At 33.6% G+C, this 72,089-nt stretch overlaps 2 protein-coding genes and 2 long non-coding RNA genes across 8 annotated transcripts; 1 reads left to right on the top strand and 3 right to left on the bottom strand.

Annotated features, from left to right (window-relative positions):
• Positions 1 to 20,209: 20,209 nt before the first annotated feature.
• LOC126726495 (putative ribonuclease H protein At1g65750) lies at positions 20,210 to 52,436 on the bottom strand. Of its 4 annotated transcripts, none has more exons than XM_050431758.1 (3): positions 52,153 to 52,256; positions 25,919 to 26,419; positions 20,210 to 20,990 (listed from the first exon to the last, which is right to left on the bottom strand). In XM_050431758.1, exons 1-3 carry the CDS (start codon positions 52,238 to 52,240, stop codon positions 20,395 to 20,397), a joined length of 1,185 nt encoding a protein of 394 aa, XP_050287715.1. In that variant the 5' UTR covers positions 52,241 to 52,256; the 3' UTR covers positions 20,210 to 20,394. The 4 variants fall into 4 exon arrangements, with proteins under 4 accessions (XP_050287715.1, XP_050287713.1, XP_050287712.1 ...); XM_050431756.1 differs by lacking the exon at positions 52,153 to 52,256 and adding an exon at positions 42,173 to 42,334; XM_050431755.1 differs by lacking the exon at positions 52,153 to 52,256 and adding an exon at positions 31,539 to 31,719.
• LOC126726496 (uncharacterized) lies at positions 37,845 to 39,356 on the top strand. Its single transcript, XR_007655939.1, has 3 exons — positions 37,845 to 37,983; positions 38,735 to 38,962; positions 39,066 to 39,356. It is a non-coding gene; the product is annotated as an uncharacterized LOC126726496 (long non-coding RNA).
• A 7,569-nt stretch (positions 52,437 to 60,005) lies between the features above and the next one.
• On the bottom strand, positions 60,006 to 63,760 carry LOC126726494 (uncharacterized). 2 transcript variants are annotated; one of them, XR_007655938.1, is made up of 4 exons: positions 63,530 to 63,760; positions 63,214 to 63,250; positions 61,161 to 61,475; positions 60,006 to 60,328 (listed from the first exon to the last, which is right to left on the bottom strand). It is a non-coding gene; the product is annotated as an uncharacterized LOC126726494 (long non-coding RNA). The 2 variants fall into 2 exon arrangements; XR_007655937.1 differs by having other exon boundaries at positions 60,006 to 61,475.
• A 1,068-nt stretch (positions 63,761 to 64,828) lies between these two features.
• LOC126728459 (uncharacterized) lies at positions 64,829 to 67,189 on the bottom strand. Its single transcript, XM_050434273.1, has 5 exons — positions 66,995 to 67,189; positions 66,690 to 66,857; positions 65,605 to 65,664; positions 65,351 to 65,494; positions 64,829 to 65,248 (listed from the first exon to the last, which is right to left on the bottom strand). The coding sequence occupies exons 1-5, from the start codon at positions 67,172 to 67,174 to the stop codon at positions 64,829 to 64,831; spliced, it is 972 nt and encodes a 323-aa protein (XP_050290230.1). The 5' UTR covers positions 67,175 to 67,189.
• Positions 67,190 to 72,089: the final 4,900 nt, after the last annotated feature.

The raw sequence follows: 72,089 nt of genomic DNA, 5'->3' as shown, positions 1-72,089 counted from the left end.
TAACCCGTGCAATGCACGGGATAGTTAAATAAAAAGATAATTAATCTACCTCATGAAAAATAAATAAATAAAAAGCTAAAAGAATCGATAAGAGGTTGATTTCCCCCATTAAGAAAAAGATAAAAGAAAATAAGAAAAAAATAATAATAAACAACAACAACAACATTAAAGACAATATGAAAACTAATTGCAAAGAATTGCAACTGTTGTATGTTTACTTGGCTCAAAGCTAGAATTAAAATTCAATTTTACAACAATAAAAACATACAACTTCATATTAACTAAAAATCAACCTCATTACACAAATCCGATGTTCGCTATAATGTATTTTGTAGATCATGCATCTAAAAACACTTATTGTGTCAAGAATTTCAATAAACACTATTGCCACTTTTATCTTTGTTCTAGACATTTAATTTACAAAAAAGTCAATAGCAACCGCAATTAGCTATCACTGTTGCTCAATGCTGTGATAATATTGACCTCATCTATTTCCTTTAAACTTGCATGTGAAAACAGATTTCAAGTAAAAATTACATTTTACACAAAATCTAAGCAACTTAACTTGCCTTTCATCTTATAATTAAGTTAATAACATCTTATAATCTTACAACTATAGCTTCTTGCTCATTAAAAGGTCGTAGTCATGCACAAAGCTCCTACTCATTAGACTTTATTGGATTTCGAAAAGTTATAAAATTGCACATCATCAGACAACATAAGCATGAGATGATACTATTTTAATGAAGTGAACAAATCAGAAACAAAATCAATGCATATAACTCTAAATAGTTGCATGCAAAAATATATATATATATATATATATGTATGTATGTATATATTCAAAAGCATAATTGAAAGCTTTTTATCATATAAGCAAAATCATAAATTCTCTTTTAAATAGCCTACATTCCAATTAATAGCTTTTGAGTGTGACTACCTCCAAGAAAATAGAGTGACATACAGGGAGCAATCTTTAGAAGGTAAACTATCATTATTATTATTATTATTATTATTATTATTATTATTGATAGGTAGGTAAACTAATAGCTCATTCCCACAATAGAAAGACATTAAATGAATTGTGCATAGCATAACTATTAATACGTGTCTTTCATGCTCAAAATAGAACCTAATACGTGCAATGGAGCATTCATTATTTGACATGGCATTATCATCTAACTATCAAGTATCAACCTGATGCTGTTGAATTGAATATCAATAACCATTCAAACATAGAAATGTTAAACATCAAATGCTTTCAAGTCGCAATTTCTTAACATCTTTCACTTTTAAATTTTACATGTTAAGTTGACCAATCAATACTCAGAACCTTATAATATTTATTAAAAGTACAGATAAAATAAATTAATAATAGGGTAGGATTGAACCTCAGTAAGTCACTACATGGACATATCATTGTAGAAAATATGGAATGAGACAAATAATCAACTTGTGAGGATGGTCCTCTAATAAATTGCTAAATAAAAACTTTCTACACTGATGACCATATATAATCAAGTGAAGATTATGAAATATAATGCCTAAAAAATGAGTGAAAATATTACATGACAGTTTTTAGACCCCTTAAACAATTGATTTAACCTAGGTAATTAGCCAAATTGTTACTTAGTCCAATTAAACAAGTCTAGGTTATCACAATATAAAAGATCAAATCATGCAAAGTAGCGGAAAATAAATAACACAAGATATGATCACCCAAGAAACCAAACCGGTAAAAACCTGGGGAGGATTTGACCTAGCTATCTTCAAGGTAAACTTGAATCCACTATCTTGAAAGAATCGAAGTTCATACAATAAGACTTACAAGCCCCCACGCTCGACTTCTTATTTCTACCAACCAGTAGAACTTACTGACATGACCACGTGCAAGCTCCGAATCCACAGACTCCTTCTTTCTTGGATTCACCACCAGATACAAGCACACCCGCTTGTGTTTTCTTTAAGCTTCAATGGCAGCAACTGAATTGATCATCAAGGCGTAGATAAATCTGCTCTTTGAAAACCCTAAGTTTGTGTAAAGGAAAGCCCTCTAGATCTCACAAGAGATTTACACAAACCGCAAAATATGAGCAACACTAAAACGTGGCTAGGGTTTGCCTTTTATACTTAGGACAAATAAGAAACCCTAAAAACGTTTAAAAACAACTAGGGCTGAGTTGGACGAATCTGCAGAAAAGCATTCTGCCTGAGCTTCGATCGATCGAGCCTGTCTTTCGATCGATCGAGCCAGGCCGAAAGGCACAATGCTTCCTGCTTTAACTCGATTCCAACTTTACATAAAATCACAACTTTGAGCTAGACTTAAACACTTCTAAACATATTGTTTTGATCATGGTTTGCCAACAATACAATTAGAATTCTAAATACATAAAATCCTAAACTTTAGAACCTAACAAACTCCCCTTTTGGCAATCCGTGACAAAACACAACTTAGAAGCTCAAAGTTTACAAAATAAAAAGCCCTTTACAAAATAATGCTCATAAAACAAATTCAATCCTAACTACTATCCATCAGTTGCAAGTGTAGACAGCAGCTCAATTGAATCAACCTGTATATTTCCTGAAACACTAAACAAAATGCATAACCGCATGTGTGGAAACAATACAAGTAAACAAAATAACTTCTTGATTTCAAACAACACACAAATAAAGACATATATCAATGAATAACTCATAAATATAAATCAATAAGCAGTTTGAAACAAGAAACAAAGAAAGTATCAACAAAACATAAAACTCCCCCTATCAAGAATATCCCATCAAAAACAAGGTAAGAGCTAAAAATGCATAAGTACAAAGTGAAGCACCTAGATACAATCTAAACTCCACAAGCTCCAACCAAAAACAAATAAACTCCCCCTGAAAATAAAAAACCTACAGAGTACTCCCCCTTTTTGTGACGGAATGCCAAAGGGCAAACAAGATATCCATCATCAAAAGGGAGGTGGTCTAAACTGCGCCAACTCCGCACGCAAGGTACGGATCTCATCGAGCACGTCCACCAAAATCTGTCCTTGAGCCGCTTGAACGGTCAAGACATGATCCAACATGCGACGGATTTCCGAATCATCCGAAGCAGTCGGTGGAGGAACATCAGCATTAGCAGCAACACCTGAAGTCTCAGCAGCAGCTGTACCTGTAGAAGAGGAAGGAGGGGGAACACCACTAGATGACGCACCTCTAGGATGAGAAGGAGCAACTCTCAACTGAGCAGCCCTCTGACGAAGAAAGGTGGCACCTATGGGAGCAATCACATGAACAGGCTCACCAGACGGAAAACCATCTAGACCTAAGAAGAGCAAAATCCTATGAATGAAAATAGGATGAATCAGTGCATGCCCTACGGCAGAACTCCTATGAACCTCGTTCAAAGAACGAAGGTACAAGTGAGGAAAACTGATAGACGCTCCAGAAACAAAGGCATACAAAAACACACTTCGCTCTAAAGGGATGGTGTGGAAGTGAGAGATAGGCCACAAGGAATGACACGCTATCCTAAAGAAAAGATAGGCCGTCTCAGTAAATTCAGCGGACGTGATCCGAGGATCAGAACCCCACTGGATAGATGACCCAGTGATGTAAGACATGACAACATCTAATGAGGGTGACTCATCATAGGGATAGTCAGCATCCCGAACAACTAGCACCCCAAGAGCCTCAGCCACTACCCAAGGGGTAATGGTGAACTCTACACCTTGTATCCAACTCCTAACAAGGGTGTTGGAATCATAGACGTGGGAAGAGAGGTTCGAGAAGAACTCTCTAATCAGGGCGGTCGGGGGTGGATGATCTATCTCTAAGAGAGGCAACCAACCTCTAGACTCAAAATTGGCCCTAATGGCCGGATCAAGCTCATCTAACATAACAGCTCGCTCAGACCATATCTTACGTTTACGGTTCAAAGTCTCATAGGCCTCACGACACTTCTCATTCCTAAACTCCTCAACCCTAGAAGGAGACACAGAAGAAGTGGAAGGGTTCCTATTGGCTCTAGTTTTCCTAGGCATGGTGCTAAGATAAGGACCAAAACACAGAGCAAAAGAACAAAAACACAAAACCAAAACCAAGGGCAGACTGCAAGTTAGCACAAAAACAGAATATAGAATAAAAATCTATATGATGCATGAACAAATTTAAATGTCATGATACATTTTCTAATGCAGCGAATTAAGTCAAAAAGGTTCAAATTACAAAATTGGCTTTGAACATTAAGATTTTAACACAAAAACCCCAAAAATTTGGAAAACCACTTGATCAATTTGAAAAAATATTGACGAAGTGATCATTACACATGATATAATAACAAAAATAATGACCAAATACATCAATTGGATAAGCCAATTTCATCAATTTAAGCCAATTTGACAAAATCCCCAATTCGGATCAAATTCAAAACCCTAGAATTTCCAATTTTTCAAAAACCACAAAATTAATCAAATTAAACTATAGGGAACATCATTATAGCATCATAGCACAAAAGCCCATTGATCAATTTCACCAAAATAGGTTCGAATCATCAAAAACCCCAATATGTTGAAAGTGCCGAAAATACCCATGATAATGCATGAAAAATGCATGAAATCAAGAAATAAACTTGAAAAAGAAGGGCAAAAGGGACTTACCGGCCGCCAAGGACAAAAACCTTGCAAAAATCTTGAAGGAAAATGACAAAAATTGGATGGTGGAGCCTAGAGCCAACGCGGAGAGAGAGAAAAGTTGAAAAACTATTTGAAAAAGTAAGTTGAAAAAGTCCAATCTGTCTTTTTTAAAAACCTGATTCACGAGTTTCGATCGGTCGAAAATCAGCCTCGATCGATCGAAACAAACAGAGACTCTCTCTCTCAAATTTTAAAAAAATTTCAATCGGTCGAAAAACAGACGAATTAGGCAGAGGCTCACCATATTTTTGAGGAAAAACACAATTTTTGAAAAACAAGTTAATTTAACTCAAAGCATTGAAATTTAAGAACAAAAATGCATGAGTATGGGATGATATGATTTTCAAATCCAGGATTTTAAGCCCAAAATTCCCAAAAACAAAATTTCTTGCATTCTCCACAAATTTTCAAGCAACAAATTAAGTTTGCACATAATTCAAAGTATTTGCAAAACTTGGTTGGTCAGACCATAAACACACACAATAACATGTACAGTGTTTAGCAAAGAGTAACTCGTGTAGTGTGTGCAACTAGCAAAAACTTGAGATATATGTGAAGTGATATGTGAATAGCAATTAATCACAAAGTCTACAAAATTCATCACAAAGAATTTAAAAGAGACTATCACCTAAAGAGTTACATCATATAACTGCCACATCTCCTAGATCATAAGCTTGCAATCATGGAAGTTTCTTGTATTTATGCCTCATAATATACATTCCAATTTTAAGTTATGTGAGTTTGGCATCAAGCCTAATAGTACACACCAATTTTGATTTTAAGAATTAAGCAATTTAACCCGAGGCTTCACCTTATGTTCTTTTTGTGCATGTGTTACACTTTCTCCAGCACAAAATCTTATGATATGCACTAAGGTGTTCATGATTGGCTAGTGAACAGTGGTGAGATGGTTATTTATGCCTTTCTCTAAAAGTTCAAGTCCAACATTTAAAAACATGTGACTTCAAGATTAAGACATAGTAATCAAAAACCAAAAACATCTTTCCCACACAACATGCACTACAAAGCTTCAACTAGTAAAGTGCAATAAATAAACTCATCAAAACTAAACAAGGTACAAAAGACATGTTATGTGAAAATAAATTGACCAACCTTGTTCTCAAAAACCAAGAAGAATAGTGCAAAACAAAATGTGCTTCCTTTTTCTTCCTTTTTTTTATTTTTTATTTATTTTAATAAAAATAAAAAACACCTAGCATGAAATGCATGAATGTTATGTTATGCAAATTCTAGAAACAAAAAAAAAAAAAAAAAAAAAAAAAAAAAAAAAAAAAAAACAAAACAAAACAAAACAAAACCAAAGAATAATGGTCACAAAGGGTAGAGCAAATGAAGCACAAGGACCATGTCAGAAAGACTCAGTTAGGTCGAGTCTTTTGCATCCAAAACCTTTTAGATGCACCACGAGCATTGGAGTTCTTATTCACTTGAGAATGATTACCAACTCCAAGATTGGAATAAAGGTTTAAAGCCTTTACCAAATCACCAATAAGTACCATAGGATCAAGTGCTTGAGGCACATGTACTTTTGGTTTGTTTGCTCTCTTAGCAGCTTGCAGCTTGTAGCAATTTGGACGGATGTGTCCAGTCTTTTCATAAAAGTGACAAACCCATGCAGGTTTATCATGTATCTTGTCCTTAGATAGGGTAGGCTTCTTAGGCTTAGATTCTTTCAGATCAACCTTAATCTTCCTAGATGATGAACCTTCTAAGGGTTTAACAACCTCACTCATAGGGGGTTTGACAGTTTCACTCACTATCTCACTCACTGAAGGTTCAGAAGAAGAAGATGAAGGAACAAACTTTGTAGAATGGGGAGCGGACATAGAGATGCTATCAACATAACCTAAACCAGTTTTGTCAGAAGACAACTTTTGAACACTCAGCATTTGATCAAGTTTAGAACTAGCAAATCTAGCAACAGATAAATCAAGTTCCACAGATTTAACTTTATCAAGTAAAAGCATGTTTTCAGTTTTCACATTATTCAAAAGATCATTAGCATCAAACAATTTAACAAGCAAAATTTTCTTTTCAAGCTCAAGAGATTCAATTTTCTTCAGACCAAGTTCAACATTCATTGCATCCTTTGTAGCAACTTTGCAAAGTTTATTATAGGCCTCTTGAAGATCTGCCTCTTGAAGATCTGCATCTTCAGAGAGTTCCCCATCAGAAGGGTTCTCTTCAATAGATATGCTCTCATCAACTACAGCAGTAGCGGTGAAAGCAATGAAGTTTCCATCCTCATCACAATCAGACTCATGATCAGAAACTTCACCATCACTGAGAGTTACAGCCATAACCTTACCCTTAGACTTCAAATAGGTTGGACATTCAGATTTCATGTGTCCATACCCTTGACATCCAAAACATTGAGAGCCCATGGAATTGTTTGAAGATTGACCTACTCTTTCTCTAGGTTTATCATTGTTGTTAACCTTAGTGGGATCATGCTTCCTAAAATTTCTAGGTTCAGCAGTGTTTGTGCCTCTTGCCTTTCTATTGCTATTCCTGAGAAAGTTTCTAAAGTTCTTGGCAAGATAGGCAATCTCTGTAGCAGAGAGCTCATCATCAAATCCACCACCTTCAACATTATCAACTGACTTAAGAGCCATTGATTTGGATTTGGTAGTTTTGGGTAGATCCAACTCATAGGATTGAAGAGATCCTACAAGTTCATCAACAGGGATGGAGTCCACATCCTTGCTTTCAGTAATGGCAGTCACCTTGGGTCTAAAGTCTTCAGTCAAAGATCTAAGAATCTTCCTAACAATTTTAGGTTGATCATAGATTTCACCCAAGTTAAAAGCAGAATTAACAATATCATTCAATTTAGCATAGAATTCATCAAAAGATTCATCATCAGACATCCTAATGCTTTCAAATTTAGAAGTCAATTGCTGCAATTTGTTTATTTTGACAGCCTTTTTGCCTTCATGCACAGTCTGGAGGATATTCCAAGCAGTATGAGCGATCTCAACATTCGAGATTCTCTTAAATTCCTCCATAGAAACAGCGTTAAAAATCGCATTCATAACCTTGCTATTAAACGAAGCTGCTTCTTTTTGAGAAGTTTCCCACTCACTAACAGGAGTAGTGGGCTTCTCCCATCTGTATTCAACGGAGTTCCACACCCTCTCATCAATGGATTTCAGGAATGCTTTCATCCTTACTTTCCAGTAAGCATAATTATTCCTATCAAAGTGAGGATGAATAACTAAAGAGTGTCCGTGTTCCATGACAACAGGGGTTAAGGATCAGCTCAGTGATCAAAGGATCAACAACAAAAGAGCTACCCGCTCTAATACCACTTGACAGTTTTTAGACCCCTTAAACAATTGATTTAATCTAGGTAATTAGCCAAATTGTTACTTAGTCCAATTAAACAAGTCTAGGTTATTACAATATAAAAGATCAAATCATGCAAAACAGCGGAAAATAAATAACACAAGATATGATCACCTAGGAAACCAAACCGGTAAAAACCTGGGGAGGATTTGACCTAACTATCCTCAAGGTAAACTTGAATCCACTATCTTGAAAGAATCGAAGTTCATACAATAAGACTTACAAGCCCCCACGCTCGACTTCTTATTGCTACCAACCAGTAGAACTTACTGACACGACCACATGCAAGCTCCGAATCCACAGACTCCCTCTTTCTTGGATTCACCACCAGATACAAGCACACCCGCTTGTGTTTTCTTTAAGCTTCAATGGCAGCAACTGAATTGAACATCAAGGCGTAGATAAATCTTCTCCTTGAAAACCCTAAGTTTGTGTAAAGGAAAGCTCCTCTAGATCTCACAAGAGATTTACACAAACCGCAAAATATGAGCAACACTAAAACGTGGCTAGGGTTTGCCTTTTATACTTAGGACAAATAAGAAACCCTAAAAACGTTTTAAAACAACGAGAGCTGAGTTGGACGAATCTGCAGAAAAGCATTCTGCCTGAGCTTCGATCGATCGAGCCTGTCTTTGAGCTAGACTTAAACACTTCTAAACACATTGTTTTGATCATGGTTTGCCAACAATACAATTAGAGTTCTAAATACATAAAATCCTAAACTTTAGAACCTAACATTACAGTATATAAATGCAGAACTGATATAAGAAGGCAATATTTCTAACATGTTCCCAATTTTCTTGAAGTTCCAAACAATGTTGATAATATGTAAGGCACACAACATGATATACAACAGCTAAATTTCTTTCATCAAGGCATTCGTTTTAATAAATTCCAATCACATCAAAGAAAAATTTGGCATTTGTGAGATATAGAAAATGATGACCATAAGTCAAGTTAAATAGCAAAGAAAGAAGTCTGGCCTAATGATGAACATTACGCTCTTTGCAAAACTTACCGCAAAACTTGGAAAATAGAAAGAGCGAAAACTTAGCCAACATGTTTAGTGGGTGCCTACTTTGGAAGTTCAGTTTTTGGAAATACGTGTGGGTGAAAAAGTGTATAAAAATATATGTAATGTCGTTTAAAAACTGAAAACGGTTGTTTAAGTGCATGTACCAAACAGGCTCTCAATTTCTCCCATAGAAAATAGAAAGAGTGAAAACCCACTGCCACTAGTAAACAAAGAAGGCCGGCAAAGGTGGAAGTTTTGGAGACATAGACTGGATGGAGAGAGAAGAGAGAAATTGAAGCATTAATTTTATAGCTATGGTAGGGTTTTTCAGTTAGGGGTTTTTATGCGTATGAGTGTTGTAGTCAGGTTTTTTCAAGAGTGCTGTGGGTTTTAGGTTTTTTTTTTTTTTTTTGGTTAAAAATAGTTTTTTTTTTTAATAATACTGATGTGGAAAATTGTGGGAGATTCAGAGGTTTCGGTTATATATATATATATATAGATGATATATAATATTTAATTTTTTGTGAAAATGTATTTGATTAGACCAGAATTTTTAATTTCCCCAAACCCGAAAATGTTTTAGGTTGAAGCAAACGGGCTAAGTTGGATATCAGGTAATCGATTTTGAACACAATTTGGATGTGGCAATATCTAATAGCTATTGGCGCTTTTTATCTGAAAGTTCAATTAGTGTATAAAATACTATGAACGTTTAGACCCCCAATTAACAAATTACCAATTCAAGCTTAATATCAAACAATTAATGTGCGGAATATGAACATAAACTTAATACATAATTGATAAACAGTCTAAACCAAATAAAAACACATTCACAGCAGAAATTAAATGGCAAAGATTAAGGGAAGAGAGATGCAAACACAAGGACAACACAACGATATGCTATTAAAGAGGAAACCGAAACTCTCGGCGTAAAACCTCTCCGCTGCCCTCTAAGCGGTAAATAATCCACTAAAGAATATAGTTGGGATACATGAACAGCAAAAGACCCTTCAAACCTAATCTACCCAATGTACCTAAGCCCTCCAAACTCCTACTCCAACAAGGTTACGCTGAACCTATTTCTTCTTTAGTTTACTGGATTCATCTACTTGATCATAGCATCAACCAATATAAAATTGGTCCCTTCTTAACTGCTTCCCAAAACACCAAATGGCCTTCTCACAGATATGGGTATGGTGAGAAAAGGTTTTGGTAATGTACCTCTCAAAGATGTAACAATGGAGAGGAAGAGAGTAGAGGAATTTGAAGAGTCTCTATGTGAAGATTATGGATGAATCAATCTTGTTTTTCTCTCTCAAAATTCTCTCTGGAAGCTCTATATATTTCGTGGGTATAAGGGTCTATATATAGTGGGGTGAGAAAGAAATGCGAAGAGTCAGTTTTTCCCAAACAGGATGGTCCGGCAGCTTGGCCTCATGATTGGACTGAGTCGCGAGTTCAAGTCGCGAGCTAACGGCCTGGCTAGCCTGGGACTTTTGTCCTATAGTGCAACAGCTGGCATGACTCTTTAGCTCCCCTGCATGCTTCACACGTATGCCAGCTTTGACGGCTTGCCAATCGCGAGTCAGCCGCGAGTTCCAGCCGCAAGTCTCTGCATCCTTGCACAATCTTGAGCATTTCTTCACACTCTCTCACTCACTACCCTTACATGATTCCCACCTAAATACAGGGTTACTAATTGCTAAAATACAAGCAAATTTGGTACGGAATAAAGCCAACAAGATGGTTGATAAAATTCAACCTTACAATATCCATTGAAAACTAGCAATTTCCACTAGTTTTGTTGCACAACCCAGAAAATGACCCCTATTCCACGTACCATAGTTTGCTTAGAATTTTTAAAACTTAGATTTATTTATAACATTTCTACAAGGGATTCAAGTTAGGCAAGTAATGAAAACCAGGCATTGCATTCCCATATAATTATATTTATAATTGACTGGAATCAATTATCACCATCATTATTTGAACGTGTACTTTCATATTTTTCCACTTTTGTCTTTACTCTCTTGTTTTCTTTGGGGACAAGACATGCTATTATTATATGTCAATGGACCTATTTCACACGGCGAAGAGCCCCCAAGCCCAATTGTGGATTGCCCCCAAATGCCGGGAAATAGTTTACCATTTATGTCAGAAAAACTAGCATATTATTTTTTTAAAAAAAATACTTATACCAAATAGCCAATTGTGTGTTTTCAGTATTGAAGTTATAGAAATATTATATTAAATTTTAAAGAGTTATTATTAGGAGTGAACGCCATAATTTGAAACCAGGGACGGAAGGAGACTTGGACTTAGGGGGGCAATGGCCCCCCCTAAATTTTTTTTTTTCTAAATTAATATATGCATAGTCACCAATTTTAGCAATTTTGTTCTATAAAATCACACTTTTCCCCCTTAATATTATTATTGATTCTTTTAGGAGTACTACTCTAGCCACAAAATTTTCTATAACATTTTTACAAACTATTATGGTAGTAAACTTTTATTAGTTTGCATCTAGGCCCATCACTTACATCGTTTTTTTTTCTTTTAGAAAGACTTACATCGCATTTTTACTTACTAATAACCACTCACCACATTAATAATTTGTAAAAAAATTTGTAATTCTAGCATTTTCCTCCTTTTAAAGACCAGATCTAAAATCTAAAGCAAAATAAACAAGCCCAAAAAAACTATTCAACAACAAAAATTACCAATAGTAAAGCTAAAAACAATTAAACTCAATTAACCAATTTTACCTAAAACAAACAACCTGACCCTTTAAAAAATTTTAAACAAAATAATTTTGTCCATACCTGGATGCACACATAAAAAATACAAAAAAAAAAAAAAAAAAAAAAAAAACTCATTAGCTGTTAAGCAACTAAGCCGAAAGATAGAGCTACCATACGCAACTAACAGCAAAACTAAACTACCCCCGTAACTTCAAGTTCTGGCTCCGTCCCTGTTTGAAACTCTTTAAAAAAATAATATCAAACATATATATATATATATATATTGCATTATGAATACTCAAAACCATAGATTTGAAACTTAGACTATTCAAAAAAAAAAAAAAAAAACCTAGATCTTATTAATGAAATTGTTAATTAATTTGACTTAATATTAGGTTAAACAACTTGTGTTTAAGGGGTCCAAAAAAACGTACAAGTGGTATCAGAGCAGGTTAGCTTTAGTTTTTAGATCCTTTGATTTAAGAGTTGATCATTGACTCTTGTTGTCATGGAACACGGTTACTCTCTTGTGATCCCACCTCACTTTGATGGGAACAACTATGCCTACTGAAAAGTAAGGATGAAAGTATTCCTGAAATCAATTGATGAGAGAGTTTGGAATTCTGTTGAATACAGATGGGAGAAACCCACTACTCTTGTAAGCGAGTGGCAAACTTCTTAAAAAGAAGCAGTTGTTTTTAATAGCAAAATTATGAATGCTATTTTTAATGCTGTTTCTATGGAGGAATTCAAGAGGATCTCAAATGTTGAGGTTGCTCATACTGCATGGAATGTTCTCCAAACTGTGCATAAAGGCACAAAGGTAGTTAAGATTAACAAACTGCAGCAGTTAACTACTAGATTTGAAAGTATTAGAATGTTTGATGATGAATGTTTTGATGAATTCTACGTTAAATTGAATGATATTGTTAACTCTGCTTATAATTTAGGTGAAATTTATGATCAACCTAAGATTGTTAGGAAGATTCTTAGATCCTTAATTGAGGATTTTAGACCCAAAGTGACTGTCATTACTGAAAACAAAAATGTGGACTCCATTCCAGTTGATAAGCTTGTAGGATCTCTCTAGTCCTATGAACTAGACCTACCCAAGACAAACAAATCCAAATCAATGGCTTTTAAGTCAGTTGATGATGTTGATGAGAATAAATTTGATGATGAACTCTCTTTTACAGAGATTGCATATCTCACCAAGAATTTTAGAAACTTTCTTAGGAACAATAACAAAAGGGCAAGAGGTAAAAACAATGTTAAACCTAGGAATTTTAAGAGGAAAGAACTCACTAAAGTGAACAACACTGATAAATCTAAAGAGAAAATAGGTCAAACCTCTAATAATTCTTTGGGACAACAATGTTTTGGTTGTCAACGGTATGGTCATGTGAAATCAGAATGTCCTACATTCTTGAGATTAAAGGGTAAAGCTATGGCTGTAACCCTTAGTGATGATGAAGTTTTTTATCATGAGTCTAGTAGTGATGAGAATGGAAACTTCATTACTTTCACAGCTACTACCATAATTGATGAAAGTATTGTGGTTGATGGGGAACTCTCTGAGAATGTTGATTTGCCAGAAGCTTATAATAAGCTTTGTAAGGTTGCTGCAAAAGATACTATGAATGTTGACTTAGGTTTAAAGAAAATTGCTTCTCTTGAACTTGATAAGAAAAATTTGTTGTTGAAATTGTTTGATGCTAATGAATTGATTGATAAGGTGAAGACTGAAAACATGTTGTTGCTTGATAAAGTTAAGAACTTGGAATTAGAATTATCTATTGCTAGAGAACAAACAAATGGGTCTGCTAGTTCTAAACTTGATCACATGTTGAGTGTTCAAAAGTCTCCCTTAGACAAAACTGGTCTAGGTTTTGTAGATAGCATCTCTGTGTCTGAAACTCATTCCACAAGCTTTGTTTCTTCTTCTGAGCCCCCCATGAGTGAAATTGTCAAACCAGTCAAAGTTACACCTCCTAGGAAGATTAGGGTTGATCTTAAAGAGTTTAAGCCTAAGAATCCTACTCTCCCTAAGGATAAGTTACATGATAGACCTTTATGGGTTTGTCATTTTTGTGGAAAAATTGGGCATATTTGTCCAAACTATTTCAAGTTGCAAGCTGCTAAGCGAGCAAATAAGCTAAAAGTACATGTACCTCAAGCATAAGATTCTATAGTACTTATTGGTGAGTTGGTAAAGACTTTAAACTTTTTTCCAATCCTGGAGTTGCTCATTATTCTAATATGAACAATAACTCCAATGCTAGAGTTGCATCTAAAAGGATTTGGATGCAAAAGGCTCAATCTAATTGAGTATTTCTGACATGATCTTTGTGCTTCATCTCTCTACTCTTTGTGACCATTATTTTATTTTATTTTTTATTTTTTTTTTTTTAGGATTTGCATTGCATAACATTCATGCATTTCATGATGTTTTTGTTATTTTTAAAAAAAATTAAAAAATAATAAATAAAAGGAAAGGAAGGAAAAATGTGTTTTGCATTATTTTTCTTGAACTTATAATCAAGGTTGGCCATATTATCTTTACATAACATATTTATGTACCTTATTTAGTTTTGATAAGCTTATTTTACTGCACTTTACTAGTTTTAGCTTTGCAGTGTATGTTGTGTGAGAGTTGTTTATAGTTTTTAATCACTTAATCTTGATCTTGAAGTCACATGTTTTTGATTGTTTGGACTTGAACTTAATGAGAAAGGCATAAATAACCATCTCACAACTGTTTACTAGCCAATCATGAATACCTTAGTGCATATCATAAGATTTTGTGCTCGAGAAAGTGTAGCACATGCATAAAAAGAACATAAGGTGTAGCCTCGGATTAATGCTAAAATTGGTGTGTACATTATTGGGCTATAATCAATTTACAATGAAATAAAATTGGTGTGTACATTATCTTAACTATTCTAATAATTTCCAAATCAAATAAAATTGGTGTGTATATTATGAGATAAAATAAGAAACTTACATGATTGTAAGCTTGTTTTCTAGGAGATGTGAGAGTTATATGATGTAACTCTTTAAGTGATAGTCTCTTTTAAACATATGTGATAAATTTTGTAGAAATTGTGATTGATTACTATGTACATATCACCTCACATGTATCTCAAGCTATTGCTAGTTGCACATACTACACAAGTTATTCTTTGCTAAATTTAGTACATAATATTGTGTGTGATCTTGTTGTGGCCACCCAAGATTAAATCTGCCCTGATTCTAATGCAAAATATGTTTAATGGTTGAGTTTTGAGGACAATTTGATTGAAAAACTTGTTTTGGGGAGATTTGGATTGAATTCAAGTGTTTTTGAAAAACTTTTCATCTCATACTTATGCATTTCATTCATAAAACAATGTGCTTTAAGGAGTTTCTGCATTAAAATGTTCTGTTTTTCAAAAATCTGAGTTTTCTAGATTTTCGATTGATCGAACCTATTGCTCAACCGATTGAAAATGCGATAAAACTTGTGGTTACAATCTGCCTGGCTTGATCGATGCTCGATTGATGTTGGATCAATCGAATATGCTTTTCGCTCGATCGAAGTTATTTTTCGACCAATCGAATTTCGGTCTGAAGGTTTTTTAAAAACTGTTTTCTCATGTGTTCTTCATTCCTTTTAAAACTTTTCAAACACTCTTTTGACTGTTGTTCTTTGACCGATCCAATCTAAAGCCAAATTTGTCGTTTTCTTCCTAAAATTTCTCAAGGTTTTTTGTCGTCTTATGCTAGTGAGTCTCTTTTACCTTTTTTTTTTTCATTTTATTCACATTTTTCATGCATTTTAGTTGAAATTTTTGATCTCATAATTTTTGGGGTTTTTGAATTTTAATTTGTTTTCTTTCACATTTGATCATTGGGTTTTTGTCTCTAGATGTTATTAATATGATTCCCATGCATTAATTTGATTAATTTTGTGATTTAGGAAAATTTTGAAATTCTAGGGCTTGAAACTTTAAGAAATTGGGGATTTTGTTCAATTGGGCTTCAATTGGTAAAATTGACTTGTGTAATTGGTTGATTAATTCATTATATGATGTTTTCTAACTAGTATGATGATTAATTGCTCAATTTGGTTTAATTTTTGAAATTGGATTTTTCAAAATTTGGGGTTTTTGTTCTAAAACTCTATGTTCAAGTCAATTGTTGGTTTATAATGTATAGTTGAACAAATTTCAATGCATTAGAGCATACATCATATAGATTGTTATTCTATATATTTTTTTCTCTAACCCTCTCTAATGCAGTCTGTCTTGGGTTTTCTTTGTTTTCTTTCTTTGGTTTCTGTTTTTGTCTTTCCTTTCCAACCCTTAGCATCATGGTTAGGAAGACTAAAGCCAACAAGAAAACCACCACCACCCCCTCTACCTCGGCTTTTGAGAGTGATAAGTTTAGGTTTGAGAAAAACCAAGAGACCTATGAGAAGCTTAACATATTTAGGTCTGTTTGGGCTGAGCGTAAGGTCATTCTAGATGAGCTTGATAGGGAGATTAGGAGAAACTTTAAGCGTAGGGGTTGGTTACCTCTTATGGACATTGAGTACCCTCCTCCAGCTACTTTGATAAGAAAGTTCTATTCGAACCTCTCTGTCCACTCCGATGATTCCAACACTCACTATGTGATGAGTTGGTTAAGGGGTGAAGAGTATATCCTTACTTCTTCAGTAGTGGCCTTTGCTCTTGGTGTACCTTTGGTACGACAGCCTGTGCACCCTTATTCTGAGACCCTTCCTCTTGATGACTTTATGTCATATCTCACTAGTACTTCCATTAGTTGGGGTACTAATCTTCGTATCACCTCCCATAAGCTTACTAAGCTCAATTACTTGTTTTTTCCGAATTTCTTGTCATTCGATTTGGCCTATCTCTCACTTGCACACCATTCTTATTGAGAGATGTGCATTTTTGTATGCCCTTGTGACTGATCCTCCTATGTATTTTCCTACTCTTTTCATTCGTTCTTTAATTGAGGTTCATAGGAGTAGTTCTAAGTCACATGGTCTTTTCTTTCCGGTGTTTATTCATAGGATTTTATTACATTTAGGATTAGAGGATTTTCCTGCATCTGAGCCTGTCCATATCATCGCTTCCATAAGTGCCACATTCCTTAGACAAAGAGCAGCTCAAATGAAAACTAGCTCTAAATGCCCTAGAGTAGAGTCTTCCACAGGTGCTGCATCTCAGCCTCCTTCTTCAGGTGACCCCATAACTGAGGAGTTTGTCGATCCTACTGCCGCTGTTGATCTTCTACCTTCTTCTTCGAGTGATTCATCCATTCGGAGTATGTTGGATACTATCATGACTGTTCAGGCGGCACATGGACAGCTTTTGGTGGACGTGCTTACGGAGCTTCAGGTCTTGCCTGTTGATTTGGCGAGTGCTCGGCGGTCTTCTCCACCACCTCCTTTTGATGATGAGTCCTGATTGCTCTTTCGAGTGATTCATCCATTCGGAGTATGTTGGATACTGTCATGACTGTTTAGGCAGCACATGGACAGCTTTTGGTGGATGTGCTCACGGAGCTTTAGGCCTTGTGTGCTGATTTGGCGAGTACTCGGCGGTCTTCTCCACCACCTCTTTTTAATGATGAGTCTTGATTGCCCTTTGGCAATTCATCACAAAAAGGGGGAGTACATATTTGTTTATGGCATGGAGATAGGGGGAGTTTTGTTAGATTGTATCTAGGAGTTTCATGATGTATATTTTTTTTGGCTCATGATGTATTTGTTTCGGTCCTAATGTATTTATTTTTATGGGTTGTATATGTCAAAGGGAGACACTTTGTTTTATGTTTCTTTTATTGTTTCTTGTTTCACATGCGCTACATTGGTTATTGATTTATATTATGAGGTTATTCATGGTATATGTCTTTTATTTTATGTTTTGTGAAATCAAGAATTTTATTCTATTTTACTTGTATTTTCCACACATGCATTTATGTGTTTGTTGAGTGTTTCAGGAATATACATGTTTATTTAGTCGTGCTGCTGTTTACACTAGCAACTGATAGATAGTAGTTAGGTTGAATTGTTTTTGGGCGAATTAATTTTTTAAAGGGTTGTTTGTAACTTTGAGCATTTCAGTTTTGTTATGTGTTTTGTCACGGATTGCCAATGGGGGAGTTTGTTAGGTTCTAAGATTTTAGAAACTAAATGTATTAGAACTTCAATATGTAATGTGTTAACAAACCATGATCAAAACTTAGAAACTAGATTTAGGCTGCTCAAAGTGTGTTTATGTGTAAAGTTGGAATCGAGTGATTGCAAAATTTACTAGACTAAATCTGCAAAGCTCGATTGATCGAAGATTAGACTCGATTAATTGAACCTCGTGCAAATTTTTTTTTTCTGCAAAATTTTCAACTTAGCACAAGCCCATATGACATGTAGAATTTTATGGTTTGTTTCAAGTATAAAAGAAAAATCCTAGCCACGTTTTAGTTGTTGTTGATATGCTGTGTGTATGAATCTTCTGTGAGATCAAGATGTCACTACAATAAAATGTATTTTCAGTGACGAAAAAATTCATCACTAAAAGTCCAATTTTTTGTCACTAAGGACCTTTAGTGACGAAATTAGACTTTAAGTGACGAAACTCATTTCGTCACTGAAACCTCATCACTAAAAGTCCTAGCGACGAAAAATTTCGTCACTAAAAATCCGATTTGATTATTAAAAAAAAAAAAAACTTTTAGCGACAAAAACGTTTCATCACTAAATGTTTTTCTCGCTAAAAACACTATTTAGTGACAAAAATATTTCGTCACTGTAACTATTTTTAAGAAAATCCAAGCACATATAGTGATGAAAATTTTCGACACTAAAACCATTTCTTACAAAATTTTGCTACATTTAACGACGAAATATTTCGTCACTAAAACAATTTTTTGTTGCTATATTTGTGACGAAAAAATTCATCGCTAAAACTTATTTTCTGTTTTTATTTTTTTCATGGTTTTGATATTAACATGTAACCTGTCATTACGTTATTAAAACCTCAGATTTGAATAACACATTTATTTCAACAACACATTTATAAAAAAAAATTCATACATTTCACAAGTAAAAAATAAAACGAGTATCCAATCCAAACTCCTTCCATACAATAATTGTTTGCAATACATACAATAACTCAAAATATTTTATAACAATACAAAAAGGATAGCATAATATAATTAGAACTAATGGAAAATATCATCATATGTCTTCAGGTAATGCCAAAAGTAAATCCCTAAAAGCCACCAATAAGAAATCTGTACAAATATAAAAACAATACTACATTAAAATTGTAAAGTAAAAACATTAATTATGTTATAAGAAACATTTCTAACAATGCATTAAGAGTAGCCACACCAATAAATTAAAATCACAACTCCTAATGTATAAGTTGTAGAAAACAAATATAGATTTTCAAATGTAATATAATACAATTAGTTTCAAATAATGCATCAAAAAAAGTAATCACATCATGGGTCAATTGTTAAAATAAAGTAGTGTTTTAACTTGAAGTTGAATCACCTCCATAGGTAAGAGCGTCATCATAACCTTTGCTCCTTAAAAAGTTAAGAATATTCTTTTGGACCTCTTCTTGCTTAGCTCGCTCCTCTTGGTCCCTAGTTCCTGCCTCTTTGAGCTCAATTATCTCATTTTCTAACCGTTAGATATACTCCACCGAGGAATTTGATGAAGCGGTGGTTACTAGAGAAGAGGAAGGTCTCATGCCAAATCCTTTTACAATATTGGACTTCTCAAAAACCAAGTTTGAGATCTCCTTTTGTGTAAGGGGAATTGCATTAGTATTTTGACAATGATTCGCTTGCACTTTGAGAATATTTTCCTATCATTTGAAAGAGAGAAAGAAACAAAAAATTACAACATTAATACTAAATATGTTATAACTTTACCTTTATACACACTTAAAGTTATCAAGATCAAGATTGATGTCAAGAACTTGATAATTTCTTCGGTTGCTGTTTCAAGAGCTTAAAAAAAAACACACGTAGGAGAACTTGTGGTTGCTATGGATCAAAGAAAGTTGTTCGTAGACTCGGAGCTGTCATGTGATCGTGATAGTAAGTTTTTTACCTGAGGTAGCAATAAAATGTTAGTGGTTTAAGTCTTATTGTACAAACTTCAATTCTTTCCTAGTGAATTTGTTTTACCTTGAGAATAGTTAAGTCAAATCCTCCCTAGATTTTATACCAGTTTGGTTTTCCTGAATTATCATATCATGTGTTCTATATATTTCCGCACTATTTATATGATCTGATTTGAATTAATGAACTTGTTAATTAACTTGACTTAATATTAGATTAAACAACTTGTGTTTAAGGGATCTAAAAAACGTACATATATAATAATTGGACAAGGATTACCTACAAACATGTTTATAGGAATTACTGCAGACAGTGTTATGTGGCAGCTTGTGAAGCTAACATCTGTCTTGGCCCATGAGCATGTCAAGTGACCAGCCGAAGTCACCAAATTCACTTAACCATAGATAGCACCAGGCCACCAAGTAAACACATAACCTGCCTTACAAAATTCTAAAGGGCCCTAACCCATGAAGAAAACAAACACCCAAAAAGCAAAACCAAGCACCAAACCTAATCTTCCAAACCCAATTTTACAAGACCCAGAAAACCAAACCCTCACATCATCCACCACAGGTCCACATAGTGAGCTCATGTCATCAGTCCTTGTATTGTAATAAATACTATAGAATGCAATTCGGGTCCTATCAGCCTTGGATGTGAAGTTGAGATTAGCAGTCTGAAAGGTAGAGTTAGAATCAGGAGTATAATGAATGTTTTGGGCTTGGTCTCCAGCAAAGGCCATGACAGCAAGTGGCTGCTTGCATTTGTCCCCAGCTTGACCTAAGGAAAAGGTCAAGGTATATTGTTTGTTTGGTGCTGTTTCTACCATTTGGGAAATTATGCCTTCCTTTCCTGAAAGCAATTCAATGGCCCGTTTGCCCTGTGGGACGGTGAAGTGGTCGGAATCAATGTATCGGACTGCCCTATTTGATTCGACATTCCAACCGGGTAATGAGGATATTTCTTCATCAAGGTTCGTGGGGAGTAAAACACCAAGTGAGGTGTTTCTAAACATCCATGGGCCTTCTTCTAAATCGCCATTAATAACTGCATTGTCTGCAAAAAGTATAGCACATTAAGCAACAATTCAGCAAATATAACAACAAACCAAACAATATCTATAACCCTTGTCGAATATTTATGATAAAATAGGCAAATCCAATATGCAAAATCCCAAGTCACTTTAAACCATCCATTATAAAAGTGATGAAAAAAAGGGTATTTTGCAAGGGGTAGTCTTAATTCATCAGATAATCCTAATAATTTAAACATGCTGTCGGGGTATTATATAATTTGAACAGCACTTGGGCTCTGTTTGTCCCAATGTACATGTTTTCAGTTGAAAATACTTTTAAAGAAATTAGAGAAGCTGTGATAGGGGTTAATGATCAGAGATTGGAGGGCAGGAGTTGGATGGAGGGAGAGGGTCATTTATTTTGGAGATCTGAGGGTGCCAATGGGTGATATGGAGTGCTATGGAAGGGTGTGTAGGGGGTTGTCTGGCAAAGCAGATGCTATGACAAAAAAAACACTAGCTGAAGGATTGTGTAGGAAAGTATATCTAAATATTTCATAAAATGAACAGTGTATTAAAACTGTTAAGAAAAAGACAACAATAAAACTATTATTAGAAGTTGTACACATGATAATTAGGTAAATTACACATGATAAAACTATTATGACATGGTGACACGAACAATTTTTAAAAAATTATAATATGATACAAGCGGTACCCAAATGATGTATCCGTGCTTCTTAGGGGATAACCACCACTTTTAGGACCATTTTTTTTATTATTTATTTTATTTATATATATATATATATATATAATAGTATATAGTTTATAAATTATGGATAGACAAATAGAGACCATCTTAATTTTTTTTTCCTACTTTTTGTTTTCGAAAAAAAAAAGTTAAGAATCTTAAATGATCTTCCATAATATGAAAGATCTATATAAAATAAAGACAAGCTAAATGGTAAGAAGACAATGATTAAAAAAAAAAAAGGAATCTTGTAGATAAGGGTGTAAATGAACAAAGATGTTTATGAACGGTTCAAGCTCAACTTAGGAAAAAACTTGTTTATATTTGTTTGTTTAGCATATAAGCCAATCTCAAACATAATGATGTGTTCGTGAACAAGCTTGTATACATGCATACTCGATTTAGCTATATATAGTATAAAATTTTATATATATACCTGTCTAAAAATATACTTATAGACTTGAGAATGGATTGTATAAGTCTATAACTAGGTTCATATAATATCAAATTCATATTTGTACTTTATTAATAATACAAAAGGTTCATACATAGTAAAATTCATAGATTTATAAAGGGGTAAGAAATTTTAGTCATTGTTTTAATATATATGAGAAAAGAATAAGTTAATCAATCAACTCATGAAATAAGCTCGAGCTTGTTCAATAAAAAATGAACCAAGTTTGAGCATGTAATCTTGTTTGGTAAAGAGATCGACCTCGTCCCATGTTCAAAATAAAATTTAATAAACAAGCATAAACTTTTAATACTCGACTTGGTTCAGCTAGTTTACAACCCTACTAGTAAAAGAACTCATATTGACAAATGAATCACAAAGTTTTAGGTAAAACAATAATAGCATAAAATGAATTATAGAAGTGTTGAAATGAATTGAATAAAAGTGAGAGAACCATTAATAATTCATAACTTGTTATTTATAGGAATTTAATTTCTATAAAAAATTATTATAGCACACCATTCCACAGTAGGAATTTAAGAAATCTATAATCCATCATAATATAATTAAAAAAACAAGTGTATATTTGTATAATGTAAACATATGGTTTAATAAGAAATCTACGCAGAATTGTTACTATGATTTCTTTTTTCTAGATGAAGAGTTTTGTTACTTGGTCCAAGTTTTTGAAAATGGTTGAGTACTTTAAATTGATATTCAAAATTTTAATTTTCAATTTTTAAAATCAGTATAATGAAAATTTGTAGGGAGACGCCCTAAAAATTGAAACAAGTCCAGCAAACCAAAAATCATTGTCAAGGAATATGAAGCTTGCTTACAGTAAAAAAGAAATTTTATTTATTTATTTATATAATTCAATAGTTGTAACAATACAAATTTGTAAATAATTCATAACTTATCTTTATTAATTAGAATGTGAATTCTATCGAGTTATCATAAAAACTATACCTATACTCTCCAATGATCTATTTCAAATAAGATTAAACACAATCTCATACCAATCAAATAAGAATTAATCATAGTTATGTATAAACATAACCATATGATGTGGCAATTGAACAAATATTTACTTAGCTAAATCTATTCTTTTGATTTCCTCTTTAGATTAAGATGAATAAAAAGTGAGATAAATTTGTGTCTGATTGAGAATTGCTTATTTTCTGTAGTTTATTTGAATAATGTGAGACAAAAATCTAAAAGTTAGCTTATTTTTAAAAAGCTGAAACTGATGTTATTTGAAATAAAGCTGTGAGAAAAAGTAATGTAGAACCCACAAACAGTGAATAATTTAAGTAAAAAATAACTTATAATTGATTGCCAAACGCAACTAGTGATTAAAAAAATTTATTTTCTGATTTTTTGTTAGGTTAAATCACGATAAGACTGACTACGCTTATTTTTGGAGGAGAGAATTCAGTCATCTTTAGAAGCTTGAAGTCAAATTTATTTTTTTTTCTTAAACTTATCTTTTGCCGGTCGCATTCACATGCGCTAGTTACCAAATAAGTGTTTTTCTTAGAATTTGAAGTATAGTAACAACTTAGAAGACAACAAATTCCTATCGAAGGAAAAGAAGCATTCTGTAACTTTGAAGATAATAAATTCCTATAGAAGGAATGGAAGCATTCTCTTTCGGGTTACAAGGTGTGTTATGTTTTATAGTTATTATAGGAAATAGTATTTTTTGGGAGACAAACATGGAACATAATATGGATGTAGATCGAAGGAAAAGAAGCATTCTGTAACTTTGAAGATAATAAATTCCTATAGAAGGAATGGAAGCATTCTCTTTCGGGTTACAAGGTGTGTTATGTTTTATAGTTATTATAGGAAATAGTATTTTTTGGGAGACAAACATGGAACATAATATGGATGTAGTTTTTATGAGCCAAACAAGGTCCATAATATGGTGACAATTGCTAATTCAAAAGCTAATTCCTTTCAAAGGAAAGGAAGCATTTTGTTTTGGGTTACAAGGTGCGTGAATTTTTATTGTTGTTCTTGTAGGAAATAGTATATATATATATATATATATATATATATATATATGAACCACGAACAACTTGTAAAATAAGATTCTTAATCATTAACATTCTTGACTGTGAACAATTAGAAACTAAATCTGAAGCGTGAACAACACAGATTCATAATTAGACAAACTGAAATAGTATAATGACAATTTTCAATTCTCTCTTTTTTTCCTCCTCTCCCTTCTCCTTAAAAAATGAAAACCAAAACCATCCAACCAACTATTTATTATTCTACGGTTATGCATAAACATAAGGCTTAATAACAATTTTCCTTATTTTATGGTTATGTATAAACATAAGGCTTAATAAGGAGCTTTCATAAAATTAAAATATTTTTAATATAATAAGGGAAAAATATATGTATAATATCATATGTTAATGTTGATAATTCTATTTTGAGCATCAAAAACAAAAATAAAAAGACTAAAAATTCATTATATTAAAAAAATTATGAATTAAAAATGATATAGAATAATACAAAAAACATGATTCTCAGACAATTAAAAGTAAAACTATTAGTAAAAGTCACACACACAGCAATTGGATAGGATATCCACTTGGCTATTTAGAATATCAAGCATAAAAAAGAAAAAAAAATCCATTATATTTACTTCTCTCTAAATTGAGATGAATTAAAAATAAGATAAAATGATAAACACAAAATTATTAGTAAAATAATCAAGACATCTGCTTGTGATGATAACTTTTTATCGTCAGATCAAGACACTAATCAATTTTTGGCGTAGGAAAATATTGAATTCCAGATCTCTTATTTAACCATTAAAGATTTTACCAATTAAGCTAATTGGAACCCACATGATGTGATATATACTTGACATACCCACTTATGACTCCACTTTAATTATATAGTATATAATATATAATTTTACAGGTTTTTTACGATCAATTGAAAATGTTTTGGATCTGACTAGAATTTTTAATTGCCCCAAACAAGAAAACATTTTTTGTTGAAACAAACAATGGGGCGGGGCTAAGGTGGATATCAAGTAATTGATTTCAAACATAATTTCGGTGTGGCAATTACTAATAATCATTAGCCCTTTTCATCCATTGAAAACTAAAATTTTGATTTTGTTGCACAACCCTCCGGACTACGGAAAATGACCCCTACCCTATTCAACAGACCATGGTTTTTTACCTGAATCCAAGACTTGATTTATTTATCACAATTCTACAAAGAAATTCCAGTTTGGCTTAGGCAAGTAATGAAAACCAGGCATTGCATTCCCCAAGAATGGACTAGAACCAATTATCATTGCCATTCTTTTGAATGTGTACTTTCAAGTTCTTTATTATTAGTCCTTTTGTTTTTTCTTCAGATTTTTCACTTATAATATAGTCTTTACTCTCTAGCTTTCTTTGGGGATAAGACATTAGACATGCCATTATGTCAATACTTGACACTACAAGGAGCCACCAAGCCCCAAAAAAAACCGAAAACAAAAACAAAAAGTCCTCACTAAATTCTTAAGATGAGGCCCACACCTTGGATGCTCCTCAACAATTATGGGGGCCCAAGCGTGCGAAAAAGTTACCCTACTCCTAGAATTATCAAACTGAATTATCAAACTTTACTAGGCCTTTGAGCCCAAAAAAATAAAAAAAGTAGTACTAGTTAGGTAGGTAGTACTTATATATAAAGGGAAAAAGAATGAGAGAGAGAGAGAGAGAGAGATACTAAATAGTAATTACCTTTGGGTCTATCAGGAGTAAAAAGCTTTTTGATTGCAATATCATCGATGATGGGCCCACAAGTGGGGTCATCCTCCATGCCCAGATTCCTAAAAACCAAACTCACATCATCCCCTTCTGCCTCGAACGACCACGCGTATGGGTCCCACCCTTGCACGTTATACAGTGTCTGCAAGTCTATCGTCTGCGATGCTGGTGGCACTGACACGTTTAGCGACTCCAGCTGTGCGCAAGTGCGAGCCGCGCTGAACGTTACTGAGTACGTGAACCCTTTTTCCACCTTTAGATCTTGGCTGATCTCTGCGTCGTTGCCTAGCCTCACTGCGTGTCTACCTTCCGGTATGATGAGGATCATCCCACCTTGTTTTTGCCCAGCTGCAACGAGCTCTACGGTGCCGTTTGTTTTCCAGCTGGGGATTCCTGTGGCGATCCCCTCCGCTGGGGTCATGCTTGGGAAGCCGTTTGATGGGGGCGTTTCGAAATCACCGTTTGCTACAAGACCTAATACATAAAAAAAAAATGCATGTCATATATTTTTGTAACAAAAAACAAAAAAAATCACCTAGCCAAAAAAAAAAAAAATACTACAGAAAAAAATTAACAATTTTTACGCCGACAACTTTTTAGATGGTAGATTAATTAGCCGAGAAAAAATGGTTAATTTATGTAAAGATGCCCGTTAATCAGTCTCTGTCATGTTACAAAATTGTAAGTTTATTTGTGACAGTAAAATAAGTCGGCAAGGAAACATGATACTTTTAATGAAAGAGACTAATGATGTCATATATATGTGATATAACATAGTGAATTCGTTTGAATTGAACTTATTGTTGCTGAAATTAAAAACTGAAAACTAAAAACATTATAGTAAAATAATTTTTAAATGTATAAATAGTACCGTGAGGCTCATTTTTAATATTTTTTAATGCATAAAGTATAATATACTGTTCATAACAGTAAAATTTTTCAACAAATGCGGGCCAAAAAAAAAAAGATAAAACGTGAACTCCGGAAAACACGGACGCAAGACGCGGAGCGCAAACGCTCACAGTGTATACTTTTTTTGGATCTGATTCTCACCATGAAAGAGCCTAAGATTGAATTTTTTTTTTTTAAAGATAATTTCAACCTATAATATCTCCTCTTAATAATATTTCTTTTATTACCAGACTAAACAACAATTCATTTTTTTGCATATAATAATTGTCTTGATTCCCTAATAAATGTATAAATGTTTGTCATGTTGCTAAGTGAGCAAGTACATATGATTAATCTTTAAAAAAAAAAAATCTTATTAAACGCATTTATCACATTTTGGTGGAGAATGGATCCCACACAACAATATATGCTCATAAACTTATTTTTCCTTAATGACATAGCTGACTAATAATTTTTGGGAGGGACCAAAAATTGTTGGACCGTTTTTAATAGCTCACCTGTAAGCATTATTACATGCAATCATAACATATGCAAGTATTGCTATGTGTGAGTCTCTATTCAATCCACGACAAAAAATTTTGGAGATGAATCGAGATTGTTTGGGCGCAGATATGCTTCTTTGTCATTAGCGAAAATGACAATTAACCCTGTCATCTATCAACCCAGCGAAGAAATCGCGACTGAACAAATTTACACCGTACACTACAGTGACACCCTATGTGCCACAATTGATGAAACTTTTTAACAAAAACAAAAAGTAATACTTCTATTTCTTTTAATCACTTCATTAGTTTTCAATGCACAGTTCATTTTAAATGATTATTTTTATTGTTATTTTATAGATTCAATGAATCCTTAAAATTTAATCTTATCTTCATATCCTACGAACGATAAAGAAAAACAAAAGTTAGGGAAATACTATATGTTTTTTTTTTTTTTTTGATAGGAGGGAAATACTAATATGTTTATTTTACTACTTTTGCACAAGTTATGCACACATTCTAGAGAACTCCAAAAGTATAGTTGTAATTTAATATTTACACTGCAAGAACTGCCTATAATTTCACACGTATTTACATTTAAGATTAAACCGAAATTCAAGTTTTTAAAAAGGAAACATCACACATATTTACACAGATTAGGTTAAAATAGAATATATATATATATATATGAAAAAGAAAAATTGGAACTTTTCTTTTTATGGGAAATTTGGAACTTCAAATGTACATATCCACACTTGTTAATTTCTTTATCTTGTCAAATTCTTGTTAAAAAGCTCAACACACAAAGGGAATTTGCAGTTTTAAGTTTAACACACAAAATACAACTAACTAATTCCTGTGGTCACAGCATGGCTAACTTTTCATGGTAGAGAATCAGTCACAGTCACTGACTAAAAAATATGTAGGAAGCTATTACACTTGCCCCTTGGATAACCCTATCTATATCCGAGCCTCATATGTATGAGAGTTTTTTTGCTCAACCACAAACAAAAGAACAGGTAATTTAAAATGGGGAAAATTAATAAAAAAACAAAAATGAGATAAAGAATAGTGAGGAAGATCCTGTCAAAGAATAGGAGATTTTGTGGCCTTTATCTTTATCTTCCATATACGACAAATTAAGAACAATGTGATGTGAGGACTGAGGAGTAGTTCGAATATTTTTCTATTGAGGGTCTTCGTTAAGCGCGTGGACCCTACCCCACCGTTTCTGGGCCTAGCCTTTTGACTCTTTGACTGAGAAAGAAAAAAAAGGTGTTTTTATTATATTTTCTTTTACTGTCACTGTTTTGTTGTTTTTGTTGTTGCAACCAATGCAAATGCAATGCAGCTATCATAAAGCGAATCCCCCAAAAAAGAAGACGATGAAAAAGCATTCGGTGCCGGCTTCCTTTACGGAAAGGGCATTGTGATCTTGATTCTTTTGGACAAAAAACTGAAGGACCTGATATTTATCGGGAAGATGTTCTACTAATAAACTAATAAGTAATAACCTCGTGGACATGGCTTCTGGACAGAAACAAACTTAACCCTAAGCTCATTTATCCCTCTTCTGTTAAAAATAATCTACTTTTTGTTAAAAGATTTTTTTTTTTTTTTTATTGAAACATGAAAGTATAGTAGATAAAAAGTAAAAAAAAGTTGAGAGGAAAGTTATAATTAATATCTTAGTAAGTATTTTTAAAAACTTTTTTAAAAATAATATCAAATAATTAAATTTTTTTAAAACAGTTTTATATATTTTTTATAAAAAGCGTGTAAAACATTCCTAAAATAATTGATTAATAATTACCCTAAAATCACTTTTTAAATAGACCTAAAAGCTAATTGAAATAAGTAAAGGAACTTATGTGAGATTTATAAATGGTAGGAAAAAAAATAGCAGAGAGAAAAAAAAAACCTTATAATCAATTTTTTTTTATATTTTTTTGAGAAGAACCTTATAATCAAAATCTAAAGGCACACAAAAGTAAAATAGTTTGGGACCTTCATTGTGCCAACTTCGCCCTCTAATTTTCTCGATTCTCGCTTCAAAGGAAAGCAATTTTAAAGCCTAAAGTGAGTGCTTGCAAGTTGCAACCCCAAAAGATTTAAAACCCCAAAAAAAAAAAAAAAAAAAGAGCTTAAAATTTCATATGATTTAGTACTGTTTATTAAGACATTGACAATATATAAAGTCCATTTGGATACAGTTAAAAATTGAAAATTGAAAATACTGTAATAAAATAATTTTTAAATATGTAAATAGTACTGTAAGATTCATTTTTAATAAAAAATTACTAAAAACTGAAGTTTATAAGCCTCATAAACAATACATGAGACCCACAGATCTGCTGAAAAAGAACTAAAACGTCAAATATTACGGTTACTGTTTATTACCCGTGCATAAACAGTAACCGTATCAGTGAAATTTGTATCCTAAAAGCATGCCCAAAAAAAAAAAAAAAAGTGAAACGCTGTAAACGCAGTCAAGAGACTCAAGACAGCATACATATCAACCAGTTGCCGAGCCTTTGCCTTCTTCAGTGACAGTGGCCAGGTTGGAGCTTCTGCCGCCTACTAGATGTATTCTTTGATTCTTTCGAAGAGATTTTTCTTGTAACTGTTTTAGTTTATTTTCTTATCTATGCTTGTGAGAGCTTCATTATTACTTGTACACTCTGCTGCACAGCTACGGCCACAGACACGGATACGATGCCGGCGAAATGAGCCATTTTTAAAAAATTATAATATGATATGGCAATTAAAATGGATACAGCACTCCAAACGAAGTGTATAAATCCTAGCTAAAAGCCTAAAACTATAGAATACTTTCATAAAATTAACTAGTATATCATTAAGATATATTCCTCTTGTCCCATTAATTACTTTGCCGAGAATGAGAGAGCTCTTTTCTCCCAAAAAAGAAAAGAAGATAAGAATATAGCTCTATAAAAGTATAAACAATAAAACAAATATTTTTTGTCCAAAAAAACACACATTTTCAGTTTTTAAACATCACATAAATTTTTATACACTTTGTTATCTACACGTATTTTCACACATATTTTTAAACAATAAAACACATGTTTTCAAACATATGTCCCAAACACCCCCTTAAAGTTTGTCACCCGCCGACCTATTTGAAAGATGTTCCCGGACTCTTTATGGCGTTCACAATGGGGTTTAGCAAAAATTATTAGCTCTATATACAATAATTTGCTATCAAGTCAATAATCCAAGTGGGTCACCCCGCCGACCTTTTTTGAAAGTGGTTCCTACAATCTTTATTGTGTACACTTCACACAATGGGGTTCAGGCTGTTTAGCATAAATTATTAGTACCCCCTAGACATCATTTGAATTATGGAGGTTTAAATGGCTTGCAATTAATTCAATCTTCGTACAATTGATTGTGGGTGAAAAGTTTCAAGTTGCAATCTTTTTATAATTACTCATCAATTATAAAGATAAAAAGGGGGTAAGGTAAAAAAAAAGGAGCATTCTTCTTCAACAACCTGCAAGAATTTGATAGCTTGCAGACAACAAGTAAAAACAGGATTTCAAAGAAAATAGTCAAAAAGTGATGGGCCTTGAATTCTCTGTCTTTGAACTTTGAAGAGTGAAGACCACAGTCAACACAGTTTCAAACTGTTCTATTTTTTTAATAAGAGTGTTAAAAAAATTACTAAGCATTGGTAGTGCTACGCTGCTACTAGCTCTACTAATACTTAACAAATTACTTGCTCCAACATGGGTTTGATTCACATTATATGAAAGCAACGCTTCTAGAGCTAGCCAGTGAAGAAATTGAAGCTCATTTTTGGATGAAGTATCCAACCTCGCATGAAGGTTTTTACTTATAGAATGTAGAAATAATTAGACAGCTATTCTTTCCTACCATAGCATATTCCAATCTAATTGTAACAAAAGCACAAAACCCACTAAACATGTTACTGCTAAGTACTTCTATTAATAATAGAACCACGTTGAAGAACAGTTGAAGTAGATGTGAGCAACAGCATAGCAAAAATATATCAGATCTCAGAAATAACCAAATGGTCCAAGACCCACAAAGCATAACCACAAAATAAAAGTGTAATATCCACAAATAATACATTGAAACTAATTGCAGAGAAAATGGGAAGCAAGAACCAAGAACATTTGTGGGCAGAGAAGAAGAAGAAGAGAAAAACATACCATCTTCTGCGATGATTGTAGAAGCAAAATAAGCAAAGAGAAGCACGCACAGTGAGACCCATTTACTTCTTTTGGAGCTCTGAGCCATCTTCTTGCTAAGTCTCTCTCTCTCTCTCTCTCTCTCTCTCTCTCTGAGTTGATGTATGTGTGTACTCTGTTAATGGAGACAGAGGCATGGGTATTGCGAGTGTCCTTTTATCTAAAAGATTCCACTTATAGCGGCTTTTTTATTTATTTTTTTTATGAAATCTTTTTTTTTTAAATTACACATAACCACTTATTGGGGGCAAAAATCACTTTTACTATTGATGGTTTGAAAAGTATGGCTTAATCCATTTGTGGTAGGTCCTGTTTGTAATTCACTTCTGTTAAGATCAGTAAATAGATATTTTTGCTTCCAAAATAAATAAAAAATAGAGCAAAAATATAAGAGAAACAAGATTAAAAAGTAGTATTTGTTTCTTTCCATTCACACCAATTTTGAACATGAAGAACCGTACCCAAAAAAAAATAAAACCAAGATCAATCTACACAAATAATCGAACAATACAATATTGCCCTACAATCAAAACAAAAAAAAAAAAAAAATTATTAGCTTTCAATCATCAACCACAGAAAGAGAAAAAAAATCAGAGAAGAAAATCAGATATGTCTCTCATGGGCATTACTAATATGGTTTACTACATGGATCCATTGATGTCAAAAAATCTGCTTCAAAAATTTCCTGACAAGTCTTCTGCTTTCGACTTCAACTACTATCAGAGTTCAATCTGGTCCCCTTTGGTCCCTTGGCTTCACAGTGCCATTGATTTGGATTTTGAATACTTTGGTTTCGTGACACCACAGAGAAAATCACTTGGTAGCAAAAGCAAGATCAAGAAAGTCACTTCTAACATCAAGAAGAAATTCAAAGTTGCTGCCAATCTTGTGAAGTCGAAGGCCAAGCACAACAACAACAACAACAAAACCAAGGCTTCTAACTAAAACCCACAAATAATAATTACACATTCATAGCAAACAAGTGTTATCAATTTTTTTTTTTTTTTTTTAATGTATTAACTAAAATTGAATAAAGAAAAAGTTAGCCACAAAGGGACGATGGTGATCAGAACTTTCACGAGGCAAGGATCGGTTAGGGATACAAACAACATTGAAGAACCCATAAGTAATAATCACACATTGACAGCAGTAAGTACCCGTGTCAGCTCCTCCCATCGTTCCAGGCGTGATGGGGCTATCATACAGAGGCAATTTATCTGTGCCAAGGAGGGGTTTCGCAACTTGAATGAGAAGCGCACCAAGGACAGAGAGATTAAACGCCCGAGAACCATTACTCGAGTGGGCTGCAAAGCATCGATGTCTGTCGAGATGCAGGACTCAGGGAAATGGGTTGTGTCTGGGTTTGTTAGGGAACACAATCATGAACTGGTTCCACCCGATCAAGTGCACTACCTTCGCTTTCACAGGCAAATTTCTGGCCCTGCCAATCTGGTACTTACTGCTGTGATCGAGGAGCAGAACATGAATGGAACTTACTGCTGGGTTCGGTTTCAGCGCTGAGGACGGAGGAAGGACATTGTGATGCTGTTGTGGGTTCAGTTTCAGGGAGGAGGAGGAGGGAGGAAGAAATCGGTGGCATCATCGGCGGTGTCGGCGCTTATGGGTGACGATTGAGTAGTATTGTTCCAATGTGTAATTTGTTTGGGTGCAATTTTTTTTACCTCAAAACCCTCCCTTTTGATCTTGTTTCTCTTGCTTTTTTGTGTTATTTTTTGTTTTGGGAGAAAAAAGACATAAATTTTGAGAAAAATAACCATCTGGGTTTGTTTTGTTTAGTTTAATTATCTTCTTCTTTTTAATTGGTGGATATTTTTTGATGAACTATTATGGGTGGATTGGAGATTCACTTGTTTACGAAACTCACTAACCTTACTCTTTAGTTATATTTTTTATTATAAATGGGTATCATAATATTATTTATCTATTTAAAAATTATTTTATTACAATATTTTAAATTTTCAACAAAAATAAATTGTATTCACAATTTTTATTATAAAATTTAAACTTAAGTTGCTATTACTTTATTAAATCAAGGCTACTTTAATTTCTCAAATCAAACAAAGAAAAGTAAAAGTTCTTCGTGTTCCCACTAAAACATTTAAAAAAGAATTTTAAATGATTTTTTTTACCTTTATTATTTTTTATAATTTTTTTAGGAACTAGTATTTTTTTTTTTAATTTCATTTGTGTGTTTTGAGAGCTGTGTCTAATAGTGGGCCAGGCCAACCGCCGTATTAAGGAACTTGACAGAGCTCAAAACCCTCGTGATTTTGTCTATAGATATTTACTCCTAAAAGTAAAGATGCCAAGTTTTGGGGGACTTGTCTTGTTGGTTACCATTTAAACGGATATAATATAAGAAAGGTACTTCCGTTCTAACTTCTGAGAGTTAGATCTGTTTTATTTTTTTAATGGAAAAAACAAAAATTGATATGTTTTCCATAGCTTTAAAAGACATTATTATAAGATAAAAATGTAAAATTGACCCTTAAATTTTCACTTTTTTTTTTTTTTTTTTTTTAGTCCTTTAACTTTCAGTTTTGTCAATTCAGTTGTCTAACTTTCAAATTTTGTCAATACAGAATTTCGTTACAACTCAGTTAGTGGCTACCGTTAAAACTCCTGAAACGACGTCATTTTGCATTTTTTTTTTTTAATTCAGGATAAAAAAAAAATCTGGAAAAAAAAATCCCCTAAAATCAAAACAGATCAGAGAAAAATCAAGCACAAAACCCAAAAAGAAATCAAAACCAAAATGCAAAAAACATTAAAATCAAGAAACTAAGGCAAACCCATATGAATTTATGGTGGGAGGAGAAGGAACTCAGTCAAATGTTGGCAAACCCAGATGAATGATATCATGCAACGGTGACCTATATCCACCGATCTTTGCAAGACAGAGAGAGCAACATCAAAAACCCAAACCATCGCCCACCACTGTCCTCCATGCAAGAGAGGGGGGTTGATCTGTGCAAGAGAGAATGGCCGATCTTTGCAAGACAGAGAGAGCAACGTCAAAAACCCAGATGAACGATTCAAATGAATAGATAGGTTTCTGTTGGAGTATTTAAGGATTTATATTGTGGGTTGGAAAATTAAAAACGTTTAAGGCCTTCTTCTAGTATAAGTGCTTTTGTTTAAAAGAAATCTTGATCTGTCTTTTTTTTTTTTTTTTTTTCCTAATATTATGCACTGTCATTGGAGTTTGGTGATGGAGTTCTGAATCGGTTTCTTTCTTCTTCTTCTTCTTCTTTTTTTACAGATTTTTTTTTCTTTAAATTCCAAAATTTATTAAAAAAAAAAAAAAAAAAGCCAAAACAACGTCGTTTTGGCTCAATTAACGACAACCCCTAACTGAGTTTTAACGGAGTCCTGTATTAACAAAAATTGAAAGTTAGAGGACTGAATTAACAAAACTAAAAGTTAGAAGACTTAAATGAAAAAAATGTGAAAGTTAAGGGGCTGTTTGGCCAAGGTTTTTTCATCACTCAATTTCCATCACTCATCACTCATTACTCATAACTCATCACTCAATTTTTCACACCCGTCTGGCATCATCACCCAATTTCCATCACTCAATATTTTTCATACTATTTGTGGGCCCATACCTGTCAGCCGGTGCAGCTTTTTCTCTTTTTTTTTTTTTTTTTTTTTTTTTTTTTTTTTTTTTTTCTTTTCAGTACCCAAACTCACCGAAGCTAAAAATAAATAAAAATAAATAAATAAATAAAAAAAACCAGAACGGAAGACCGAAGAAGTGAAATGAAAAAAAAAAAAAAAAAAAAACCCAGAACTGAAGACCGAATAAGTGAAAAAAAAGAAGTCAAAAAGTGGTCAAAAGTTGCAGCTGTGGGTCCCTCCATGTGTGTTTATTTACGAAAATGTCATTGAGTTATGAGTTATGAAAATTGAAAACAGCCAAGATTTTTGAGTGATGGAAACAAAGTTATCGTTTGCCAAATAACCTTTTTGCTATGGGTCCTACCATTTTTGAGTTATGAGTTATGGAAACTGAGAATTGAGTTATGGAAACTTGCAATCCAAACAGCCCCTAAAGGGTCAGTTTTGCATTTTTTCCTTATTATAAAAAAAAAGAAAAAAAGAAAAAAAAAAAAAGGGTATGGTACCCCCTAAATCTGAACCCTTAATTTAGTTCTGTTTTAATCTTGACCATTGATGTAATTTTAATGGTTTTGGTTACCGGTTAAACATGTTTTATATATATACCAAAAATTATAACATTCATCAAACTTTTCTCTCTCACGTTTGCTTCTCTTACCTCTGCCTGCTCTGTCTCAGTTTGCCTCTCTAAACAAAACCCTCAAATCACAGCTAAAACCATACAAGAACCTGACAGCCGCAGCAGCACACCCATAACCTCAAATCAGCGGCGCTTCTTCTCATCCAATCCAACTCGTCAGCGCTGCTCTCTAGTTTCGTCTCTTCCAATCCATCCTCAAATTGGCAATGCACTCATATCCAATCCAACTCGGCGGCGCTTCAACTCTTCCCGTATGATTTTGTGGCGCTTCTTTTCTACCATTCTAAATCGACGAAACCACCTACAATCTTCAGGTTCTCTCTTTACATATGATTAACGCTGATATAGGTTTATATTATTTCTCTAAACTTTGTGGGTTTATTCTATTATTGTTTTGTTTGAGTTTCGGTTCTTATATATTTGACAAATTAATCTTTACACCGAAGGGCTTGACAGTCCACCATTAATTGCTTGGATCACTACTACCATGTGAAACGAAATTGTAATAAGGTTGCCGATGCTTTGGCAAAGAAATATCGAGTTTGGCTAGAACTTCAAGTTTGGGTTGAAGACTTACTTGAGGATATTATCCCCCTTGCTCTGTTTGATGTTCATAGTTTTCTTATGTTTTAATAAGAAAACTATATAAATTATTGTAAAATTCTCAACGATATAAATTCATCATGTTTGGTAATTTAATTTTGCAAGTAACTTATTCCTCAAAACGATGCTCAAATTATTTTGTTTCTTGTAGCTTGATCTAAAAACTTTATCCGTTGCATTCCGTTTCTTACGGGCCAAATCTCTTGAGCAACGGGCAACTATTGACTTGGACACCCACTACTCAAAGGTAAAAGATGCTCTCAATTCTGTCCAGAGTTTTGCTATTTATGTATTTGGATGTTCAACTGGTGAAAAAAACTGTTTTATTTGAACATTTAGTGGAAGATAATCTTGATATTCGTTTTACAATTCTTTTTGCACTGGTTTACTTCCATTCTTTTTGTGGTTAACTCGTACAATTTTGCTTTATCTACAATCTGCAGGGAAATCTTGAAGAATGTATTGGACCTAACACAAGAAGAACAATCTTATATCAAGTAAGAAATGTTAAAAGCTTATCACTTCTCAATTGCGTTCCTTTAACCATTTGTTGTAATTTTTTGAAAACATCACCTAGAAGTATTGAGGTTAAACATAGAATTGGATTTTCTATTAACGGAAAATCATTCTCAATTAATTGTTCATAGACTTTACATTAAGATGTCCCTAACTTCACCTACAACCTGTGTGCTGCAGGAATATGTAAAAGTTATATCAGCAACTGGAATGCAATCTAACTATGGTTTTGAGGGTCAACTTAATGCTTGCTAGACCCATAAAATGACATGAACAGAAATTGAATTGATCCATTCAGCTGGATTTCTTGTTTCAGTCATTCACGGAAGGTGTGCAGGCATATTTTCTGTATTAATTAAACAGTGCTTGGTCACAAAATCTTTTCTCAACTCTATTTCTTATTGCACTTGAGCATAGTTGTTATGTTCTGTGATGTGTATCAAGATAATATTCTTTTGTACAATGAGTAATAAGCATATCTTGCAAACTCAATTTTTAAAGCTTCAAAAAGGATAAATTTTAGAACATTTTACCATTTAATTTCATTGATTCAGGATTTCCACTCAATACTTTGTTTGTGAATGTGTAGGCATGATATAATTGCTCAAATATATTATGCAAGGAGACTTGCAGAGAAGCTGCATCCTGTTGCTAGAATGATAGAACTTCATGGAGGTCATCTAGCGAGCCATTAGAGGACCGAAGAGGTACATTTTTCATCTATAATTGATTTGATTAAAATAAAGCAACTCATTGGATTATGGCATGGTGAAAATCTAAGATGAAAGGATTTAAATAATCAGTACTTAAGAATAATAATAATTAGTGCTTCTTGAAATTTATGACCGTGACTTGATTGGACCATAGTTTACAAGGAGAACAGAACCTAAAAACTTTTCTTTTCCCTTAAATTTCAGGTCAATCAAACAATTCTTGAATTAATCAAGACATCAGAAGTGAGTATCAATCCTAATGAATGGACTAATTTGCCAAAGAAAAAGTCTGGTAAGTATTCCACATTGAAGACAAAAGCCTCTCTTTCTTCCTTTGATTGGATTGACATCATGACCTTTAGCTGTAGCTCAGGAGTCATTATCCAATACTATCAGAGCACCACAATCCCTACTTACATAAAATAGGGCCTTGCATGTGAGTTCACAGATAAGAGTAGGACAGATATGCATGTAAATAGGAAGTATAGTGCTGTAGGAGTGCCCAATAATTCCTTATAGCACTTAGAAAGTTAGAAGTACATTCTAGTTTTAGCCCTACAGCCATTGCATATCAATATTGTGGATAAAGTGATCTGAAAATATAACCTAATGTCAGGAAATTCACTGCACCGGAATTTCTTAACTATAACTATAATTCTAGATTTCAGTATGCTGTGATAAAACTAGCTCAACTGCTAACCAGGGTTATTGCTCGGAGTATACCAAAATAAGAGCTTATCCATCATAGCTTCAGGGTGTAACCAAGTTGAACTAAGACGAGCTAAGTTTTATGATATTGAATGTTGGGCTATTAATAAGTAACATTTTCATAAAATGAGACTTTTTGTTGTTGTATCTCATAAAATTAACCTCAATAGACTAGTTGAACAACTTTTGATGTATCTAACTACTAACTAAAACACTGTTGTTACTTAAATCACAAGTAACAAACTAACAATAACCAAATCACATATGCAGTATAAAATTCTGCATTCTATTTTGAAATCATGTGTTGATACATGTTGCTTTTTTTTTTCCTGCAGGGTGGATAGGGCCAAGGGTGACATTAATCAGAATAAACAAAGAGGGAGGAAGCAATATCTCTATCGTGCTTTATGTTCTATCAAGACTGAATATTTTCCTGTTATACCTTTTTGGTCTCATTGTTTTGGCATTTGAGTATGGATGACGGGTTCTAAAAAGTTTAAAACCAGTTAAAGTTGTACCTTCCCTTGCATTAGATGATAGTCAATGAACCCATGTTTTTACTGGTAATCCTCCACTCCAAGATAACTTTTTTTTTTGGTCATTCTCTCTTTTCTTGATTAAGAGCATAAATAAGAGAAGCTAAACATTTCTTTTCCATTTTTGCAGGGGCTTATTGATATGTCACCCTTCCATTACCTCATATACCATAACAAGTGATGAATACTGAATACACAGGATTCATAAAACGATTTTTTTAACAAAAGATGAGAGGCTGACAATCCGGCCATTCAGATTTTCAAAGTGATTGGAGGCAAAAAAGGTGGGAGATTGGGGCAGCCAATATTTAGGCAGATACCTCTCCCCTTGCTATCGGTTCATGTTTAATTTTTTATACTTGCAAAAGATGATGTAACAAATCCCCTCGTGCCTAATCTTCAACAAACTCAATACCATTTTTAGTGGCAATTTATAGGAAAAAAAAAAGGCTTCTTGACTACTTTGTTTAAAAATCCCTCTGCTTCTTGACTCTTGAGATACAGAATAATCATGGTTTTGGAATCTCAAAGGCATAGGTGCAACCATATGTTAATTACAAAGAAAGCTTCACAAGGTTGCTGGAACATTTTTTATTTTTATAATTCGATAATCGTAGGAAATGGGAATTAAACCATGTATGTTTCTAGTGGAAACACCATGAAATGCTAGTTAAACTAATAGTCATGTTGGAACTTTGAAATGGACGAGTACCAAACCTACATATTGAAATGCAGCTGTCACTTGTCACAGAAAATAATGAAATTTCAAACAGCTCTAAAGTGCCCAGCAGGGGCTGTACTAGATGGAACCCAAACATAAAAAGAAAGATCTTCTAATCAAAATTTAATAACATTTTGGGATTTGACCCCAAAGATCACAGCTTTCCTTAAAATAAAAAAAAAATAAAAAAAAAAATAAAAAAAAAAACTTAGGGGAAAAGTTTAGATCACCAACTTTTTCTGGAGTATTATGGAATGTGATATTGATTTATGACCTATCAAATGCATGTATATAATAATAGCTTACCCATAAAAAAAAATAAATAAATAAATAAATAAAAAAGAAGAAAAGTTCAAAATTCAAGAGCTGGAACTTCCAAACATTGAAAGAAGCAAAAATTATCTCATAATAATAATAAAGTTAGAAGTATATTAGAAACTACACAAATGATCATTTTAGTATATTATTCCTGTATCATTATCCACTGTAAACATCTCTGTATCGATCCATGTGGACCAATATATTATTCCTAAAAAAATTAATACATAACCATAGAAAGTATAAATCAACACTATTTTATACTTCTGTACAAAAGGAAACCAACAACAAAACAAAATTAAAAATGATGGTTACCAAAAAGCAATACAAAAAAAATCTAGCCAGAAAAAATAAAGAAAAGGAAACCAAATTGAAATCCATAGTATATAAAAGATTAATAGTTCAAGTAAATTAAATTAACATTCTCTCTCCTGCTATGAAAACAAAAACAAAAGGAATAGAAGCTTCTGGGTTTTGTTCCTAGCAGCCTTGCGAAACCGAAAGGAAAACAAAACAAGATTAATAACAATTCAGCAATAGAAAAGCCAAAAGGCAAAAAACCCAGATGGAAAACTAAAGAATAAGGATGAGATGTACTGAGATTTTGGTGACGAGAAATGATGGAGACTTCGAACAAAAGGGTAGAGAAAGAGAGGAACATCGATGGCTGTTATCACCGACATTGAAGGAAAGAAGATTTGGGATGAACTAGAGTTTTTCTTGGGTGTGGGATCTTGTGGGCTTTTCAGCTTATGGACCGAAAATTGAAAATTCAAAAAAATAAAATTGCAGGCGTGAAGTGCTAGGATTCGAACCAGAGTTGGTTGGCAAAAAATATACCAAATTACCACCATGCTGATGCACTAAGTTGTTACTAGGCTTAACTTATAATATATAAATATGTAAAACTAACGAACTAAATAAATAGATAAATAAATAATTAACTAATTAGTATATTGATATTAATCTCACACATTAATATTTATTAGAAAATGATAAACATCAAGAAAGCGATCTCAACTATGTCGTTTTAGAAGGAGGTATGCCTTGACCATTACAAGAATCCAAGTGTTACCAAGCCAACCATTTTGAGTCTTTTAAAGCTATCACACTATCATATGTTGGAATCCTTGGAGTTTATAAAACAACTTCATCAGGAAATACAAGAAATAAAGACTATCGGAATTGCTTCTAAAACGAATATATATATATATATATATAGAGAGAGAGAGAGAGAGAGAGAGAGATAAAGATTGAAGCAACTAAAAGAAGACAATGCCATAAATTATATGGCTTAGTCTCAAATCCATAATAGGTTACCACTTAAAATTATTTGTACCCCCTAGACATCATTTGAATTATGGAGGTTTAAATGGCTTGCAATTAATTCAATCTTCGTACAATTGATTGTGGGTGAAAAGTTTCAAGTTGCAATCTTTTTATAATTACTCATCAATTATAAAGATAAAAAGGGGGTAAGGTAATAAAAAAGGAGTATTCTTCTTCAACAACCCGCAAGAATTTGATAGCTTGCAGACAAGAAGTAAAAACAGGATTTCAAAGAAAATAGTCAAAAAGTGATGGGCCTTGAATTCACTGTCTTTGAACTTTGAAGAGTGAAGACCACAGTCAACACAGTTTCAAACTGTTCTATTTTTTTAATGAGAGTGTTAAAAAATCACTAAGTATTGGTAGTGCTACACTGCTACTAGCTCTACTAATACTTAACAAATTACTTGCTCCAACATGGGTTTGATTCACATTATATGAAAGCAACGCTTCTAGAGCTAGCCAGTGAAGAAATTGAAGCTCATTTTTGGATGAAGCATCCAACCTAGCATGAAGGTTTTTACTTATAGAATGTAGAAATAATTAGACAGCTATTCTTTCCTACCATAGCACATTCCAATCTAATTGTAACAAAAGCACAAAACCCACTAAACATGTTACTACTAAGTACTTCTATTAATAATAGAACCACGTTGAAGAACAGTTGAAGTAGAGGTGAGCAACAGAATAGCAAACATATATCAGATCTCAGAGATAACCAAATGGTCCAAGACCCACAAAGCATAACCACAAAATAAAAGTGCAATATCCACAAATAAGACATTGAAACTAATTGCAGAGAAAATGGGAAGCAAGAACCAAGAACAGTTGTGGGCAGAGAAGAAGAAGAAGAAGAAGAGAAAACATACCATCTTCTGCGATGATTGTAGAAGCAAAATAAGCAAAGAGAAGCACGCACAGTGAGACCCATTTATTTCTTTTGGAGCTCCGAGCCATCTTCCTGCTAAATCTCTCTCTCTCTCTCTCTCTCAGTTGATGTATGCGTGTGTACTCTGTTTATGGAGACAGAGGCATGGGTAGTGAGTGTGTCTTTTTATCCAAAAGATTCCACTTCTAAGGCTTTACTCTTTTTTTATTTTTTATTTATTTTATGAAATCTTTTTTTTTTTAATTGGTGGATTGGACCCTTCACTTGTTCACTCTTTTAATTATAAAGTTTAAACTTAAGTTGCTATTACTTTATTAAATCAAGGCTACTTTAATTTTTGACAAAAAGAACTTCTTTAATTTCTCAAATCAAACAAAGAAAAGTAAAAGTTCTTCGTGTTCCCACTAAAACATTTAAAAAAAAAAATTAAATGATTCTTTTTTATCTTTATTATTTTTTATAATTTAAGCCAAGAAGTGTGCGGATTGGTTGGCAAAATGGGGCAGTGTTATGAAGGAAGATTTTGTTGTTTTTGAGTTTCCTATTACTGCTGAACTGGAAACTTTACAGCCTGTTTGGCCAACCATTTTTCATCACTCAATTTCCATCACTCATCACTCATAACTCATCACTCATTATTCATCACTCAATTTTTCACACCTGTTTGGCATCATCACCCAATTTCCATCACTTAATATTTTTCACACTATTTGTGGACCTATACCTGTCAACCGGTGTAACTTTTTTTTTTTTTTTTTTTCAGTACCCAAACTCACCGAAGCAAAAAAAAAAAAAAAACCAGAACTGAAAACTGAACAAGTGAAAAAAAAAAAACTCAGAACTAAAGACCGGTCAAGTGAAAAAAAAAAAAAAAATCAAAAGGTGGTCAAAAGTTACGGTTGTGGGTCCCTCCATCTGTGTTTATTTACGAAAATGCCATTGAGTTATGAGTTATGGAAACTGAAAACAGTCTTTTGTTGTTTTCAGTTTCCATAACTCATAACTCAAAAATCAGATAATTGAGTGATGGAAACAGAGTTATCGTTTGGCCAAACAACCTTTTTGCTATGGGTCCCACCATTTTTGAGTTATGAATTATGGAAACTGAGAATTGAGTTATCAAATTTGGTTGGCCAAACAGCCTCTTAGTTGCTAAGGACAATAATGGTTTGTATTATGCTTGACGAGTTGCTGCTAGTATGGTAGCTGTATATGTGTAGACTTCTTTTGTTGGTTTTATATGAATGGCCTCTTAACCAAAAAAAAAAAAAAATTATAATTTTTTTTAAGAACTAGTATTTTTTTTGTTTTCTTTTATAATTTCATTTGCGTGTTTTGAGAACTGTGGTCTAATAGTGGGCCAGGCCCACCGTCGTATTACGAAACTCGACAGAGCTCAAAACCCTTGTGATCTTGTCTAGATATTTACTCCCAAAAGTAAAGATGCCAAGTTTTGGAGGACTTGTGTTGTTGGTTACAATTTATAAGGATATAAGAAAGGTACTTCTGTTCTAACTTCTGAGAGTTAAACTTAAATCTGTTTTATTTTTTTTTAATGAAAAAAAAAATTGATATGTTTTCCATAGCTTTAAAAGACATTATTATAAATAAAAACTAGCTTCTAAATTTGTGTAAATGTACTGATTTTAGAACAATTAGTCACCGTTTTAGAGTATGGATTGTATAAAAAAGTTGTAAACAACTAAATGAATATGATCATTCCAGCACTTGAAACAATGGAGCTCAATGATGTCTATTAAAAAAAACCAAGTCCTTTAATTATGACAATTGCAATTGTCATTTTGTCAAAGTTATTAGTAAATAAATATCTCATCATAGCGCATTCTTAACATGATGAACACTTTATAAGTACAACTTTTTGCAGGTTAGGGTTCAAGGTTCAAGGGTCAAGGTTCAAATCTCTATGAGAGAACTTCATACACATACACTTAAATTAGAGTAAAGTAGGAATTCATTCTCAGATTTTAAAAAACATATATTTTAAAAAATAACCATAATTAAAAGCATATGAAATGTGTATTTAATTGTAATAGTATTATTGGAGCATTTTAATATTAATTAATTAAAATGAATTGATATGATAATATAAATGTAAAGATGTGAGAGTTAATATGGAAGATAAATAATTAGTAAAATGTTTAATGCCACATTGAAAATGAGGAAGACTTTTTATTATTTTTAATTGTGGTGATTAATCAACTAATATGTATTAATTCAGATATTGAGCTAGATATATTCAGAATTATTTTTATATTTATTGGTGAGTAAATGACTTTTTTATTATGGAAAATAAAGGACCTTATCTAGTTAGTTATATTAGTTCTTCAGGGACGGACCCAATATTTTAAGCTAGTAGGGGCCAGAGTAATTTATAATAAAAAAAAAACTCCAAATAGGCATCCATTTGTATTAAAAAATTATAAATACACAAAATTGTTATTTCTAAATACATTAAGATGCAATCATCTATCAACAAAGACAAAACCAAAACCAAAATAATGTTTTTTTTTTTTAATACTAGACTGGCTAGGATTTTTGTTGCTGTTGAAGTTAGAGCATTCACAACAGTGGTGTAAAAGTTTTAGCTTTTAGCACCTTAAAAAGCTACTTTATCTATTTTACTACCTTACTTTACAATACACCCAATATCAAATGTTCTTTTTATCACTTTGGTTAAAATAATATAAACAACTTATTAAAGTAATAAAAATAGAGAGATAATTTGAATTTTTTAATTGAAGAAAGAGATATAATCTTAATAATTTTTTTTTTTAAATTTTTAATAACTTGCTACAGTCAACTAGCTAGTATTTATACCAATTTACAATAGTTGCACCAAATTTAGTTGCTCCTATAACACATGATTTTTTAGTTCTTTGGTGGTAAAATATATATTTTTTTTTTGCTAGAATACAATCACCATTGTGAATGTTTTTATTGTTTTTATTAAGTTTTTGGATTGGATAGTTGCTATTTGGGTTAGACTAGCTAAGCTGATTAAAGAAAAAGGCGGCCTAAGGTTTTGGAAGGAGAGCTCAATTACAAAAAATAAAATATACAATAACTATATTAAAAAAGAAAATGGACCCAAGGGGGCTTGGGCCCCCACCTGGGTCCGTCCCTGTAAACTATAATTATTATTATTATTTTTCTTTTGTTTTTAATACTAAAACAATGGGTATAATAAAAGACATGAAGAAGAGAGAAATGTGTTGTGTAAGTTGTAATTTATGAGATAGCAATAAAAATAAGTTAATGTGATCTTTTTGATAACAGTAAAAAAAAATTTAATGAAAAGATATAAAAAAAAAGGGGGCTAAATGTGCGTGTATTGATTAGTCTTTATCTCTAATGTGGCACTTGAGAAATGACTTGATACAATGAAGAGTAAAGAAGAGTGTTAACTGTTAAATGACGAGTTGGAAGTTAATTTAATTTTTTTTTCTTATAAAAAAATAGAAGTGATCAAAGAAGAAGCCGCATGACAAAATCTCATGCTCTCACACATAAAGTTTCTGCTTATATATATATATATATATATATTGAAGAGGGAGAAAATAGACGTAAACGGTCTCATTCTACTGAATCAGTCACGAGTGACGGTACCTTTAGCCTGTGATCAAGGTAATGGAAGAAGACGGGAAGCGTGTACATAAGAAGATGAATGAGGAAGTGGACGAATATAATGTGGACGACGGGTGGGGCCACGTGACATCCATACGGTGTAAGCTGTCCTCAAGGTGACAGATACATTGTGGATAGCGGCAAGGTCATGTGACATCCACGTAGTTTAAGTAGTCCTCAAGAAACTTCAAAAAGAAATATCTTACGCCTCACAATTAACCTTGATCAACAAAATCGTTATATGGAAAGGATCCTGAAAAATAAGTGCTTTTATAAGGATCTTCCTTATAAGGAAAAATTCCCCTTCCACAAGAAAGAAAAAAAAGTTGGTTCTACACTACTATAAAAGCCCCAAAACCCTCATAAATCAAAGTACGAATCATTCATCCCAGCTCTGGTACTCTAGAATTGTGAGAAGCCTTCTAATTAAACCACACCGGTACTCTCTCAAGGTCTTCTTGTTCTATGTTGTGCAGGTGTTATCTCGAGCACGTGAGGACTGTGACTTATTGATGATTTTCAGCATCATCATCATATATATATATATATATATATTTTGATGATTGATAATATAATTAAATTACATATATACATTTGTTAATCAACGGATTCACAGTCTGACTCGGTGCCACCGGTTCCGCCAAAACAAAAGCTATAACCCGTTTTGCTGTCGTTTTTGTATGACTCATCTCCTTCAAGGTAACGACGGGACATGGCAGTTTGAACACCAGTTGGTGAATCAACCAAGTCAAAATTGTGATCTACAAATTCAACTTGACTCATGAAACAAGTACGTTGATACAAGCCATTATCAAAATGTCCACTGCCCATAGGAGGGATGTTATTATCATCTCTGCTACTGAGAACATAGCCTCCCAATTGCAATTTGTCTGCTCCTCCAGCTAACTCGTTAAATTGTGTGGCAGGAAAATACCCAATCGGATCATAATCATTATCAGCAGTATAAACAACCAGCCATCATGAAGCAGTTCTTACTTCACTTCCTTCGTCCTATTGTTATCATATCACATAATCAGAAACCCAAAAAGAAAGAAAATAAGGAAAAACAAATGGAAGATCATATATATATATATATATATATATATATATAAAAGAAAGATGGAAAGTATTACACGAATAATGCTGAAACGCAAAACAACTTGGTCTTCAGTACTGTATTTAGAGACTTGGGTATTAATTTGTACGAAACCCAAGCAATTAAGATTATTACATCCTGACAATTCATTTTTTTTTTTGCTTATAATAATTGTCTTGATTCCCTAATAAATGTATGTCATGTTGCTAAGTTAGCAATTACATATGATTAATCTTTAAAAAAAAGAAATCTTATTAAACGCATCTATCACATTTTCGTGGAGAATGGATCCCAAACAACAATATATGCTTCATAAGATGGTCTCATAAACTTATTTTTCCTTAATGACATAACTAATAGTGTTTTTGGGAGGGACCAAAAATTGTTGGACCGTTTTTAATAGCTCACCTGTAAGAATTATTACATGAAATCATAACATATGCAAGTATTGCTATGTGTGAGTCTCTATTCAATCCACGACAAAAATTCTTGGAGATGAATTGAGATTGTTTGGGTGCAGATATGCTTCTTTGTCATTTGCAAAAATTATTTTAGGAATGTTTAAGTAAAGGAACTTTTTTTTTTTTGAGGAAAAGGTAAAAGAAACTTTATTACTGGAAAAACAAACTAAACAACATTCTCCAAGTCCCGTGGAAGTTCTTCTATCCACACATCGATATCAGCAGATAAAACTGCTCGTCTAGCAAGAGCATGAGCTAGCTTATTGCTCCTCCGATTAACATGCATAAAATTACACATAAAAGAAGAAGATAACAGCCTTATCTCATCAATAATATGTCCATACAAAGTCTGCACTGGCCTATTGTCGTTAATGGCTTCAATAACTTTCAGAGAATCACCTTCAAACACCACATTGTGAAGGCTGAGTTCCTGAGCAAAGCAGACGGCTCTTCGAGCTGCCAAAGCCTCCACCACATTGGCCGAACCTGGGATCCGCACTCTCTGACTTAATGCAGCCATAACAAGCCCAGCCGAGTCCCTCACAACCACCCCTAAGCCAGCGCACCTCTGTTCCAGGAATAAAGCACCATCAAAATTTAATTTGTACACACCTGAATCAGGGGGCTTCCAACGCAAATCCATACTCCGGATAGCCATCCGTGGATTCATCGGTTGAACATCCCGAAACTCCTGCAGAAGCTCTGAAGCTCGGTGCATGACCAAATTTGAACCCCAAGTTCTCTGCCCCTCCCTCACCCTGTTTCGCCTCTCCCAGATACCCCAAGCAGCCATAGCGAACAGAGCAACCAGATTAGAGGAACCTTGCGCACATAAAAACTGAAACAGATCACCAAAGTTAGAAAAATGATGAGCACGAAGAAAAGAGAACCGAGCATCTGACATCCAAATGGGTTTCACCGCATCACAGAGCCACAAAGCATGAATCACGTCTTCACCATAGTCGCCACAAGCATCACAAATACCAGACCTTAATACCTGACGCCTTTGCAGATTACATTTCGTTGGTAATGCCTCACGAATCGCGCGCCACAGAAGGTGTTTCACTTTGTTAGGGACCTTCAACTTCCAAATTCCATTCCATAACCCCTTTCCGGACTCCACATCCGACGAGCTGGGTTGATTCTGATGCTGAAATGCTACCAATAAGCGATACGCGCTCCGAACAGAGTACACACCATCATCCGTGTGAGGCCATATCAGAGCATCAGCTGCCTCATGGTTGCTAACGTGGATGTTTTTGATGGCTTCAGCTTCCCACGGATAGAAGTTCAAATCAAGAAGCTCCTCATTCCAGAGATTTGAACCAGGCAGCAGCAAATCCTGAACCATATTCAGAGAAAGGTCCCTTTGTGGAGATAAAATCCTTCCCCCACCTTCAAAAGGCAGCCAATGATCACTCCAGATTTTAATATCTCGCCCATCCCCCACCCTCCATCGAGCACCCCTCAAAACACCTTCCCTGGCTTGTATAATACTTTGCCAAGCAAAGGAGCAAACCGGAGAGGCTACCGCATCAAAAATGTTACCGGAAGGAAAGTACTTTGCCCGAAACACCTTATAAACCAACGAGGTCCTATCATGAAATAAACGCCAAACTTGCTTCCCCAACATGGCATCATTAAACATATGTAAGTCGCGAAACCCCATGCCTCCAATTGACTTTGAAGAACAAAGAGTCTCCCATTTAACCCAGTGGATCTTTCTGGAATTCTCAGAACACCCCCACCAAAACTTACGAATCATAGCTTCTATATCTTTAAGGAGACCAATAGGAAGCCGAAAGACATTCATAGAGTACGTTGGGATTGATTGAACCACCGCTTTGATCATTATTTCCTTGTCGGCCTGAGACAACAATTTTTCCTTCCACCCTTGCATTTTAGCCCAGATCCGTTCCTTGATGTGATTGAAACACGCTTTCTTCTCTCGACCCACAAAAGAGGGAAGCCCCAAATACTTCTCATAGTTTTGAATAACCGGCACCCCTAGCAAAACTTTTAATTCTTCCTGAACCTCCGCAGAAGTGTTTCGACTAAAGAAAGCTGTAGTCTTATCCGAATTCACCTGCTGACCCGAAGCAGCCCCATACCATGCAAGGATAGACTGGATTTTAGCACATTCTTCAGGAGTAGCTCTACAGAATAACAAGCAATCATCGGCAAAAAACAAATGAGTAATTTTTGGACCCGCTCTACAAATAGAGTAACCTCTTATCTCCCCAGAATTTGCAGCTTGACTGAGAAGGGCATTCAAGCCTTCTGCACAAAATAGAAATAGGAATGGTGACAAAGGATCACCCTGTCTCAACCCTCGTGAAGGATAAATATGACCTGTAGGTTCGCCATTCACCAGAATTAAGTAAGATACCGTTGTGATACATTGCATGATCATGGCCACCCAACTTTCTTGAAAACCCATCTTCAATAAAATTTTCTCCAAAAAGACCCACTCCACTCTATCATAAGCTTTGCTCATATCAAGCTTTAACGCCATAAAACCTGTCCTCCCAGAACACTGAATTGAGACAAGAGAGGACAGCATCTGAAACTTCCATACCAATGTCAGGCCAAAAGGATTGAAAAAATAGAGGGGGCATCCCATCAGGACCCGGGGCTTTTAAAGGAGCCATATGTTTTATAGCCATCTCCACCTCCTCTCTACTATATGGACAAGTCAAAGCTTCATTCATAGAGGTACTAACCACGGGCTGCACACCAGCCAATACACGCTCCAAATCTTTAATAAAATTCCTCCTTTTTCTTTGAGTGGCTACCCCATGAAAGAATTTTGTGTTCCGGTCTTAGGAAAAAAAATAAACAAACTTATAATCAAAGGATACTTGTTAATATGACTCAAAAGATAAATAAAATAAGTAATCGACTCCTTGGATTCAATTTTTTTTTTTTTTTTTTTTTTTTTAGAAGAACCTTATAATCAAAATCTAAGGCACACAAAAGTAAATAGTTTGGGACCTCCATTGTGCCAACTTCGCCCTCTAATTTTCTCGATTCTCGCTTCAAAGGAAAGCAATTTTAAAGCTTAAAGTGAGTGCTTGCAAGTTGCAACCCAAAAAAAAAAAAATGCTTAAAATTTCATATGATTTAGTACTATTTATTAAGACATTGACAAATATAGTCAAGAGACTCAGGACAGCATATATATAAACCAGTTGCCCAGCCTTTGCCTTCTTCAGTGACAGTGGCCAGGTTGGAGCTTCTGCCGCCTACTAGATGTATTCTTTGATTCTTTCGAAGAGATTTTTCTTGTAACTGTTTTAGTTTATTTTCTTATCTATGCTTGTGAAAGCTTCATTATACCTAGTACACTCAGATGCCCAGATACGGATACAGACACAGATACAATGCCGGCAAAATGAGCAAATTTTTTCTAAAAAATTATAATATGACATGGCAATTAAAACACCGTCACAACACTGATACGACATGGGTGCAGCACTCCAAACGAAATGTATAGATCCTAGCTAAAACTATAATATACTTTCATAAAATTAACTAGTATATCATTAAAATATATTCCTCTTGTCCCACTAATTACTTAGCCAAGAATGAGAGAGCTCTTTTCTCCCAAAAAAGAAAAGAAGATGAGAATATAGCCCTATAAAAGTATAAACAATAAAAGTTTATTTGCCAAAAAAAAAAAAAAACAATAAAAGTTTGTCACCCGCCGACCTATTTGAAAGATGTTCCCGGACTCTTTATGGCGTTCACAATGGGGTTTAGCAAAAATTATTAGCTCTATATACAATAATTTGCTATCAAGTCAATAATCCAAGTTGGTCACCCCGCCGACCTTTTTTGAAAGTGGTTCCCACAATCTTTATTGTATTCACACTTCACACAATGGGGTTCAGCATAAATTATTAGTACCCCTAGACATCATTTGAATTATGGAGGTTTAAATGGCTTGCAATTAATTCAATCTTCGTACAATTGATTGTGTGGGTGAAAAGTTTCAAGTTGCAATCTTTTTATAATTACTCATCAATTATAAAGATAAAAAGGGGGGTAAGGCAATAAAAAAGGAGTATTCTTCTTCAACAACCCGCAAGAATTTGATAGCTTGCAGACACAAGTAAAAACAAGATTTCAAAGAAAATAGTCAAAAAGGGATGGGCCTTGAATTCCCTGTCTTTGAACTTTGAAGAGTGAAGACCACAGTCATCACAGTTTCAAACTGTTTTAATTTTTTAATAAGAGAGCGTTAAAAAAATTACTTAGTATCGGTAGTGCTACACTGCTACTAGCTCTACTAATACTTAACAATTTACTGGCTCCAACATGGGTTTGATTCAAATTATATGAAAGCAACGCTTCTAGAGCTAGAAAGAGATAGCCAGTGAAGAAATTGAAGCTCATTTTTGGATGAAGTATCCAACCTAGCATGAAGGTTTTTTACTTATAGAATGTAGAAATAATTAGACAGCTATTCTTTCCTACCATAGCACATTCCAATCTAACTGTAACAAAAGCACAAAACCCACTAAACATGTTACTACTAAGTACTTCTATTAATAATAGAACCACGTTGAAGAACAGTTGAAGTAGATGTGAGCAACAGCATAGCAAACATATATCAGATCTCAGAAATAACCAAATGGTCCAAGACCCACAAAGCATAACCACAAAATAACAAATAAGACATTGAAACTAATTGCAGAGAAAATGGGAAGCAAGAACCAAGAACATTTGTGGGCAGAGAAGAAGAGAAAAACATACCATCTTCTGCGATGATTGTAGAAGCAAAATAAGCAAAGAGAGGCACGCACAGTGAGACCCATTTGCTTCTTTTGGAGCTCTGAGCCATCTTCTTCCCAAATCTCACTCTCACTCTCTCTCTCTCTCACTCACTCTCTCTCGGTTGATGTATGTGTGTACTCTGTTTATGGAGACACAGGCATGGGGAGTGAGCGTGTATCCATTTATCCAATAGATTCCACTTCTATCGGCTTTATTTTTTTATTTTTTCTTTTTTTCATTTATGAAATCTTTTTTTATTTATTTATTAATTATTGGTGGACTGGAGGGCCTGGAGCCTTCGCTTGTTCAGTGTTTACTCTTTTTATTATAAAGTTTAAACTAAAGTTGTTATTATTTTATTAAAAATAATGCTAGAAATATAAATTAATTTATAAAAGTTTTTATAAATTATTGATATGGTGAGTGATTATTGATAAATAAAAAAATAATTATAATAATGGGTTTAGATAAAAATCAATAAAAAGTTAACTATATCAATATTTTATAAAAATATTATAAAATAATTTATAACGATAGCTGTAAGGACTCGATTCGTAACGAACCATAACAGTGTTGGGTTCGCACGTAAAAAGGCCCAAACAATATCATTTGTAGAGCGTGGGTTTGAAAGGCTAGGCCTCAGTCACCAGACGGCGGGTTTCTCGTGGTGTTCATGCATAATTAAGTCGTTTTTGCCTTAGGAGTCTTTCTCCTGGAGGCAGGCTGGGAGGCTCTGGTTTTTGGCCATTTTTCCCAGCCACCACTATGAATTGCTTACTTTTCCTTTTATACTAGCCTGTGTTTTTTATCCTTCGTCCACGTGTAGGATTGACATTCCAAGACTGATACTTGTCCCATCAGCCCGTACCCAGAGTGGTTGGGGGTGGTTGTAAAAGCTGGAGAGTATGGCTCTGTCAGGTGCAGAGTATTGAATGGCGGTAAGGGCAGCTTTCCCTGGTCGTTATACTTCCCAGCGTACCCTTTTCTATTGACGCAGATATTTTAGATTTTTTCCCCAATCTGTTTCTATGTCGTTTTTGTCCTTTCTTCCTGTGAGACCTCGGACATGCCGAGGACTGAATCGTCCTCGGTCATGTCCCAAGGCTATTATGTACTTGTATTACCGATCCTGAGCTATAACCCTTCTCGGCTCGGGCCTTTAGACCCCAATGAATAAATGGGCCAGGGCCACAAACTATTGGGCCCCACAATAGCCCCTCAAAATCCTGCTGTCCGACCTCTTGGTTGGGAGAGGAGGATTTTGGTAACGCCGAGCCTTTATTACGGCTCGTTTAACTCTGTCTTTCATTAATGCTGGTGTCTCTTCATCTACCTAGGAAACATACCGGACTACGAGACATTCCTATGAATTCATTCACAATGCGTCCCCGCCGTTTGATTATCCGAAACGCGCCTTTAATGACTTACCTTTACGAGGCTATTTAAATTCGACGGTTTGTTGACGATGTGGGGAAGTGGAACGGGTACATACTCGTTTAAAGATTTTCTTGAAAATCTGAACGGATTAAATACCTTCCGCTCTACCCTTCATATAAGAAGGAAGGCAAGAGGTTATTTCTCTTGTACAGAGACCCTTTTAACCCTTCTGAAATCTGAAACCTTTAGCTTCCTCCAGAGTTTACTTTATCCACTAGTTGTATCTTAACTTGTGATACACTCGAGATAGGAGTAAGTAATGAAAGAACCATACCCCTCCCAGAAACACCACATTCTTACGAGGCTCAAAATGGCTCGGTCAGGGCAAGGATGGCGGAGACTCAAGATCTTTCTTACCCTCCTTTCAGCCAAAATCCGAAGCAGGGGCTCGTCATGTCAAACTTTCGGCGTGACTGAGCTGAGGTCACCCATTATCAGTACCAGCCGCTCTCTCATGAGCATAGCTAACATGACACCAGCATGTTAGGAGTCAGGACTGACGCAGGGACTAAGTGCCCCTACTTCTTCCTCTCTTCGTTCACTGGTGCCTCCTTTTGCCTCTCTTTCTTCTTCTTTCCACCACCAGATCCATCCTGGTGCTTTTCCTTCTTCCTCTTCTTCTCCTCCTTCTTTCTCTTCATCTCCTCCCTCTTCTTCTGAAGAATGTCCTCCTCTCAATATGGGTGCTACTGGGGCAGAGTTTGGAAGGACTTCGGAGACGAGTTTAAAAAGGCATCTGACTGTTTATTTGTCTGTATTGTTGTGGTTTTTTTTATTTATTTTTATTGTTTTTATAATCCACCTTCTGTATAGGCTTGTTTAAGCCCTTCTTTGTACGTTGTAATACATCTTTACATTTAATAAAAGTCGTTATTGCTTTACTTCACATGTTCTATCTCTTTATTTCTGAAATGGCTACGCCGTGAATAGACATACTATCTTATGAATCCTTTTTATTTTTACACTTTGAACGACGTCTAGGACCGAAATCTCAATTAATAGAAAGATCTTACTCTGTGTTTATTGAAACTATCCGACTTAATAATATTGAATTGAACAAATGATACTTAGGGTTGAAACCCACATTAAGAAGAAAAAGACAGGATATTATGATGAGCTTATTGGGGCGATCTGGCACAATATCGCCGACCTGAGAGCACAATACTTAGGACCGAAATCCCTTATCAAGGAAAAAGGCACTATTATGAACTTATGAGAGCTGTTCGGCACAATAATACTGATTTGAACAAATGATATTTAGGGTCAAAACTCTTGCTAAGGAAAAGATATTATCATGAATTTAATAGAGTTGTCTGTCACAATAATGCAGACCTAAAAGAAAACAACACTTACCCCAAAATAGCCGAGATAACTACTGAATGCTCGGCGCGATGTAGGAGGTAATCATCCGAAGACATATAACCCAAAAATGAACAGCCCCTCCAGGTTGCTGAGTAATAGGGCGTTTCACCATCTTCCTTACAACTTTCATAGCCTTAACCTTTTTCTGGTATTTGAGCCGAGGATTGAGCAACTTAAAATTTTTATTAAGTAGTCGACCCTTCCATAGGTTTGAGTCCGAAGACCATACAATACCTTGGTTCTGTCCAAAACTCAGTTTTCTCATCTAAGTAGTTGGTTTCCCCATAGGTTTGAGTCCGAGGACCATACAATACCTTGGTTTTGTCCAAAACTTAGTTTTCTCATCTAAGTAGTTGGTTTCCCCATAAGTTTGAGTTCGAGGACCATACAATACCTTGGTTCTGTCCAAAACTTAGTTTTTTGGCATGAGGCCTTGGCTTTAGGGGGATTGGCTCCTCGACCAAGCCCCTAGAACCATCCATGCGATTGACGCTACAAAGCGTAGCCCCTAGTGGAACTCTATGCTAGAACACTATAACTGGCTGCTAGAAATGACAAGGGAACTGTCTCGACCTACCGTCTATGCCAACACACAAGCCTTCCCCACAGACGGTGCCAATTGTAAGGACTCGATTCGTAACGAACCGTAACAGTGTTGGGTTTGCACGTAAAAAGGCCCAAACAATATCATTTGTAGAGCGTGGGTTTGAAAGGCCAGGCCTCAGTCACCAGACGACGGGTTTCTCGTGGTGTTCATGCATAATTAAGTCGTTTTCACCTTAGGAGTCTTTCTCCTGAAGGCGGGCTGGGAGGCTCTGGTTTTTGGCCATTTTTCCCAGCCACCACTATGAATTGCTTACTTTTCCTTTTATACTAGCCTGTGTTTTTTATCCTTCGTCCACGTGTAGGATCGACATTCTAAGACTGATACTTGTCCCATCAGCCCGTACCCAGAGTGGTTGGGGGTGGTTGTAAAAACTGGAGAGTATGGCTCTGTCAGGTGCAGAGTATTGAATGGCGGTAAGGGCAGCTTTCCCTGGTCGTTATACTTCCCAGCGTACCCTTTTCTATTGATGCAGATATTTTAGATTTTTTCCCCAAGCTGTTTCTATGTCATTTTTGTCCTTCCTTCCTGTGAGACCTCGGACATGCCGAGGACTAAATCGTCCTCGGTCGTGTCCCAAGGCTATTATGTACTTGTATTACTGATCCTAGGCTATAACCCTTCTCAGCTCGGGCCTTTAGACCCCAATGAATAAATGGGCCAGGGCCACAAACTATTGGGCCCCACAATAGCATTATTCCTTTATTAAATCAAGGCTACTTTAATTTTTGACAAAACGAACTTCTTTAATTTCTCAAATCAAACAAAGAAAAGCAAAATTTCTTTGTGTTCACACTAAAACATTTTTTTTTAATTTAAATGATTTTTTTTTTATCTTCATTATTTTTTATAATTTCATTTGCGTGTTTTGAGAACTATGGTCCAATAGTGGGCCAGGCCAACTGCCGTATTACGGAACCCAACAGAGCTCAAAATCCTCCTGATTTTGTTAGTTATTTACTCCCAAAAGTAAAGATGCCATGTTTTGGAGGATTTGTGTTGTTCGTTAAAGCATCAACACTCCACAATGCTAAACCCAAATGTAAGGAAAATTTACCATTTCAAGCCTTAAAATCCTCTCCATCAAAAAATGCTACTGCCAACTATTGCAAATTTTTTTGCAATAGTGCCATAGTGCAATTCTATCTTTAGAATTGCATTGTAGCACAATTCTAAACCAAAATAATATTTGTTTATTCACATTTCTGACTCTCTTTCTCTCTCGTCTCTTCTTTGTGTCTCATCTCCATTCTCTCTCCACAATGGCCTCTCTCTCTCTCTCATCACATCTCTCTCTCACGGTGGACTATTCTGGCGTGGGTCGTGGGTCCGGTGTGGAGGAGAGGCTGGGAAGTCGAGATCGGCGTGGTATGGTGGCGATTTGTGGGTTTTTTGGGTCCAAATCAGCGTGGTATGTTCAATGGCGTGTTTAAGCTTCTTCCGGCGTGGTTTGCTGCGTGGTTTCCTCTCAACAAGTGCAGGCAAGCCGAGTTGTACTTCCCATGGAAGTGCAAGACTAAGCGCCATAAATGAACCCCATCGAGAAATGCGAGATTGGGCTATTCAATGGTCATTTTCTTGAACCTCGCCAGAAATGAAGGCTCCGGCGGAAGTTCCAGATAGAAATTTAGGAATTTTTGTTTATGGGTTTTGTTGATTGATGTGTTTTTGGTTGATTTATGAAGTTTTGGGTGTTTGAGTTGATGGGTTATTGCTGGATTTTGTTTGAATGATTTCAGGGTTTCTTGAAAATATTCAATGGCCTTTTTCTTGAACCTCGCCGGAAATGGAAGCTCTGGTGGAAGTTGCAGATAGAAATTTAGGATTTTTTGTTTGTGGGTTTTGTTGATTGATGCGTTTTTGGTTGATCTATGAAGTTTTGGGTGTTTGAGTTGATGGGTTATTGTTAGATTTTTTTTGAACGATTTCTGGGTTTCTTGAACCTATTCAATGGTCTTTTTCTTGAACCTCGCCGAAAATAAAGGCTTCGACAGAAGTTGCAGATAGAAGAGAGCTAAAAATTAGAGAGAGAGAAGAGAGATGGGAGAGAGGATGTAATTTTGGGATATATTATTTTATTATGTAGATATATTATTTTAATGAGTAGAATAGAAAAATAAAAGTTTGGGATGCTGGAGATGTAAAATGGTATGGTATAATGATAAAGTGACTTTTTAGAATGGTAAAATAGGATAGAATTAGAATTGTGGGATGCTGATGCTCTTACAATTTAAAAGGATATAATTTAAGAAAGGTACTTCTGTTCTAACTTCCGAGAGTTAAATCTTTTTTCTTTTTTTTTTAATAAAAAAAAAATTGATATGTTTTCCATAGCTTTAAAAGACATTAATATAAATAAAAACTAGCTTCTAAATTTGTGTAAATGAACTGATTTTAGAACATTAATTTATATAATTAGTCACCGTTTTAGAGTGTGGATTGTATAAAAAAAGTTGCAAACAAATAAATGAATATGATCATTCGAGCACTTGAAACAATGGAGCTCAATGATGTCTATTAAAAAAAAAACAAGTCCTTTAATTATGACAATTGCAATTGTCATTTTGTCAAAGTTATTAGTAAATAAATATGTCATCATAGCGCATCCTTAACATGATGAACACTTTATAAGTACAACTTTTTGTAGGTTTGGGGTTTAAGGGTTAAGGGTCAAGGTTCAAGTCTCTATGAAAAAGTTTCACACACATACACTTAAATTAAAGTAGAGTATGAATTCATTCTCAAATCTTAAAAAACATATATTTTAAAAAATAACCATAATTAAAAGCATATGAAATGTGTATTTAATTGTAATAGTATTGTTGGAGTATTTTAATATTAATTAATTAAAATGAATTTATATAATAATATATATGTAAAGATGTGAAAGTTAATATGGAAGGTAAATAATTAGTGGAATGTTTAATCCCACATTGGAAATGAGGAAGGCTTTTTATTATTTTTAAGGGAAATTTAAAGAAAGTTTTTATGGGAAATGAAAAAAAAGGTAATTAATATTTTGACAGTTTTTTTTTTCTTTTTTTTTTATTTCCCATAAAAGTAGTACCAAAACTTTCCTAAAATGGATTATTAACCAGTGCCCTAAGGGCACTCGTTAGCATTTCCCTATTTTTAATTATGACGATTAATCAACTAATATGTATTAATTCAGATATTGAGCTAGATACATTCAGAATTATTTTTATATTCATTGGTAAGTAAATGACCTTTTTATTATGGAAAATAAAGGACCTTATCTAGTTAGTTATATTAATTTTTCAAGATGAACCCAAGATTTTAAGTTAGTAGGGGCCAGAGTCTTTAAAAAAAAAAACTCCAAATAGGCATCCATTTGTATTAAAATATTATAAATACACAAAATCGTTATTTCTAAATATATTAAGATGCAATTATCTACCAACAAAGACAAAAACAAAAACAAAAAAATGTTTTTTTTTTTTTTTAATACTAGATTGGCTAGGATTTTCGTTGTTGTTGAAGTTAGAGCATTCACAGTGATAGTGCTAAAAGTTTTAGTTTTTAGCACCTCAAAAAGCTACTTTATCTATTTTATTACCTTATTTTACAATACACCCAATATCAAATATTCTTTTTATCACTTCAGTTAAAATAATATAAACAACTCATTAAAATAATAAAGGTAGAGAAAGAATTTAAAATTTTTAATTGAAGGAGGAGATATAATTTAATAAAATATTGTATTTTATTTTTAACAACTTGCTACAGTTAACTAGCTAGTATTTATACCAATTTACAATAGTTGCAACAAATTTAGCTTTAACTTCTCCTATAACACATGATATTTTGGTTCTTTGGTAGTAAAATAGTTTTTTGCTAAAATTCAATCATCATTGTGAATGTTTTTAGTTTTATTGTTAAGTTTTTAGGTTGGATAGTTGCTATTTGGGTTAAACTAGCTAAGTTGATTGGAGAAAAAGGGGGCCTAAGGTTTTGGAAGAGAACCCAATTACAAAAATAAAATATACTAGTCGCTAACCCGTGCGATGCACGGGAAAACTATTTTGTATAAAGATGAAACATTAAATTACTTAATGAAAAATAGAAATCAAACTTAAGTTTAAAATAAAATGAAGAATTAAATCTTAAGAATTAATCAATATTTCCAATAAATTGAAAAAAGAAAAACTTTAAAAAGTGTTTTTTGGTAAGCCTGGCAATAGAACAGATTGATAACGAAAACAACAATAAATGAAATTTTCCAATAGTTAGAAGCACCAACAACGAACAGGCAAAAAAATTTCAAAATTTCAATTTCATACTCTAATTGAAAAGAATTATAAGAATTGTCGTAGCAGCATAATTATTTTGACTCTAATCATCTCTCTGCAATAAATTTTTCCACAATACAATTAAGGACCAAAATGGGTTATGTATGAACTCCATATCCTGTTCCAAACCCAAAGATTCATCTAAACTACAATTCAATCAAATATAGAATACAAAACAGACACAAGTACCCTCTAATATAATTATTTACATAAAAACAATTGGGTCGAAAAAAAAATCAGCACAATCTATTAAACAATAAAATTTCAATATAATCTTTGGAAAATATCTCTCCCATTGTCATCTTCATTGTTGTACATGATATGACATGGCTTCAAACTGTTGGCAGGAGGAGTCAGATGTTCCAGAAGAAACTCATTTGTTAACTATGGTAAAACTCATTCGATTGTGAACTATAGTAATTCTCATTGCATGTAGCAAGTACTGTCAACAAACCACAAATTTACTCTATCTTAGCAAATAGAAAAAGAGGCTAAAGCAAGGAAAAAAGAAGAATGATTCATGTAAAGCTTTACGTAGGCATTTGAATTGATGTAAGTGCTATATAATGTCTCAGTTGTAACCTTAATAGAGGACAACTCATTCAGCCCAGGAAAAAATTTTTCAAAATAAAAAGAGAGCAAAGAACGAAGCATTGAAAATATTAGTTTGAATACCAAGCCACTGCATTATTTGGCAGAAAATAAGAAAAAAGACTATTCAATGCATTGAATTAAATACCTTAGAAACAAAGTTCTACCAAGCACCTATCTAAATTTGAATGCTTGAAAGTTGAAAGTAACGTTGACAAACTGTGCTTTGACCATAAGGCTTTCATTATAAAAAAAATTTGAAAAGAACAACAATCCATCATTCCATTATTTCTATATCAATTGAAAATCTGGCAATTGAAATCAAATCTACTGATTAAGTACATTGGCTATTTAGCAGAACTGACATCTAAGAGTTTCTTCATCCTTTAATGACTTGGCAAAACATATTTTTTTCCGATCGTTGGGTACAAACAGAATATTTTTTGTATCATCATAACTTATGATTGATACATAACAAAAAGTAGTCAATAACCAGTATCAATTAAAACCAAGATGCACAAACCATAAAGTGGCTACAAACTAATGCAAGAGTAAGCAAGGCATTTTCTCAAACACATGGTGTGCACAAAATATTTCAATGCTTTAGTTATAAATGTTTGTTATTATAAAAATTAAAAATTAAAAACAGAAAACAATAGCATGATTGTGAAGAAAAGAATTACCAATAGCAAACCACCAAAAAGATACAATTGTTTAGTGTTTTAATAACTCATGTCTATGTCCATTACTCATAGCTTTCTTTTCCCTGCAACCCATACCAACAATTTGCATTAAATAATCACAACAGAAAATCTTCTATCATTAGTAAAATTTTCTCATAATTTCTATCTTAAATAGCTCTACCTTTTCACTTTGCTATTGCTGGGATTTACAGATAGCTTCTAAACTATATAGATTTGGTCTTTCACTGTGCATAACAGAAAGCAGAAAATAATCCGTGGGTTACTAAAGGAGGAAATTGGAAAAGAAGCTGGGGTCTGCAACCAAACAAAGAATCAAATAAAACCCCTCAAAAATCAAGATGCTACTATTAAAGAAGATTCGGTCAAACTAAAATACAAAATAAATAGAGACTAAACATGAAACCAAAGCTTGAGATAACCTAGAAACTTTAATTAAATCCCCAAAAAAAATAAAATAATAATAATAATAAAGGTCTCATGTTAATACAAATAGAGCATAAACTGAGAATTCTTACGGTGGAGAACATCAAATACCAAAACTACACAATTAAAAATTTGCTAAAAACCCCTTTTTAAGGGTGTTGAACCAAAGGCCAACCATTCAACCAGAGCAACCCAAAAAACCAAAAGTAGATCAAACCGACAGAATTCCTCAATTTCACTCCCCCTTACGAATATCAGAATAGATAAGAGGGAAAACAAAACTTGAAAATTAAAGTGACATGATTAAGTTTAAAAGAACTAAAATTCACCTGCGATGAAAAAGGGATAAGTATAACAATGTAGAGTATGACAGAATTTTTAAAAGAAAAAATTCTTTAAATTTTAGTTCATACCCCTTTTAAATTTCAAAAGTGTTGTTTCCCTAACTGCCCAACACTATCATTACATCCCACGGGGAATTCCATTAAGTTAAAGACATATTTTTGCAATCCTTCCAAGAAAATCAAAGTGCTACCTATCAGCAGAACAATTAACAACAATAAGAACCCAAGTTGCAACCAACATAAATTTTAGGAAACTTGCATCAAATGCCAATAAGTGTATTATTCTAACAAAAAGTCACATATCCAAGTCCAAAAATTTATTATAGCCGTCAGTAGCAACCCAAAGATAAGAAAAGAGACCTATTAAATTGGGCTATAAAAAAAACATTTGATGATTGCTACAAAAATCATGAGCTAAAGCTGAAAGTTCAATCCAAAAGTCCTAAACTTTAGGAAACTTGCATCAAATACCAATAAGTGTATTATTCTAACAAAAAGTCACATATCCAAGTCCAAAAATTTATTATAGCCATCAGTAGCAACCCAAAGATAAGAAAAGAGACACCTATTAAATTGGGCTATAAAAAAAACATTTGATGATTGCTACAAAAATCATGAACTAAAGCTGAAGTTCAATCCAAAAGTCCTCCATAAAACAGGATTAGAGTATGGAAAAAACAAATAGATGAAGTCTGACTTATCTCTAATTCCAACAATACGGTAACAATGCCATACAAACATATTTTGCAGCAACTTTAAATGAGAATGAATTTCATTATTACAACATGGTAAGAAAAAAAAAGATTTCAATTTCATTGAGACATTCTGTCAAACACTTAGGGTGATGGGGAGGATTTTAACAAAACAGACATAAAATTTTTACCAAACCTTTAATTTTCATTGATTCTAATTTCTCTGGGTCATTTTGTCAAACACTTAGGGTTGGCTTATTTTCACAAAGGATACCGATTCTTACATCATTCTCTCAACCATTATACCAGCAAAAACATGAGAAAGAGAGAATTACAGAGAGAAAAAGCAAGAAAGCTGGTGAATTTGTCAAACAAAATTGGATTTTGAATAACATATGGAAGACTTTGTATGTTTTGAATAAAAGGAAGATCGATTTGTTCCAGAAGACAATTTGCGATGTCGTTGGGTTCTTTGGATTATGCCCGTTTAGAGAGGAAAAGGGGTATGAACTAAAATTCCTAACTTGACAACAAACCATAATTGAAGAGAATATTAGAAAAAGAAATTAATACCTTTGCTGTGATGAAATTAGAGTATTCCACTTCATCTCTGCAAAGAAACTGAATGATTTAAATCCAAAGAGATGAATTAAAATATATATATATATATATAAACGAAAACATTTAATCAATCACATCAGAATCCTATTTTCTAAGCCCTAATTTCTGAATTTAAATCTAGAACCAAAGCCAACTGAAATTATAAATTTTGAAAACGTATAACAAAAAATCAAAGAAAGAATGGGAACCCATCGGTGGAGGAATTTTTTTTATTAGAGAAAGAGTAGGAACCCATCAGCAGCGGTGTTTATGGGCGGAGGAGAATTACCTTTTGAGAGGAAGTAGGCCACAACCCGAAAATCAAAGAGAATGGTGAAGGACCCTCAAAATCAAATTGCTATCTCTGTCTCGGCGTTTCGCGGCTCTGTGTTTTTTTTTTTTTTGGATGCGGCGGTTCTGTATTTTTTGTAGAATAGAATTTGTTTGGGGTAGCAGAGCCACAGGTAGAAGAGGAGTGGGGGGAACGACAGAGAGAGATACGTTTGCGTTTGAGGGAGAGAAATAGGTTTTATCGGGTTTGTTTTTGGAGAAATAGTTATTGGGTCAGAAAAGGGTTTTACTTTTTTTTTTTTAATAATCTTTTTTTTTAAATAATGCTGATGTGGAAAAATGTGGGAGCTCTAAAAGTTTCGGTTTTATATATATATATATATATATATATATAGATAATAACTGTATTAAAAAAGAAAATGGACCCAAGGGGGCCTGGCCCTCGCTTGGGTACGTCCTTGTGGTCTGCAATTATTATTATCACTTCCTTCGTTCCAATTTGTTTGTCCTGTTTGAAAAGTCAAACTTTTTAAGGGAACATCGTTTATTGTCTTGTGCCTTATAAAAATGTATAAGTTTACAAAACTACCATTAAATAAATTTATCAGCTTTTTAAAGAGAATTATTCTTAATGAGACAACTAAAAAGGTGCTCCAATTAAATTGATTTTTTTAAAAAAATATTATTTAGGTTTCTTTTCAAAAAGTTTTGAAAATAAAATAGGGGTATAATAGGAACATTAGTAAACTAATCATTTTTATTTTTAGAAATAAGGCAATATTTTGGAATATCTTAAAATGGAATAGACAACAAACAAACTGAGACGAATGTAGTATTATTTTTTTGCTTTTGTTTTTAATACTAAAACAGTGGGTATAATAAAAGACATGAAGAAAAGAAAAATTTGTTGTGCAAGTTGTAATTAATGAGATAGTAGTAAAAATAAGTTAATATGATTTTTTGGGTAACAGTAAAAAAAAAAAAAAATTAATGAAAAGATATAAAAATAAAGGGGCTAAATGTGTGTGTATTGATTAGTCTTTATCTCTAATGTAACACTTGAGAAATGTCTTGATACAATGAAGAGTGAAAAAGAGTGTTAAATGCTAAATGACAAGTTAGAAGTTAATTTAATTTTTTTTCTTATAAAAAAATAAAAGTGATCAAAGAAGAAGTCACATGACAAAATCTCATGTTCTCACACATAAAGTCTCTACTTATATACATACATATATATATATATATATATTTATAGATGATTAATGATATTGATTACATGAATTATATTATAATTAAATTACATATATACAATTTGTTCACAGTCTGACTGGGAGCCACCGGTTCCGCCAAAACAAAAGCTATAACCCGTTTTGCCGTCGTTTTTGTATGACTCATCTCCTTCAAGGTAACAACGGGACATGGCAGTTTGAACACCAGTTGGTGAATCAACTAAGTCAAAATTGTGATCTACAAGTTCAACTTGACTCATGAAACAGGTACGTTGATATACGCCATTATCAAAATGTCCACTGCCCATAGGAGGGCTGGTATTATCATCTCTACTACTGAGAACATAGCCTCCCCATTGCAATTTGTCTGCTCCTCCAGCTAACTCGTTAAATTGTGTGGCAGGAAAATACCCAATCGGATCATAATCATTATCATCATTAAAAACAACCAGCCACCATGAAGCATTTCTTACTTCACTTCCTTCGTCCTATTGTTATCATATCACATAATCAAAAACCCAAAAAGAAAGAAAATAAGGAAAAACCAATGGAAGATCATATATATATGAAAGAAAGATGGAAAGTATTACACGAATAATGCTGAAACGGAAAACAACTTGGTCTTCAGTACTGTATTTAGAGACTTTATCCATAGCAGTGCCAATTGCAACTTGGGTATTAGTTTGTACGAAGCCCAAGCAATTGAGATTATAACATCCTGACAAATTGCCGTTCTAGTCCATGTATAGTGTAAAATTCAAATTAAGTTAGTACATTGTATTTGTCCAAAAAAAAAAAAATCCTAACAAGAACGTTAAATCTGTTTAGAGATAAAAGTACTTACATTAATCATTTTAAAATACCAATGGGTGCGTGTATCGCCATTGAATAAGTCTGGGTACACCTGAAGAATTTTACAAATAGTTACCGATTTCGCTGATTGTGATTTTTTTTAACATTTTAAATGAGAGGGTAAAGTGGAGATAATGATTGAACTTAGATTTTTTTGCTCTGATACTATGATAAATTACTGATTTTCTCAAAAGTTTAAACTATTAAAAAATAGTTAATTTGATCCTTTAACTATAATTCTAACATATATAAAAATCTTGTGGTTGACACACTTCTTCATTAGTGTATGTTATTACCATCAAATTTTGATGGCCTATCAATATTAATTACTGTTTTCTATATTGCTCTCTTACAAAATTTTGCAAAAAAGTCATTCCTAAAATAAGAAGCCACAATTAGCTCGTTTGTTTCAGCAATGATGTTTTTTAGAAAATGTGTTGCATTTTTTCAAAAAGCATTTTCTTAAAAACTATTTCATTTTCTAACGTTTGGTAGTATCCTTAAATAAGTTGAAAAATAATCTCTTAACTTCCTTAGCTTACTGTGAGATAGAGTTGTTTTTCAAAAAAATTTAGTGGAAAATAATCTCTTAAAATAAGTCATATTTTCTATGTTGACTAAATATAGTTTTTCTTTGACTCATTTTTTTTACATCACTAAACACTGTTAAACACAAAAAATTATTTTTACACAAAGTTTTCCATTGAAACAAACAACGAGTCATGTCGACTAGTTTCGAATGGAGCTTAACTTTTACTATATCAAGCTTTCTTTGATCATGCACGTAGTTAATGATAAAGTTGAAATAATGTTGTAATTCAATTGTAGGAAAATTAACCAAGAATCTTATAGTTCAATTAGCACTACTTAGGTGTATCTAAATGATAGATTTAAATTTTAAATAGCCCTCTTCCATTGTAACTTTTGAATTTATTATTTTAGATAATAATAATAATAAAAGCTATCCAATTTATTATATATATATATATATATATATATAAAGAAGTAAGATATCATCAAATAAACAATAGTGCTAACTAAATAATTATCAAATAATTTCTCTAACTTAATACTTACAGTCCACCCAATTTGTATTTGATTGAAGTCAGCTCCATTTCCTGCTTCAACTGAGATCGCAGCTGAACTATATTGGTGAGGTCCAACTTGTGGATTATATACACTAATTGTTGCCAAATTTGATTGATATTTTTTGTCTGGGGTTGTTTGTGTAAATATCCCTGCAAACTATGAGAGTAATTTCCATTAAAGGTAAGAGGACTCTTAACTGTATTACAAAAACAAATACAAGAAAGGTAAACAATATATATATATATATATATATATATTCTAATATTAAACATAGAAAGCCATAACTCACTTACTTCTAAATTCTGATTCCATTCATTTGATTGAGGCTTATATAAATTTGATACATTCTTTGATAGATCTTTGTCTACGACTCTCAGAACAGGGATAGTCCCTTTTGGGCACGCTTCATCTAACTTTATCTTTGCATGTTGGACACCAGGCGGCAGCTTCTTGTGTTTCATTTTAGCTATCATTTTTCTTATTTTATGGCTGGGTCTCATCTGTTGAGAATTTTCTATACTTTAGTATATCAACAAATCGTTACAAAATGAAATATTATTATAGAAGCATCCGAGTTGTTACAGTAGCAACAAAAGTTTTTACATAATTGATACGCACACTTAATTTCTTTTGTATTACACTATTCCACAATCAAACATTTAATTCTGATGTGCACAGTGCATACTTGTGCACACGCTGATCATTTTCTAGAATACTTTGAAATTTAATCATCGAAGGAATAATATAAATTAACTTAATTAATTGCGGAGACAAACAATAGGAGTCCCACTCCCACAATTAACACATTGCTTAATTCTACACTTTTAGGGTATAGAGTAATCTTTTGTGGACCAAATTTAAAGAGAGAAATGAACAAAAATAAACTACACATCTTACGCTAAGAATGTTTAGAAACACCAATTAAAACACCATGAAAGAAAACCTCTCACTCCAAAGCCAATCAAGAAATTTGAATTTAAAAGAAAAAACTAAACACAAATTAATAACGTAAAAATATGAACCTGAATTCTATGATTCCTAAGTAAAGGATGTTTCAAACTAGGTTGCTCATATACATTGATGCAATCATAGGTGTCTCCATGCTCAGTCTGCAAAAACCTTATTATTGTTAGACAAAATCTCAGGCTATAACGAAATGCAAATACTTTGTTAGCAATGAAAATTGTAATTACTACTGCACTAAATTGACATGGAATTCTTAGCTTATTTTTTTTTGGACATAGAATAATGTAATATTAGTTTCACAAGTAAAACTATTGACAAGCATGTATGAACAAAAATACAATAGAAATACCAAAACTCGTTTTAGTGGTGTTTCTTGCTTCCTTTCTGAAATCAAAAGATTGAGATTATTCCCTTTTACAATGGCATCATTATGGAATGAAGCAAAATGTAATGAGATATAAAACACAAAAAACGCTTTGAAAGCCATAGATTCTTAACCCTATGCACTTTATGCAAGAGAAAATTCCAATTAAACTACAAAGCTCTTAACAATTCTTGAGCTAGTTTCAAATGTGCTTTAATTTTGTCTTGTGGATATGTATTTAAAAGAAATTAGGGTCTATAAAAAGAAAAAGTAAGTCAAATATACGATATAATTGCAAATTTACTTTCCCAAAAAAGAGCTTATTAAATTTTCATTACCGCTCACTTGATGCTAAATATGTAAATATGTAATACGGTTTAATGTAGGTCACAACTCACATAGGCAATATATAGCTCGAGCATTGTGTGGTGCCAAGGCTCCAAAAAATTCATATATTAGTTCCCAAACTTAAGTTGTTTGACCCCATGACATAGATAAGAAGACAAAAAAAGTAAGACTAATTATAGATTTATATTGTACTATCCATGATTAGGGGTGTCCATCAAATCACACAAACTATAAAAACTGCACCGAAACTGCCCGTAAAATGGCATAACTGCACCGCAATGCATGGTGTAGTGTTGTTTGCAGTTTTCTAATAATAAAAATTGCACAAATTGCACCCTCTCTATATATTAATATAATTTTTTTAAAATATTAAATATATTATTAATAGTTTAGTAACCCTAGTTTAAAAAAAAAATTAATAGTCCTAGCAAGTGTTGATTAAAGTCAATTCAAAATAAAGAAAAACTAGCCCAATAGCTTAAAATTGGGCCCAAAACAAAGGGAAAATTAGTTTTGGACTGGGCAGGAAAAGCCCAAAATTTGAAAAATATACCGTCTTCAAACCACATTTTATACACTGCACTGTATATGTGACCGCAAAAATGAAGTGCAGTGCAGTTATGATTTTGGCTAAACTCTAAACCGCACTGCATATGTAACCACAAAATGAGATGCATCGTAGTTATGATTTTAGTTAAACTGAAACGCAAAGTACGGTGCTAAAAATAGCCTAACACCGCATCGCATTGCACCGCAAACATCCTTAATAAATGTAAATCTTACATTGCTAGTACAATGTAAATTAAGAATTTTTCAAAAAGTAATTCCCTTTAGGGTTTAAACAAACCAAACTTGACAAAATGCACTTTACTTGTAATTAGGTAGATTTAGGATGGTTTAATACTTCAAAGAATAAGAGTTCAAGTCTAGTATTGAACCCATGCAAATATATCCAAGAAACAAGTGAAGAAGTGTTGTTCATTAAATCTTAACAAATAGCTCGACAGATCATATCTATTAAGGTGTATTAAGGAATCTCGACAACTACTCAACAGAAACAGTATCTATCGAGAATTATGAAATTCAGATTTCCAATTCTTTTTTTCACGCATATCCAAGTTATTTGTGTAGGGTTTCTTTTCTCGCAACCCCTAAACATATATAAGGATTATTGTAAGGGCTGTCAAAGGTGATGCAAGGTTATGCAACTTGATGCAAAGTCATTGTGCATGCAAATTGTGACCGGAGACAAAACTTGCCCTAGTTCATCATATTCATCGTAGAAGTTACTACGTCTTTGCGCCAAGAGTTTTGTAATCAAGGAGCTTCTTAATCTTCATCGTTTGGATGAATAGAAGAACTTTGCAACTAACATCTTCCTCAAGTTGGTATGCTAGTCACGTACTTAGATCCGTGCATCGATTTGTTGGTCACATACTGGGAGTCGTGCATTGAAATGAGAGATTGTCACTACATTACAAGTCCAATTGGACATTGGGGTAAGGGTTCAACTATAGGTTGGTATTAGGCACTAGGATTTCTTTTACTTGTAATCGCTTGTTTTGATAATAGTGGATTATCGGGAGTGGTGACCTTAAATTCACTCAGTGGGGTTTCGCCTTGGTGGTTTTCCCCATTCGTAAACAAATTACCCGTGTCAAATTTATTTTCTGTTGCATTTAACTTAGTTGGTGATTTGTTTGTGCTACCACGCTTATTGCATGAAATTAAATCTAATTAATTTCAATTAATTTCACTTGGCTAATTAATTAATTAATTTATCAAAGGGGTGAATACATTCTTGGCCTATCAAGTGGTATCAGAGCAAGCACACTCTGATTAGGGTTTATCTTTGTTGTGTGATCCCTTGAACCCTATTTGTCATGGATAGACCTTAATTATACCTCATTTATTTGATGACACTAACTATGTATACTGGAAAGTATGCATGAGTGCTTTCTTGCAGTCTTTAGATGAGAAGGTGTGGCAAGATGTGGAGATTGGCTAGACTAAGCCAAAGAAAGCGCTGACTGATTGGGATGATGCTAAGATCAAAGCAACAAACTTTAACAGCAGAGCATTGAATGTTTTATTCAGTGTGGTCACCAATGAGGAGTTCAAGAAGATATCCTCTACTGAAACTGCTAAGGAAGCATGGACTATCCTCCAAACAACCTACAAAGGAACTATGGCTGTCAAGAATTCAAAACTTCAAAGGCTTACCATGAGTTTTGAAAAAATAAAGATGGACGAGGACAAGTCACTTGATGAGTTCTATGTTAAGTTGAAGGACATTGTTAACTTTGCTTTTAATTTTAGGGAAACCATTTCCGAACCTAAGGTTATAAGAAAGGTGCTTGGATCTCTATCAAAGAGATTCCATGCTAAGATCACTGTTATTAAGGAATCAAAGGACATCGACAAAATTTCTTTGATAGAGCTGGTTGGCAACTTGCAATCCTATGAATTGGGTTTGACTAGGATCGGGAAATTGAGCACGAGCAAGAGCATGGCACTGAAGGCCAAAAGCAATGATACAGACGAGTCCTCTGATGATGGAGATTCTAAGATAAAATCCTACATTATAGGCAATTCAAGAAGTTTATGAAGAATGCCAATGCAAAAGGATTCAACAAGGACCGTAAGTAATCCAGTTCGTCTTAGTTCAAGAGCCAAGATAGAGGAAAGAAGGATGCTAAGGATGTCGGTTAGTACACTATTCCCTCCGGACCAAAGTGTTTCAGATGTTAAGGTTTTTGACATATGAAATAAGAATGTCAAACTTATCTCAAGACTATTGGGAAAAGCAAGGCCATTACTGCTACCTTGAGTGACACCGAGCCTAAGGATGATTTAGATGACAATGATGACGAGGGAATCTTGAATGCCTTCACTACTACACTTGTAACATCCTGTCTTTTAAAATAAAAAATAAAAAAAGAGAAAAGGATTAGATATTTTTGGTTTCACACGTGCCAAGCCCCACCTAACCCCACTACCCATCCCACAATCACTCTATCTTATCTTCCCTTTGGTCGGCTCACTCTCAGCCTTTCCTTCTTTTCATTTTTTTGTTTTCTATCATACTCTCTCCTCTCTACTCTCATCCTCTCCACCGGCACTTCCACACCACCACCACTGCCATTTCCACCATCATTTTCCGGCAATATCATCAGAAAATTTTTGGGAACCTATAAACACCTTCACATCCTTTTTTTTTTAGGTAAAAATTTTTCATCTTTTTGGTGGGTTTTGCACTTTTGCTTGAGGTTATTTTTATCTAAGTTTTAATAATGATACTCATATGATTTATGAGCATAGGAAGTGATATTTATGTGTTTTTATGTATGGATTTTGTATTGATGGAATTATTTAATGAGTGGGTATATATTTTGTGCTATTGATGACTACTTAAGGTTTATGTATGGTGGAAAAATTTAGGGGTTTTAAGTTATAACATGTGATGGTTGGTGAATTTAATTTTTCTATCGCCATTGGGTTTATTTGGAGTTAGTTGAAGTTCCAAATTTCTTATCTTGGAGTATATATTGATTTTGCTTTCATGGGTCTCTTAATGATGGAGTGTAAATTTCATGGAAACTAGTCATAATGTTGGAGATAATATTAAACGGGTTAACTTGATAATTGGAGTATATGCCTTGTGAATCAATTTGTTGAGAAACTATGGAAGTGGAATATATTATTATTGA

Source organism: Quercus robur, chromosome 5 (assembly GCF_932294415.1).
Source record: "Quercus robur chromosome 5, dhQueRobu3.1, whole genome shotgun sequence".
Taxonomy (NCBI): Eukaryota; Viridiplantae; Streptophyta; class Magnoliopsida; order Fagales; family Fagaceae; genus Quercus; species Quercus robur.
This window is presented reverse-complemented; position numbering and strand designations above follow the sequence as displayed.

Coding starts and splice junctions, on each gene's coding strand:
- LOC126726495 (XM_050431754.1), bottom strand. CDS start 50,017: ATGGGATGCCCCCTCTATTTTTTCAATCCTTTTGGCCTGACATTGGTA.
- LOC126728459 (XM_050434273.1), bottom strand. CDS start 67,174: ATGATAGCTAAAATGAAACACAAGAAGCTGCCGCCTGGTGTCCAACAT. Junction 66,858..66,994: donor AATGGAATCAGAATTTAGAA/GTAAGTGAGTTA, acceptor TTACTCTCATAG/TTTGCAGGGATATTTACACA. Junction 65,249..65,350: donor TCCGTTTCAGCATTATTCGT/GTAATACTTTCC, acceptor TGATAACAATAG/GACGAAGGAAGTGAAGTAAG.